A 72,089-nucleotide genomic window follows, 5' to 3' on the forward strand; every position below is an offset into this window, starting at 1 on the left:
TGGATAGCTGTGCTGTGCGGCTGGAGGCTGGGGGCGTGGCTTCCCAAAGAAAGGAAAAAAAAAGGTCAGCAATGGAACAGGGACTGCAGCTGCAGCAGACAGCAGCAAGGGCGCCTGCCTGGTGGGGTCCCCTGAGTCTGGGGGCTTACCTGGGGTGGGGGCTCCGGTGACAAGGCAGGATGGAGCTGGAGGCGGGTCTGCACCTGGCTTCCTACCTGCCAGTGAGGGAGGAAGCTCTGTGCCTGCTGTGGTGCAAAGTCAAGCTGTGCTGCTTAGGCCTCTTTCACACTTCAGTTGTTTGGCGTCAGTCTAAAACCGCCAGTTTCCTCAAATAAGGGATCCGTCATTTTTTTTGTCGGATCCGTTATTTTCCCATAGACTTGCATTGGCGACGGATTGCGACGGATGGTCGTCCGTTCCATCCGTCATGCGACGGATCCGTCGAAATTTGGCGGACGTTGTCTAGACATAGACGGACATTGAAACGTTTTTTGTCAACGCCGAAATGGCGGATCAGTCGCGCCCGTCATTCCATAGAATGGCCGCCTATGGGCGACGGATCCGTCACGACCGTCATTACGGTGGATCCGTCGCCCCAATCCGCTTTTTCAATTGCGCATGCTCCAAAAAGTAGATACTTTTCCCAGACAACCCCCAAGTAACGGATCCATCAAAAAAACGGATCCGTTGGAACCGTTTTCTCAACAATTGTGACGGATCCGTCGATCCGTCACTATGTCGGAAGTGACTGACGCCAAACAACTGAAGTGTGAAAGAAGCCTTAAGTCCTATGGCAGCGCAACCCTTAAAGGGACACAAGCGCTGTGTATGCCAAACCCCCCAGCAGGGAAGATGCCACCAGTAGGTGGCGGTAGCAGAGGGGAAACAGAACCTGGAAGTACCCAAAAGGTGAGGCAAAATAATATTGACCCCAGTGTGCATGTGAGTGAGAGTGGGGTGACTGATGGAGTGGATGAGGAGGGTGCGGGTATGGAAGTGTCTATGGTTGAGGATGCGAGTGGCAGTGCGTCTAAGGTGGCAAGTGTGAATAGGGTGGCAAGTGTGAGTACGGTGTCTGATGGTAGTGGGAGAAGGGGGCCGGTCCATCTGCCCCCCCAGCCACAGGTTCTCTGAGTTATTCGGGGGTGGTGGCTGGAGCCTCGGGGTCTAGTCAGGGGGTTTCCTCGCCTCTGGACCTCAGGGATAGCATCTTGGGGCGCCGTTTCCTGGAGGCCCTCAAAAAGGGAGAACGGACGATCGAAGTAGAGGGAAGAGTGGTGGACTTGGCCTTTTGGCTGGATAGACACGGCCAGGCTGCCTTCCAAGATAAAAGGGAAGGGGAAACTGTTTGGTCCCTCCCGACAGCCAGGCAGGGGGTGGCCATGCGGAATGTGGTCCGTCTTCGGTGGAGGGGCAGTGAAGCGTGCCCGCCAAGGGCGAGGGTTGTGGAGCTCCTTCTGAAGATGGACTTCAGGGCGACGGACATCTTTGCCCTGATTCATCCGTTTGGCACCTCCTTCTTCGATGTCAGTTTTGTTCGGCCAGAGGGCTTGGAGCTTTTCTGGTCGAATTTCGAACTGGCAAAGGGGGAGCCCGGCTGGGGAGACTTTGCCGTGCAGGCGGTGTCTCGCCAAAATAGTGTAAAGAGGGTGACCGTTCTGACTAGTAACGAGTCCCTCTCTGGGGTCGACATAATGACGTGGCTTTCCCGTTATGGGGAAGTCACCGAGGTCCCTAAAAAAAATAGGGACGAGTTTGGCATTTGGTCAGGGGGCTGGACCTTCATGGTAAAGTTGAAGGTATCAGGAGGTACGGTCACCCACATCCCCTCCTCAGCATTTCTGGGGAGGGACAGAATCCAGATCTTCTACCAGGGGCAACCGAAGGTCTGCCACAGGTGCGGTGATCCCCGCCACTTCAGCGCAGGCTGCAAGGTGCAGAAATGTGCCTTGTGTGGCGGGGTAAGCCATCTTGCCACGGCCTGTGGTGACATTAGGTGTCACCTGTGTGGTGACCTAGGTCACCCGTATAGCCGCTGCCCCCGTTCCTTTTCCAGCACCATCTCTGGCCCGGCAGGGGGGAGCCAAGGGGGGGTCCCCGGTGGTGCAACTTCTGCTGGGGCTGAGGGTTGAGGCGTGAGGGGAGCTGAGGGGTCAGTGAGGAAAGGCGAGGCTGGTACATCTGCCCACCAGTGGCAACAGGTGAGGAGCCGCAAGGGCAGGGGGCAGGATAAGCCTCAGGCAACTGGGGTGATGACTGCCCCCACCCTGGAGGTGGCAGCCAAAGCCTCTGAGGCCCTGGGGGAAAAGGCGGTGAGCGAGGAGATCCGGAGGATGGAGAGGGAGGAGTTGGCTGCTTCTGATAACTCTTCCCAGTCTGAAAGTCTGGATGAAGAGGTGGTGGAGCAGCCTAAAAAGACGGGTGACAATCGTACTGGTAAGAGTCGGAAGAAGAGGAAGAACAAGGCTAAAAAATCTAAGCCCCCCCCTGGCCACTAGGGTGCCTATGGAACGGCTCGCCAACTCCCCTCTGATCCCCCTCTCCAATCGGTTCCAAGCCCTCGATGACTCTGCTGTGTCGGAGGTCAGGGGTGAGGGACCGGACGCAACATCCGGGGTGCCTTCGGGGAGTGGTGAGGTCTGTCCTCTGGGGGATTCACACTCCTCTGGAGGGGGGACTACCTCGGGGTCCAGGGGCGAGGAATCTATTTCTGGGAAGTCCAGTGCTGTAAAGGAGGATATGGACACCTCGGTATCTTTAAAGAGGAGGGGTGAGTCGGGCTCTTCCTCAGAGGGGGAGAGGAAATCAGGGGGTATGGTTAAAAAACAGGCCATCTAACTCAATCACCCATGATGGCGGAACCTACCCCGTTGACTCTGGCGTCGATTAATGTCGCCAGCATAAAGTCGGATACGGCGGGATTTACGGCCTTTGATTTTTTCACCCGGGTTGAGGCCGATATTTTATTTTTGCAGGAGACCAGACTAACAGACCTGGGGTCCATCTACAAAGCAAAGAGGGAATGGAGGAGTGGGCCCTCATACTGGTCTCTTGCGGCCGAGCCGTATAGCGGGGTAGAGGTCCTTTTTAAGACCACGGAGGTGAAATGCAGACGGGTGATCGAGGTAGAAATGGGGAGATGTTTGGTCCTTGACGTCTTCATGAGGGGACAGGAGCTTCGGCTCATCAATATATAAGGCCCGCAATCTAAGTGGGACCGTGAATGTCTCTTCCTGAGGATCAAGCCCTATCTTTTTACGAGCCGGCAGGTGGTCTTCGGTGGGGATTTTAATACTGTAACCAGACTCCGTGATAGGGGAGGCCCCGGAGACCGGCTGGCTTATGATAGCGTAGCCTTGAATAGCATAGTAAGCCGAAGCTCGCCTGGTGGATGTCCACATTCGGCACACCCCAGGTCACGGGGGTTTCACCTTTTTTAGGGGAAGCAGTAGGTCTAGGATAGATAGGTTTTTTTTAAAGGAGGAAGCCGTCTCTTCTGCAGTGTCCGCTGTTGAGGTGGAGTTCTCCGATCACTGTTTCATTTTCTTTACTTTGAATGTTACAGAGAGCCCCCGGATGGGGAGAGGCCTATGGAAGCTGAATTCGTCCCTTCTGGAAGAGGCGGAAGTAAGACAGTCCTTTGAGGAATTTCTTTAGAGCCAGGTACCTCTCTTGGGTCTTTGTAGCAGTAAGTCTGAGTGGTGGGAGATCTTCAAAAGAAGGGTCGCAAGGTTCTTCTGTCAGCTCTCGAGCCTCAGGGGCCTGAACAGGTACCGCCTGTATGTATCGGGAGCTGGGGAGGAAACTCGAGCAGCTCGTCTCGACTGGAGGGGACCGAGAGGAAATCTCCAGGGTGAAGACCTTGCTCAAGGGGTGCCAGTATGATAGGCACACATCCTTGGTTTTTGAGAGGGATTTCGGGAGGTACCGCTCGCCCGACCCTTACAGAAACTGCAGGTTGTCAGTGAATTGTAAGATGGTGAGAGGACTGATTGACAGTACGGGGTCCCTGAACAGATCCAAATCAGGGATCCTGGAGGTGGTCAGATCCTTCTACTTGCACCTCTTGGGGAGGAGGGATCCTGATCGGGATGAGATGTCGGCTTTCCTGACTGAAACCATCCCTGAGCCAGGGGATGACCCCTCTGTTCATGTTTTGGTAGAAACAATCAGGGAAGAGGAAGTGAGACGGGCGATTGATGGGCTCCGGCCCAAAAAGTCACCTGGTCCGGATGGCTTAACATCCGAATTCTACAAGACTTTTAGGGACTCTTTGGTCCCCCTCTTGACTGAGGTGTTTAATGAGTGCCTCTCCTCGGACATTCTGCCTAGTTCAATGAGGAAGTCAGCCCTGATTATCCTGTCAAAGGGTAAAGACTCATCCCGTATTGAGAATTGGCATCCCATAGCGCTTCTCAATACGGACCGAAAGGTTCTGGCAAAGGTGCTTTTTAATCGGTTGGTGCAGTTTGCGCCTCGGCTCCTTTCGGGGGCCCAGCACTGCTCTGTTCCAGGCCGCAGTACATTTAGTGCTGTGCTCGGTGTCCGGGAGGCAGTGGAGCAGGGCAGGGCAGGTCACTGGAAGGGGTACTTGCTGTCCTTAGACCAGGCGAAGGCCTTTGACCGGGTTAACCATGAGTACCTCTGGTCCGTCCTTCTGAGGTATGGTCTGCGTGGGAGGTTTGTTGATTGGTTGAGAGTTTTATACAATGGGGCAGAGAGTTTTCCGCTCGTAAATGGTTGGGTCGGACACCCTTTTGAGGTGAGGTCTGGTGTCCGCCAGGGCTGTCCTCTGAGCCCACTGTTATACGTGTTTGCGATCGACCCCCTTTTAAGGAGGGTGGAGCGTGGACCGTTGGTGGGAGTCAGGATGGACCGGGCGGAGCCAGAGGCCGCCTTGAGGGTAGTGGCGTATGCTGACGATGTTTCCCTTTTTGTATCCTCGAGAGAGGAGGCAGATTGGGTGATGTCTGAGGTTGAACTGTCATAATTCTCAATGGCGAGAGAACATAGCCCAGCATATATGAGAACTAGCTCTTGGAAGATGGAAACTATACTGACCATGAACTAAACCTGCCGCACAACTAGAAGTGGCCGGGTAGCATGCCTACGTTTTTTTATCCCTAGATGCCCAGCGCCAGCCGGAGAACTACCTAATCCTAGCAGAGGAAAAGACAGTCCTGGCTCACCTCTAGAGAAATTTTCCCAAAAGGCAGACAGAGGCCCCCACATATATTGGCGGTGATTTTAGATGAAATGACAAACGTAGTATGAAAATAGGTTTAGCAAAAATCGAGGTCCGCTTACTAGATAGAAAGAAGACAGAAAGGGCACTTTCATGGTCAGCAGAAAACCCTATCAAAACACCATCCAGAAATTACTTTAAGACTCTAGCATTAACTCATAACACCAGAGTGGCAATTTCCGCTCACAAGAGCTTTCCAGACACAGTAACGAAACAGCAGCTGTGAACAGGAACAAAATGCAAAAACACACAAGGACAAAAGTCCAACTTAGCTGGGAGTTGTCTAGTAGCAGGAAAATGCACAGAAAGGCTTCTGATTACATTGTTGACCGGCATGAAACTGACAGAGGAGCAAGGTTATATAGCGACTCCCACATCCTGATAGGAGCAGGTGAACAGAGGGGATGATGCACACAAGTACAATTCCACAAGTGGCCACCGGGGGAGCCCAGAATCCAATTTCACAACAGTACCCCCCCCTCAAGGAGGGGGCACCGAACCCTCACCAGAACCACCAGGGCGATCAGGATGAGCCCTATGAAAGGCACGGACAAGATCGGAGGCATGAACATCAGAGGCAGTGACCCAAGAATTATCCTCCTGACCGTATCCCTTCCATTTGACCAGATACTGGAGTTTCCGTCTGGAAACACGAGAGTCCAAGATCTTTTCTACAACGTACTCCAACTCACCCTCAACCAACACCGGAGCAGGAGGCTCAACGGAAGGCACAGCCGGTACCTCATACCTGCGCAACAATGACCGATGAAAAACATTATGAATCGAAAAGGATGCAGGGAGGTCCAAACGGAAGGACACAGGGTTAAGAATCTCCAATATCTTGTACGGGCCGATGAACCGAGGCTTAAACTTAGGAGAAGAAACCCTCATAGGGACAAAACGAGAAGACAACCACACCAAGTCCCCAACACAAAGCCGAGGACCAACACGACGACGGCGGTTGGCAAAAAGCTGAGTCTTCTCCTGGGACAACTTCAAATTGTCCACCACCTGCCCCCAAATCCGATGCAACCTCTCCACCACAGCATCCACTCCAGGACAATCCGAAGATTCCACTTGACCGGAGGAAAATCGAGGATGAAACCCCGAATTACAGAAAAACGGGGACACCAAGGTGGCAGAGCTGGCCCGATTATTGAGGGCGAACTCCGCCAAAGGCAAAAAAGCAACCCAATCATCCTGATCCGCAGACACAAAACACCTCAAATATGTCTCCAAGGTCTGATTAGTCCGCTCGGTCTGGCCATTAGTCTGAGGATGGAAAGCAGACGAAAAAGACAAATCTATGCCCATCCTAGCACAGAATGCCCGCCAAAATCTAGACACGAATTGGGTCCCTCTGTCAGAAACGATATTCTCCGGAATACCATGCAAACGAACAACATTTTGAAAAAACAGAGGAACCAACTCGGAAGAAGAAGGCAACTTAGGCAAGGGAACCAGATGGACCATCTTAGAGAAACGGTCACACACCACCCAGATGACAGACATCTTATGAGAAACAGGCAGATCCGAAATAAAATCCATCGAGATGTGCGTCCAAGGCCTCTTCGGGATAGGCAAGGGTAACAACAATCCACTAGCCCGAGAACAACAAGGCTTGGCCCGAGCACAAACGTCACAAGACTGCACAAAGCCTCGCACATCTCGTGACAGGGAAGGCCACCAGAAGGACCTTGCCACCAAATCCCTGGTACCAAAGATTCCAGGATGACCTGCCAACGCAGAAGAATGAACCTCAGAGATGACTCTACTGGTCCAATCATCAGGAACAAACAGTCTACCAGGTGGGCAACGATCAGGTCTATCCGCCTGAAACTCCTGCAAGGCCCGCCGCAGGTCTGGAGAAACGGCAGACAATATCACTCCATCTTTAAGGATACCTGTGGGCTCAGAATTACCAGGGGAGTCAGGCTCAAAACTCCTAGAAAGGGCATCCGCCTTAACATTCTTAGAACCCGGTAGGTAAGACACCACAAAATTAAACCGAGAGAAAAACAACGACCAGCGCGCCTGTCTAGGATTCAGGCGCCTGGCAGACTCAAGGTAAATTAAATTTTTGTGGTCAGTCAATACCACCACCTGATGTCTGGCCCCCTCAAGCCAGTGACGCCACTCCTCAAAAGCCCACTTCATGGCCAAAAGCTCCCGATTCCCAATATCATAATTCCGCTCGGCGGGCGAAAATTTACGGGAAAAAAAAGCACAAGGTCTCATCACGGAGCAGTCGGAACTTCTCTGCGACAACACCGCCCCAGCTCCGATTTCAGAAGCGTCGACCTCAACCTGAAAAGGAAGAGCAACATCAGGCTGACGCAACACTGGGGCGGAAGAAAAGCGGCGCTTGAGCTCCCGAAAGGCCTCCACAGCATCAGGGGACCAATCAGCAACATCAGCACCCTTCTTAGTCAAATCAGTCAATGGTTTTACAACATCAGAAAAACCAGCAATAAATCGACGATAAAAGTTAGCAAAGCCCAAAAATTTCTGAAGACTCTTAAGAGAAGAGGGTTGCGTCCAATCACCAATAGCCTGAACCTTGACAGGATCCATCTCGATGGAAGAGGGGGAAAAAATGTATCCCAAGAAGGAAATCTTTTGAACCCCAAAAACACACTTAGAACCCTTCACACACAAGGAATTAGACCGCAAAACCTGAAAAACCCTCCTGACCTGCTGGACATGAGAGTCCCAGTCATCCGAAAAAATCAGAATATCATCCAGATACACAATCATAAATTTGTCCAAATAATCGCGGAAAATGTCATGCATAAAGGACTGGAAGACTGAAGGGGCATTTGAAAGACCAAAAGGCATCACCAAATACTCAAAATGGCCCTCGGGCGTATTAAATGCGGTTTTCCACTCATCCCCCTGCTTGATTCGCACCAAATTATACGCCCCACGGAGATCAATCTTAGAGAACCACTTGGCCCCCTTTATACGAGCAAACAAATCAGTAAGCAGTGGTAACGGATATTGATATTTAACCGTGATTTTATTCAAAAGTCGATAATCAATACACGGCCTCAAAGAGCCGTCTTTCTTAGACACAAAGAAAAAACCGGCTCCTAAGGGAGATGACGAAGGACGAATATGTCCCTTTTCCAAGGACTCCTTTATATATTCTCGCATAGCCGCGTGTTCAGGCACAGACAGATTAAATAAACGACCCTTAGGGTATTTACTACCCGGGATCAAGTCTATGGCACAATCGCACTCCCGGTGCGGAGGTAGTGAACCAACCTTGGGTTCTTCAAAAACGTCACGAAAGTCAGACAAGAATTCAGGAATCTCAGAGGGAATAGATGATGAAATGGAAACCAAAGGTACGTCCCCATGAGTTCCTTTACATCCCCAGCTTAACACAGACATAGCTCTCCAGTTGAGGACTGGGTTATGAGATTGCAGCCATGGCAATCCCAGCACCAAAACATCATGTAGATTATACAGCACCAGAAAGCGAATAACCTCCTGGTGATCCGGATTAACACGCATAGTCACTTGTGTCCAGTATTGTGGTTTATTACTAGCCAATGGGGTGGAGTCAATCCCTTTCAGAGGTATCGGAGCCTCCAATGGCTCCAAATCATACCCACAGCGTTTGGCAAAGGACCAATCCATAAGACTCAAAGCAGCGCCAGAGTCGACATAGGCGTCCGCGGTAATAGATGACAAAGAACAAATCAGGGTCACAGATAGAATAAACTTAGACTGTAAAGTGCTAATTGAAACAGACTTGTCAGGCTTCTTAGTACGCTTAAAGCATGCTGATATAACATGAGTTGAATCACCACAATAGAAGCACAACCCATTTTTTCGTCTAAAATTCTGCCGCTCGCTTCTGGACAGAATTCTATCACATTGCATATTTTCTGGCGTTTTCTCAGTAGACACCGCCAAATGGTGCACAGGTTTGCGCTCCCGCAGACGCCTATCGATCTGAATAGCCATCGTCATGGACTCATTCAGACTCGCAGGCACAGGGAACCCCACCATAACATCCTTAATGGCATCAGAGAGACCTTCTCTGAAAATCGCCACCAGGGCGCACTCATTCCACTGAGTAAGCACAGACCATTTGCGGAATTTTTGGCAGTATATTTCAGCTTCATCTTGCCCCTGAGACAAGGACATCAAGGCCTTTTCCGCCTGAAGCTCTAAATGAGGTTCCTCATAAAGCAACCCCAAGGCCAGAAAAAACGCATCCACATTGAGCAACGCAGGATCCCCTGGTGCCAATGCAAAAGCCCAGTCTTGAGGGTCGCCCCGGAGCAAGGAAATTACAATCCTGACCTGCTGTGCAGGGTCTCCGGCAGAGCGAGACTTCAGGGACAAAAACAATTTGCAATTATTTTTAAAATTTTGAAAGTGAGATCTATTCCCCGAGAAGAATTCAGGCAAAGGAATTCTAGGCTCAGACATAGGTGCATGAACAACGAAATCTTGCAAATTTTGTACCTTTGTGGCGAGATTATTCAAACCTGTAGCTACACTCTGAAGATCCATTTGAAACAGGTGAACACAGAGCCATTCAAGGATAAGAAGGAGAGAAAGAGAGGAAGGCTGCAGTATAGGCAGACTAGCAAGTGATACAATTAAGAGCACACTCAGAACTAGAGGAAAAAAAAAAAAAAAAAATTGTAGCAGACTTCTTTTTTCTCTCCTTTCTCAGCCAGTAATTTAACCCTTTTTTTTGGGCCGGTCAAACTGTCATGATTCTCAATGGCGAGAGAACATAGCCCAGCATATATGAGAACTAGCTCTTGGAAGATGGAAACTATACTGACCATGAACTAAACCTGCCGCACAACTAGAAGTGGCCGGGTAGCATGCCTACGTTTTTTTATCCCTAGATGCCCAGCGCCAGCCGGAGAACTACCTAATCCTAGCAGAGGAAAAGACAGTCCTGGCTCACCTCTAGAGAAATTTTCCCAAAAGGCAGACAGAGGCCCCCACATATATTGGCGGTGATTTTAGATGAAATGACAAACGTAGTATGAAAATAGGTTTAGCAAAAATCGAGGTCCGCTTACTAGATAGAAAGAAGACAGAAAGGGCACTTTCATGGTCAGCAGAAAACCCTATCAAAACACCATCCAGAAATTACTTTAAGACTCTAGCATTAACTCATAACACCAGAGTGGCAATTTCCGCTCACAAGAGCTTTCCAGACACAGTAACGAAACAGCAGCTGTGAACAGGAACAAAATGCAAAAACACACAAGGACAAAAGTCCAACTTAGCTGGGAGTTGTCTAGTAGCAGGAAAATGCACAGAAAGGCTTCTGATTACATTGTTGACCGGCATGAAACTGACAGAGGAGCAAGGTTATATAGCGACTCCCACATCCTGATAGGAGCAGGTGAACAGAGGGGATGATGCACACAAGTACAATTCCACAAGTGGCCACCGGGGGAGCCCAGAATCCAATTTCACAACATTGAACGCTACTCGGTGGCATCCAGGTCCATGATCAACCGGGACAAGTGTGAGAGTCTCTGGCTGGGAGGGGGAGATCCAAGTTTTGATATCCCAGACACTCCTCCAGGGCCTCAGGCCACAGCAAAAATATTAGGCATCAGTTTCGGCCCGGGGGACTATCCCCAGCAAAACTGGGAGGGCAGACTTAAGATCGCCGCCCAGAAGGTGGATCAGTGGAAGGGTTGGTCTTTGACCCTAAGGGAAAGGGTTAGTCTTGCCAAGGGCTATTTGCTTCCTTTGCTAATATATTTGGGCAGCGTCTGCATCTTGCCAGAGCCTCTTTGGACACGGGTCTACAGCCTGTTTTTCCAATTATTATGGGGAAATAGGCTGAACCTAATCAAGAGGGAGGTCACGTACCGCACGAGGAGACTAGGAGGGTTGGGTATGGTCAACCCAGTGGTGTTTCTAGTAAACACCTTTCTTAAGGCAAACAGCGCCAAGCTCTGGTTAGAGAGGGCTCCTCTGTGGGTATTCTCCTGTAGGGGGTGGTTTCGGCCTTTCTTCCAGGAATGGGAGGCAGGAGGGCAGGTAAAGGACCTTCGTACACCTCATGGGCATCTTCCGGCTTATGCTACCCTGGTTCTGAAGGTGATCCGTCGGTAGGGTCTGGGAGTGTGGGAGATCAGGACCATGTTGAGAAAGTTTCTTGACAATAGGGTCCTGTTGACCCACTTTCAGAAGCCCCAGGCGCTCAGGGATTGCCCAAGCCGGGATCTGGAGGTGGGGCTCCGGTTATTAAACTCTAAGCAGATCCCCTTGAAGTTTTGGGACTTTGCTTGGGGCTGCTTCCATGGGAAGCTGTATGTGAGGGACAACCTGAAGTGCAGATGCTCTGATGACCGGGATTGTCCCCGCGAGGAGTGTGGCGGTATGCTTGAAAGCATGGAGCATTTCCTGCTTCGGTGTCCCTTTAATACAGAGGTCTACAGCAGGGTGGGTGCTTCCATTGGCTGGCCCAGGCTGGCAGGTCTTTCCTATGCGGAGTGGGCCTATGAGGCATTCAGGTCCCTTGGTGGCCGAGATAGGGGCACTGTTTTCTTAGTTAGTTTAGTTACAAGGTTCCACACGTGGAATGCACGGTGTCTAGTGTCTACTCAGCGGAAAGTCCTCCCCAGGGAAGAGGTGATTAGGAACATCCTGGGTGACCTGGCAAAAGTGCGCTTGCTGGAGTTGGAGAGGCTGGGTGTAGAGAGGGCCTCTCTTCTTTGAAGGGGTTTCTCCTTTAATGTGCCCTAGGGAGAGTTGAGATCTGGGTGCCTGTGATAGGGTTGAGTTAGTCTTATTTATCATTTTATCTTTATTTTGTAGGGTCAGATAGATGTGTAGGGACAGGGAGGGACAGATAGGGACAGTCTTTAGGGACAGGTATTTAGTATTAGGTTGGTAGAGAGGGTCAGTGAGGGACAGGTAGGGGCAGGTAGGGAGAGATTGGTAGGGCTATAGGGACAGGATTTTCTCTTTTGTGTTGTTAGTGAGGGTCAGGGTGATGTGCGGTAGATTAGGGTGAGAGCCTCTATGGTCTCCAGTTCCTGGTGGTGGGCTGTAACCCTCACTTATAGATTTTTGTTTTGTAATTGGTAACCCGGGTATAGGGCTTGCAAGCATTGAACTTGGGCCTGTTCTTTGGTCATGATTATGGTGTGTACTGGTTATTATTATGTTGTATTGATATATGTTGTTATAAGGTTGTATGTATATATATATATATATATATATATATATATATATATATATATGTTACATGTGTACTATGATGCGTTTAGGGGGGATTTAGTTTAGGTGGGGTGGGGGGTTTCTTGGGGGGTGGGGGGATGGGTTTTGGAGAATGGACGTCCGGCGGGATGCCAAGAGGAAAAAAAAAAAAAAAGGCAATAAACTTTTATGGACCTTGCTGTGTAGGAAAGGCCACAACTTTCGTGGGACCTGGTGTGATAGGCCACAAACTTTCGTGGGACCTGGTGTGATAGGCCACAAACTTTCGTGGGACCTTTGGGGAATGGTGGTGGTTTAGCTTAGGAGCAAAAAAAAAAAAAAAATATATATATATATATATATATATATATATATATATATATATATATATATATATATATATATATAAAATAAAAAAATAAAAAAATATATAAAATAAAAATATATATAAAAATATATGATTAAGTTTCGGCCAGGTGGCCTATTTACTTTGTTTAGGGCAGATGGCCGACTTTTGTTTATTTTTCTAGGGATAAATGCATGGGTATGTGTGTATGAGGGGAAAAAGGAACAAAGGAAGGGAAAAAAAGGATATAGGTTGAGGTCTCTTCCTTTGCTGGGGGGTATTAATGAAATGGAAGAACATTTTGTTTGTATAAATCTGCTGGACATTGGACTTTTGGGGATTGTGAATAATTTGTTTTGTTATTGAGTTTGTCTGTAAGCTTTGCCTGTAAGTTTTGTTTTGTACTTTTATAATAAAAAAAGAGATACAGGATGTAACTCAGGATCAGTAATGTAATGTATGTACACAGCGACTGCACCAGCAGAATAGTGAGTGCAGCTCTAGAATATAATACAGGATGTAACTCAGGATCAGTAATGTAATGTATGTACACAGTGAGTGCACCAGCAGAATAGTGAGTGCAGCTCTGGGGTATAATACAGGATGTAACTCAGGATCATTAATGTAATGTATGTACACAGCGACTGCACCAGCAGAATAGTGAGTGCAGCTCTGGGGTATAATACAGGATGTAACTCAGGATCAGTAATGTAATGTATGTACACAGTGACTGCACCAGCAGAATAGTGAGTCCAGCTCTAGAATATAATACAGGATGTAACTCAGGATCAGTAATGTAATGTATGTACACAATGACTGCACCAGCAGAATAGTGAGTGCAGCTCTGGGGTATAATAGAGTATGTAACTCAATTTGACATAAAATATATATTTTTTTTAATGTACGTACATGGTGACACTTTTTTATGCAGATTCTTTCTATATGTAAAATGAATGGCTTTGGAAGGTGTGAAAGGCCGATTGACACATAAATTAATTCCTGCTACACAGAAACCTCTTCCATTTAATATTTTATTAAAGTGGTAATGTTGAAACATAGACCCGGCCGGGGCCTCCCACTGGAAGCCCAAATTAGTTTTAAGTTAAAAATGTTAGATCAGAATGTAATTTCATCGGCCTCAATTATATATTTCAAGTGAGAGGTCAGCGCAGGATGAAATACGACAAGAGAAGCGACGGCTTTGTAATCACATCACCGGCTGCTCTTAAATGTTATATTAGGTATTGAATACAGTCAGGACCGATATTAAAATACATGTTCATATTAAATTCTGAAATATAATTACACACCAAATGCAATCTCAACTGAATTTGGATTTTTTCTCACCCGGTGGCAAAGACTCCGACTCCGCAGGTTCAAAGACTGAACTTATAGGATTGTAATATTGGTACCGGGAAGATTAAAGGGGGAATTGGAGCTCAGAGTAAGTGATTTCTACTTGGCATTGGGTCTGATAATTATTACAGTTGGGTATATTATATTGTAATTGGGAGAGTGAGACGGTGAGGAGTCTGGGACTGGTAGTGGGAACAGCGACTATATACAACCCCTGGTAATAATTATGGAATCCCCGGCCTTGGAGGATGTTCATTCAGTTGTTTAATTTTATAGAAAAAAAAGCCGATCACAGACATGGCGCAAAACTAAAGTCATTTCAAATGGCAACTTTCTGGCTTTAAGAAACACTAAAAGAAATCAAGAACAAAAAATGTGGTAGTCAGTAATGGTTACTTTTTTAACCAAGCATAGGGAAAAAATTATGGAATCACTCAATTCTGAGGAAAAAATTATGGAATCATTAAAAACAAACAAACAAAAAAAACGCTCCAACACATCACTAGTATTTTGTTGCACCACCTCTGGCTTTTATAACAGCTTGCCGTCTCTGAGGCCTGGACTTAATGAGGGTCACACAGGACTCTTCATCAATCTGGCGCCAACCTTCTCTGATTGCTGTTGCCAGATCAGCTTTGCAGGTTGGAGCCTTGTCATGGACCATTTTCTTCAACTTCCACCAAAGATTTTCAATTGGATTGAGACCCGGACTATTTGCAGGCCATGACATTGACCTTATGTGTCTTTTTTCAAGGAATGTTTTCACCATTTTTGCTCTATGGCAGGATGCATTATCATCTTGAAAAATGATTTAATCATCCCCAAACATCCTTTCAATTGATGGGATAAGAAAAGTGTCCAAAATATCAACATAAACTTGTGCATTTATTGAAGATGTAATGACAGCTGTTGTGAATTCTGTTCTTGGGCTCCCTCCGGTGGTTGTTAGTGGTAGTGCAGTGGTCTCTGGATTATAGGCAAGGGCAGGTGTTTCTGCTTATTGCAGTTCTATTAGGTATTTAGGTTGGTAGGATCCATCAATCCCTGCCAGTTGTCCATTGTATCTTGGAGGGATTGCATCTCTGTCTGGCTCCACTGCCCTGCTGTCATTTCAGCTAAGATAAGTGTCTGGTTTTTGTTCTCTGTAGCACGCATGCATGTGCAGTGCAATCTATTGTGTTTTTGTCCAGCTTGACTTGTTTGGATTTTTCTGTCATGCTGGTTTCTCTGGAGATGCAGATATACATCCTATGTTTTTAGTTAGATGTAGCATATTGTATCTTCTGCTGTGGAATTTTCTAGTGTTTTAATACTGACCGCTTAGAACTCTGTCCTATCCTTTCTATCTAGCTAGAAGGGCCTCTTTTGCTAAACTCTGTTTTTTCTGCCTGTGTAGGTATTTCCTCTTAAACTCACAGTCAATATTTGTGGGGGGCTGCCTATCCTTTGGGGCTCTGCTCTGAGGCAAGATAGGATTTCCCATTTCCATCTTTAGGGATATTTAGTCCTCCGGCTGTGTCGAGGTGTCTAGGCCTGGTTAGGTACATCCCACGGCTACTTCTAGTTGCGGTGTTAGTATTAGGATTGCGGTCAGTACAGGTACCACCTACTCCAGAGATAGTCTCATGCGGCTCCAGGGTCACCGGATCATAACAGACAGCCATCTCCCCAGTGCCTTTACCTGACATGCAGCCCTATATCATCAATGTCTGTGGAAATTTGCATGTTCTCTTCAGGCAGTCATCTTTATAAATCTCATTGGAATGGCACCAAACAAAAGTTCCAGCATCATCACCTTGCCCAATGCAGATTCGCGATTCATCACTGAATATGACTTTCATCCAGTCACCCACAGTCCACGATTACTTTTCTTTAGCCCATTGTAACCTTGTTTTTTTCTGTTTAGGTGTTAATGATGACTTTCGTTTAGGTTTTCTGTATGTAAATCCCATTTCCTTTAGGCGGTTTCTTACAGTTCGGTCACAGACGTTGACTCCGGTTTCCACCCATTCGTTCCTCATTTGTTTTGCTGTGCATTTCCTGTTTTGGAGACATATTGCTTTAAGTTTCCGGTCTTGACGCTTTGATGTCTTCCTTGGTCTACCAGTATGTTTGCCTTTAACAACCTTCCCAGGTTGTTTGTATTTGATCCAGATTTTAGACACAGCTGACTGTGAACAACCAACATCTTTTGCAACATTGCGTGATGATTTACCCTCTTTTAAGAGTTTGATAATCCTCTCCTTTGTTTCAATTGACATCTCTCGTGTTGGACCCATGATTCATGTCAGTCCACTTGGTGCAGCAGATCTCCAAGTTGTGATCACTCATTTTTAGATGCAGACTAACAAGCAGATCTAATTTGATGCAGGTGTTATTTTTGGGTATGAAAATGTACAGGGTGATTCCATAATTTTTCCCTCTGCTTGGTTACAAAAAGTAACCATTACTGACTACCACATTTGTTGTTCTTGATTTCTTTTAGTGTTTCTTAACCCATTACTTGCCCAATTAGCAATTTTCATTTTTTATTTTTTTTTAATGACAGATTTTTAATGATTTGGATCCTAATGAATCAGAAACATAATTTGCAAAAAATTTTCAAGTACGGATTTTTCAGAAAAGGGCGTCCCAATATTCAATTAAAAATGACAATGACATGATTTCCTATTTTGAAAACATTCATTTTACAAACACAACACACAGAATTGGACCTAATTATAAAAATTTACAAAATCTTAGCTGCTAGAAGCTAAAGATTAGGCGTCCCAAAAAAAGGACATTGGTAGATAATGGGTTAAAGCCAGAAAGTTGCCATTTGAAATGACTTTAGTTTTGTGCCATGTCTGTGATCGGCTTTTTTTCTACAAAATTAAACAACTGAATGAACATCCTCCAAGGCCGGTGATTCCATAATTATTGCCAGGGGTTGTATATAGTCGCTGTTCCCACTACCAGTCCCAGACTCCTCATTGTCTCACTCTCCCAATTACAATATAATATACCCATTTTTACCCAGGGGTTGTATTATGATGCAGCAGAGCCGAGCTTCCAGCACAATGCGTGAGCGGTTAACATGGAAATACTAAGCATATTGTGGAATAAAGAAAAGTAGGGGCAAATGCAGCTCTGCTACATAACACTATATGGCCAACCAATATGTGTCCCACTACCTCAAGATTTTTAACCATTGGTGCATCCCCTAGTGTCCCCCCAACATGCCCCTTCATCTGCTGCTGCCACAGTGTGCCCTCCATACAGTTAGTCACAGTGTCATTCACAGTGTCTCCTCCATACAGCGTCATTCACAGTGTGCCCTCCATACAGCATCATTCACAGTGTGCCCTCCATACAGCGTCATTCACAGTGTGCCCTCCATACAGCGTCATTCACAGTGTGCCCTCCATACAGCGTCATTCACAGTGTGCCCTCCATACAGCGTCATTAACAGTGTGCCCTCCATACAGCGTCATTCACAGTGTGCCCTCCATACAGCGTCATTCACAGTGTGCCCTCCATACAGCGTCATTCACAGTGTGCTCTCCATACAGCGTCATTAACAGTGTGCCCTCCATACAGCGTCATTCACAGTGTGCCCTCCATACAGCGTCATTAACAGTGTGCCCTCCATACAGCGTCATTCACAGTGTGCCCTCCATACAGCGTCATTCACAGTGTGCCCTCCATACAGCGTCATTCACAGTGTGCCCTCCATACAGCGTCATTCACAGTGTGCCCTCCATACAGCGTCATTCACAGTGTGCCCTCCATACAGTGTCATTCACAGTGTCTCCTCCATACAGCGTCATTCACAGTGTGCCCTCCATACAGCGTCATTCACAGTGTGCCCTCCATACAGCGTCATTCACAGTGTGCCCTCCATACAGCGTCATTCACAGTGTGCCCTCCATACAGCGTCATTCACAGTGTGCCCTCCATACAGCGTCATTCACAGTGTGCCCTCCATACAGCGTCATTCACAGTGTGTCCTCCATACAGCGTCATTCACAGTGTGTCCTCCATACAGCGTCATTCACAGTGTGCCCTCCATACAGCATCATTCACAGTGTCTCCTCCATACAGCGTCATTCACAGTGTGCCCTCCATACAGCGTCATTCACAGTGTGTCCTCCATACAGCGTCATTCACAGTGTGCCCTCCATACAGCATCATTCACAGTGTCTCCTCCATACAGCGTCATTCAGTGTGTCCTCCATACAGTGTCATTCACAGTGTGCCCTCCATACAGTGTCATTCACAGTGTGCCCTCCATACAGTGTCATTCACAGTGTGCCCTCCATACAGTGTCATTCACAGTGTGCCCTCCATACAGCGTCATTCACAGTGTGCCCTCCATACAGCATCATTCACAGTGTCTCCTCCATACAGCGTCATTCACAGTGTGTCCTCCATACAGCGTCATTCACAGTGTGCCCTCCATACAGCATCATTCACAGTGTGCCCTCCATACAGCGTCATTCACAGTGTGCCCTGCATACAGTGTCATTCACAGTGTCTCCTCCATACAGCGTCATTCACAGTGTGCCCTCCATACAGCATCATTCACAGTGTGCCCTCCATACAGCGTCATTCACAGTGTGCCCTCCATACAGTGTCATTCACAGTGTGCCCTCCATACAGCATCATTCACAGTGTGCCCTCCATACAGCGTCATTCACAGTGTGGCCTCCATACAGCATCATTCACAGTGTGCCCTCCATACAGCGTCATTCACAGTGTCTCCTCCATACAGCGTCATTCACAGTGTGCCCTCCATACAGCGTCATTCACAGTGTCTCCTCCATACAGCGTCATTCACAGTGTCTCCTCCATACAGCGTCATTCAGTATGCCCTCCATACAGCGTCATTCACAGTGTCTCCTCCATACAGCGTCATTCACAGTGTGCCCTCCATACAGCATCATTCATAGTGTGCCCTCCATACAGCGGCATTCACAGTGTGCCCTCCATACAGCATCATTCACAGTGTGCCCTCCATACAGCATCATTCACAGTGTCTCCTCCATACAGCATCATTCACAGTGTGCCCTCCATACAGTGTCATTCACAGTGTGCCCTCCATACAGCGTCATTCACAGTGTGCCCTCCATACAGTGTCATTCACAGTGTGCCCTCCATACAGCGTCATTCACAGTGTGCCCTCCATACAGTGTCATTCACAGTGTGCCCTCCATACAGCGTCATTCACAGTGTGCCCTCCATACAGCGTCATTCACAGTGTGTCCTCCATACAGCGTCATTCACAGTGTCTCCTCCATACAGCGTCATTCACAGTGTGCCCTCCATACAGCATCATTCACAGTGTGCCCTGCATACAGTGTCATTCACAGTGTCTCCTCCATACAGCGTCATTCACAGTGTGCCCTCCATACAGCGTCATTCACAGTGTGCCCACCATACAGTGTCATTCACAGTGTGCCCTCCATACAGCGTCATTCACAGTGTGCCCTCCATACAGTGTCATTCACAGTGTCTCCTCCATACAGCGTCATTCACAGTGTGCCCTCCATACAGCGTCATTCACAGTGTGCCCTCCATACAGCGTCATTCACAGTGTGCACTCCATACAGCGTCATTCACAGTGTGCCCTCCATACAGCGTCATTCACAGTGTGCCCTCCATACAGCGTCATTCACAGTGTGCCCTCCATACAGCATCATTCACAGTGTCTCCTCCATACAGCGTCATTCACAGTATGCCCTCCATACAGTGTCATTCACAGTGTGCCCTCCATACAGCGTCATTCACAGTGTGCCCTCCATACAGTGTCATTCACAGTGTCTCCTCCATACAGCGTCATTCACAGTGTGCCCTCCATACAGCGTCATTCACAGTGTGCCCTCCATACAGCATCATTCACAGTGTCTCCTCCATACAGCGTCATTCACAGTATGCCCTCCATACAGTGTCATTCACAGTGTGCCCTCCATACAGCATCATTCACAGTGTGCCCTCCATACAGCGTCATTCACAGTGTGCCCTCCATACAGCGTCATTAACAGTGTGCCCTCCATACAGCGTCATTCACAGTGTGCCCTCCATACAGCGTCATTCACAGTGTGCCCTCCATACAGCGTCATTCACAGTGTGCCCTCCATACAGCGTCATTCACAGTGTGCCCTCCATACAGCGTCATTCACAGTGTGCCCTCCATACAGTGTCATTCACAGTGTCTCCTCCATACAGCGTCATTCACAGTGTGCCCTCCATACAGCGTCATTCACAGTGTGCCCTCCATACAGCGTCATTCACAGTGTGCCCTCCATACAGCGTCATTCACAGTGTGCCCTCCATACAGCGTCATTCACAGTGTGCCCTCCATACAGCGTCATTCACAGTGTGCCCTCCATACAGCGTCATTCACAGTGTGTCCTCCATACAGCGTCATTCACAGTGTGTCCTCCATACAGCGTCATTCACAGTGTGCCCTCCATACAGCATCATTCACAGTGTCTCCTCCATACAGCGTCATTCACAGTGTGCCCTCCATACAGCGTCATTCACAGTGTGTCCTCCATACAGCGTCATTCACAGTGTGCCCTCCATACAGCATCATTCACAGTGTCTCCTCCATACAGCGTCATTCAGTGTGTCCTCCATACAGTGTCATTCACAGTGTGCCCTCCATACAGTGTCATTCACAGTGTGCCCTCCATACAGCATCATTCACAGTGTGCCCTCCATACAGCGTCATTCACAGTGTGTCCTCCATACAGCGTCATTCACAGTGTGCCCTCCATACAGCATCATTCACAGTGTCTCCTCCATACAGCATCATTCACAGTGTCTCCTCCATACAGCGTCATTCACAGTGTGCCCTCCATGCACCGTCATTCACAGTGTGCCCTCCATACAGCGTCATTCACAGTGTGCCCTCCATACAGCGTCATTCACAGTGTGCCCTCCATACAGCGTCATTCACAGTGTGCCCTCCATACAGCGTCATTCACAGTGTGCCCTCCATACAGCGTCATTCACAGTGTGCCCTCCATACAGCGTCATTCACAGTGTGCCCTCCATACAGCGTCATTCACAGTGTGCCCTCCATACAGTGTCATTCACAGTGTGCCCTCCATACAGCGTCATTCACAATGTGCCCTCCATACAGCGTCATTCACAGTGTGCCCTCCATACAGTGTCATTCACAGTGTGCCCTCCATACAGCGTCATTCACAGTGTGCCCTCCATACAGCGTCATTCACAGTGTGCCCTCCATACAGCGTCATTCACAGTGTGCCCTCCATACAGTGTCATTCACAGTGTCTCCTCCATACAGTGTCATTCACAGTGTGCCCTCCATACAGCGTCATTCACAGTGTGCCCTCCATACAGTGTCATTCACAGTGTGCCCTCCATACAGTGTCATTCACAGTGTGCCCTCCATACAGCATCAATCACAGTGTGCCCTGCATACAGTGTCATTCACAGTGTGCCCTCCATACAGTGTCATTCACAGTGTGCCCTCCATACAGCGTCATTCACAGTGTGCCCTCCATACAGCGTCATTCACAATGTGCCCTCCATACAGCATCATTCACAGTGTGCCCTCCATACAGCGTCATTCACAGTGTGCCCTCCATACAGCGTCATTCACAGTGTGCCCTCCATACAGTGTCATTCACAGTGTGCCCTCCATACAGCGTCATTCACAGTGTGCCCTCCATACAGTGTCATTCACAGTGTGCCCTCCATACAGCGTCATTCACAGTGTGCCCTCCATACAGCGTCATTCACAGTGTGCCCTCCATACAGTGTCATTCACAGTGTGCCCTCCACACAGTGTCATTCACAGTGTGCCCTCCACACAGCGTCATTCACAGTGTGCCCTCCATACAGCGTCATTCACAGTGTGCCCTCCATACAGCGTCATTCACAGTGTGCCCTCCATACAGTGTCATTCACAATGTGCCCTCCATACAGCGTCATTCACAGTGTGCCCTCCATACAGTGTCATTCACAGTGTGCCCTCCATACAGCGTCATTCACAGTGTGCCCTCCATACAGTGTCATTCACAGTGTGCCCTCCATACAGCGTCATTCACAGTGTGCCCTCCATACAGCGTCATTCACAGTGTGCCCTCCATACAGCGTCATTCACAGTGTGCCCTCCATACAGCGTCATTCACAGTGTGCCCTCCATACAGCGTCATTCACAGTGTGCCCTCCATACAGCGTCATTCACAGTGTGCCCTCCATACAGTGTCATTCACAGTGTGCCCTCCATACAGCGTCATTCACAGTGTGCCCTCCATACAGTGTCATTCACAGTGTGCCCTCCATACAGTGTCATTCACAGTGTGCCCTCCATACAGCATCAATCACAGTGTGCCCTCCATACAGCGTCATTCACAGTGTCTCCTCCATACAGCATCATTCACAGTGTGCCCTCCATACAGCATCATTCACAGTGTGCCCTCCATACAGCGTCATTCACAGTGTGCCCTCCATACAGCGTCATTCACAGTGTGCCCTCCATACAGCATCATTCACAGTGTCTCCTCCATACAGCATCATTCACAGTGTGCCCTCCATACAGTGTCATTCACAGTGTGTCCTCCATACAGCGTCATTCACAGTGTCTCCTCCATACAGCGTCATTCACAGTGTGCCCTCCATACAGCATCATTCACAGTGTGCCCTCCATACAGCGTCATTCACAGTGTGCCCTCCATACAGCGTCATTCACAGTGTGCCCTCCATACAGCGTCATTCACAGTGTGCCCTCCATACAGCATCATTCACATTGTCTCCTCCATACAGCATCATTCACAGTGTGCCCTCCATACAGTGTCATTCACAGTGTGTCCTCCATACAGCGTCATTCACAGTGTCTCCTCCATACAGCGTCATTCAGTGTGCCCTCCATACAGCGTCATTCACAGTGTCTCCTCCATACAGCGTCATTCACAGTGTGCCCTCCATACAGTGTCATTCACAGTGTGCCCTCCATACAGTGTCATTCACAGTGTCTCCTCCATACAGCGTCATTCAGTGTGCCCTCCATACAGCGTCATTCACAGTGTCTCCTCTATACAGCATCATTCACAGTGTGCCCTCCATACAGCGTCATTCACAGTGTGCCCTCCATACAGTGTCATTCACAGTGTCTCCTTTATACAGCATCATTCACAGTGTGCCCTCCATACAGCATCATTCACAGTGTGTCCTCCATACAGCATCATTCACAGTGTGCCCTCCATACAGCGTCATTCACAGTGTGCCCTCCATACAGCATCATTCACAGTGTCTCCTCCATACAGCGTCATTCACAGTGTCTCCTCCATACAGCGTCATTCACAGTGTGCCCTACATACAGCGTCATTCACAGTGTGCCCTCCATACAGTGTAATTCACAATGTCTCCTCCATACAGCGTCATTCACAGTGTGCCCTCCATACAGTGTCATTCACAGTGTCTCCTCCATACAGTGTCATTCACAGTGTGTCCTCCATACAGTGTCATTCACAGTGTGCCCACCATACAGCATCATTCACAGTGTGCCCTCCATACAGCGTCATTCACAGTGTGCCCTCCATACAGCGTCATTCACAGTGTGCCCTCCATACAGCGTCATTCACAATGTCTCCTCCATACAGCGTCATTCACAGTGTCTCCTCCATACAGCGTCATTCACAGTGTGCCCTCCATACAGTGTCATTCACAGTGTGCCCTCCATACAGTGTCATTCACAGTGTGCCCTCCATACAGTGTCATTCACAGTGTGCCCTCCATACAGCGTCATTCACAGTGTGCCCTCCATACAGCGTCATTCACAATGTGCCCTCCATACAGCGTCATTCACAGTGTGCCCTCCATACAGCGTCATTCACAGTGTGCCCTCCATACAGCATCATTCACAGTGTGCCCTCCATACAGCGTCATTCACAGTGTGCCCTCCATACAGCGTCATTCACAGTGTGCCCTCCATACAGCGTCATTCACAGTGTGCCCTCCATACAGCGTCATTCACAGTGTGCCCTCCATACAGTGTCATTCACAGTGTGCCCTCCATACAGTGTCATTCACAGTGTGCCCTCCATACAGCATCAATCACAGTGTGCCTGCATTCAGTGTCATTCACAGTGTGCCCTCCATACAGTGTCATTCACAGTGTGCCCTCCATACAGCGTCATTCACAGTGTGCCCTCCATACAGCGTCATTCACAATGTGCCCTCCATACAGCATCATTCACAGTGTGCCCTCCATACAGCGTCATTCACAGTGTGCCCTCCATACAGCATCATTCACAGTGTGCCCTCCATACAGCGTCATTCACAGTGTGCCCTCCATACAGCGTCATTCACAGTGTGCCCTCCATACAGCGTCATTCACAGTGTGCCCTCCATACAGCATCATTCACAGTGTGCCCTCCATACAGCGTCATTCACAGTGTGCCCTCCATACAGCATCATTCACAGTGTGCCCTCCATACAGCGTCATTCACAGTGTGCCCTCCATACAGCGTCATTCACAGTGTGCCCTCCATACAGCGTCATTCACAGTGTGCCCTCCATACAGCGTCATTCACAGTGTGCCCTCCATACAGCGTCATTCACAGTGTGCCCTCCATACAGTGTCATTCACAGTGTCTCCTCCATACAGTGTCATTCACAGTGTGCCCTCCATACAGCGTCATTCACAGTGTGCCCTCCATACAGCGTCATTCACAGTGTGCCCTCCATACAGTGTCATTCACAGTGTGCCCTCCATACAGCATCAATCACAGTGTGCCCTGCATACAGTGTCATTCACAGTGTGCCCTCCATACAGTGTCATTCACAGTGTGCCCTCCATACAGCGTCATTCACAGTGTGCCCTCCATACAGCGTCATTCACAATGTGCCCTCCATACAGCATCATTCACAGTGTGCCCTCCATACAGCGTCATTCACAGTGTGCCCTCCATACAGCATCATTCACAGTGTGCCCTCCATACAGCGTCATTCACAGTGTGCCCTCCATACAGCGTCATTCACAGTGTGCCCTCCATACAGCGTCATTCACAGTGTGCCCTCCATACAGCGTCATTCACAGTGTGTCCTCCATACAGCGTCATTCACAGTGTGCCCTCCATACAGCGTCATTCACAGTGTGCCCTCCATACAGCATCATTCACAGTGTGCCCTCCATACAGCATCATTCACAGTGTGCCCTCCATACAGTGTCATTCACAGTGTCTCCTCCATACAGCGTCATTCACAGTGTGCCCTCCATACAGCGTCATTCACAATGTGCCCTCCATACAGCGTCATTCACAGTGTGCCCTCCATACAGTGTCATTCACAGTGTGCCCTCCATACAGTGTTATTCACAGTGTGCCCTCCATACAGCATCATTCACAGTGTGCCCTCCACACAGTGTCATTCACAGTGTGCCCTCCACACAGCGTCATTCACAGTGTGCCCTCCATACAGCGTCATTCACAGTGTGCCCTCCATACAGCGTCATTCACAGTGTGCCCTCCATACAGTGTCATTCACAGTGTGCCCTCCATACAGCGTCATTCACAGTGTGCCCTCCATACAGTGTCATTCACAGTGTGCCCTCCATACAGCGTCATTCACAGTGTGCCCTCCATACAGTGTCATTCACAGTGTGCCCTCCATACAGCGTCATTCACAGTGTGCCCTCCATACAGCGTCATTCACAGTGTGCCCTCCATACAGCGTCATTCACAGTGTGCCCTCCATACAGCGTCATTCACAGTGTGCCCTCCATACAGCGTCATTCACAGTGTGCCCTCCATACAGCGTCATTCACAGTGTGCCCTCCATACAGTGTCATTCACAGTGTGCCCTCCATACAGCGTCATTCACAGTGTGCCCTCCATACAGCGTCATTCACAGTGTCTCCTCCATACAGCATCATTCACAGTGTGCCCTCCATACAGCATCATTCACAGTGTGCCCTCCATACAGCGTCATTCACAGTGTGCCCTCCATACAGCGTCATTCACAGTGTGCCCTCCATACAGCGTCATTCACAGTGTGCCCTCCATACAGCATCATTCACAGTGTCTCCTCCATACAGCATCATTCACAGTGTGCCCTCCATACAGCGTCATTCACAGTGTGCCCTCCATACAGTGTCATTCACAGTGTGCCCTCCATACAGCATCATTCACAGTGTGCCCTCCATACAGCATCATTCACAGTGTCTCCTCCATACAGCATCATTCACAGTGTGCCCTCCATACAGTGTCATTCACAGTGTGCCCTCCATACAGCATCATTCACAGTGTGCCCTCCATACAGTGTCATTCACAGTGTGCCCTCCATACAGCGTCATTCACAGTGTGCCCTCCATACAGTGTCATTCACAGTGTCTCCTCTATACAGCATCATTCACAGTGTGCCCTCCATACAGCATCATTCACAGTGTGTCCTCCATACAGTGTCATTCATAGTGTGCCCTCCATACAGCATCATTCACAGTGTGCCCTCCATACAGCGTCATTCACAGTGTCTCCTCCATACAGCGTCATTCACAGTGTGCCCTACATACAGCGTCATTCACAGTGTGCCCTCCATACAGTGTCATTCACAATGTCTCCTCCATACAGCGTCATTCACAGTGTGCCCTCCATACAGTGTCATTCACAGTGTCTCCTCCATACAGTGTCATTCACAGTGTGTCCTCCATACAGTGTCATTCACAGTGTGCCCACCATACAGCATCATTCACAGTGTGCCCTCCATACAGCGTCATTCACAGTGTGCCCTCCATACAGCGTCATTCACAGTGTGCCCTCCATACAGCGTCATTCACAATGTCTCCTCCATACAGCGTCATTCACAGTGTCTCCTCCATACAGCGTCATTCACAGTGTGCCCTCCATACAGTGTCATTCACAGTGTGCCCTCCATACAGTGTCATTCACAGTGTGCCCTCCATACAGTGTCATTCACAGTGTGCCCTCCATACAGCGTCATTCACAATGTCTCCTCCATACAGCGTCATTCACAGTGTCTCCTCCATACAGCGTCATTCACAGTGTGCCCTCCATACAGCATCATTCACAGTGTGCCCTCCATACAGTGTCATTCACAGTGTGCCCTCCATACAGCGTCATTCACAGTGTGCCCTCCATACAGCGTCATTCACAGTGTGCCCTCCATACAGCGTCATTCACAGTGTGCCCTCCATACAGCGTCATTCACAGTGTGCCCTCCATACAGCGTCATTCACAGTGTGCCCTCCATACAGCATCATTCACAGTGTCTCCTCCATACAGCATCATTCACAGTGTGCCCTCCATACAGTGTCATTCACAGTGTGTCCTCCATACAGTGTCATTCACAGTGTGCCCTCCATACAGTGTCATTCACAGTGTGCCCTCCATACAGCGTCATTCACAGTGTGCCCTCCATACAGCGTCATTCACAGTGTGCCCACCATACAGCATCATTCACAGTGTGCCCTCCATACAGAGTCATTCACAGTGTGCCCTCCATACAGCGTCATTCACAGTGTGCCCTCCATACAGCGTCATTCACAGTGTGCTCTCCAAGATGGGAAAAAACAGAAGCAAATGGAGTATTGTAAATGGCTACTGCATATTATCATAGATGGCCATTTTTGTACATCATCCATTATCCTGTAGTCACCACAGGGCACCATGTAGTTTCACAACAACAGTGAAGAGCAACTTCACTATATGATTGTTTCACACTGGGTCCATTATGGGTGACCTAAGTCATTGTAAACCCATAAAGTACCACACACTAGTTCCCTAGAGGTGTATCTCAGATGGCGCCAATGATGCCTACACAGCCTATTTTAGTCAAGCTGTTGACCAATGAGTTACCAGTTGACTTAGCGTTTGCCATGGCCAATAAACCTAGTTGTCCCATATTCCCCCTAAATAGTGAAACTTGCCAGAAAACTGGACACATCCCATGAGGGAGCCGGAATGGTAGCTATTAAGTCTAGAGATCCATCCTGACATTTCGATATCCCACCGTGAAGTCTGCAGCCTCCTTTTGCTGATATCCTCCTTTCTTAATAACTTCATTACATCCTGTTATTTTATGGATAATGCATTTCTATTGACTCATCATAAACAGCCCGGACCTAAACATTTAGATGCTCTTCTCTATTCATCCAGGCGACGCGTTTCGCAGCTTTACGTTTATTCAGTCTAGTGGAGTGAAAAGCAGTGAAAGTAATGGCTCTATTTTCTGTAGGACTAAATTAAATGGGGGAGTTTGGGGGGTCATAAAGGTAGAATATAGTCAGCGAGTTAACAACCCATCTCCATACGACTTCACAACTGAACTTTCCCAGCAACTTCAAAGGAAATGAGAGAAAGCCTGAGAAGACAAGCACTTGACAAATCCATCCTGCAGGTATCGTGAGATTCGTGACTGAAAAGGTACCAATCAGTATGGAGGTTACTGGGAAAATAAGTCACAAATGGCTACACTCAGATCTCTACACTATGTATGTGAAATATTGGACTCTGTGTGCTGGTAAGTGCTCATATTATGTCTCCTGACTTCAGGTACTTTGTGTTCATGCAAATTGTTCCTTGCTCCCCTAACTGGATCATGAGGAGATGAGCGAATTTGTTCGGAAAACGTTCACCAATCTCAAATTCGGCACGAATGTACCTCATACAGATTCGTGTTCGCTTTCGCGAGCATTTTTATCCCCAGGGCTTCCGTGTGTAGCTGGAGATGGTGAATGGTGCAGTAAGGAATGGAGGACACAGGTTTGCAGTCTCTTTACCTGGTTTACTGTAGGCTTCAGGCAACCGCAGTCCAGGGCACCAGATCACAGGTACAGGCAGGGTTCGGGCGGCTTGGAAGCAAATTCAGAGCCCCCTTTAGCAAGTGGAGTTAGAAACCTTCCTATTAGCACGGTGGTGTTGTAGTCCTTTACTGCCTATGGCTTCTGGCAAGGTCCTCACAATTCTCTCTCTGACCCTCATAGAAGTGGAACACAAACCCGTATGACAGGGGGCTTGAGTCTTTTTGTAGGGTCTCTATCACGACCCGGTCTCTATATGCCACTGTGTCTCCTGGGGGTTATGGCAGACAGGTTATGCGTAGTCTGCTGTCCTGCCGATTTCTGCTGTGCCACTTAGATTACGACACAACCTCGGTCTTCCGGCTACAGGTATCTGCGCTTTTTCAGGGAGGTAGCCCAATCGCAGCTGTCCACCCCAGTTGTCACTCGCCTGTGCTTCGCTATCCTGCACGTTCACTAACACTGTTCTTCCTTCGTTATCTCTCAATCCTGGAGCTGCAGCAACTCTGGCTGCACGGCACCAAACACGTTTCTCTGCCTCAGACTGCTCCAGTCTGCTGTCTGGCACGAACTGTCTGCTTTCCCTCCAGACCAGAATCTATTAATATGGGAGTTCCCCTGAAAACCAGGTTCAGAGCTCCTCCTTCTGGCCTGGAGTGTGAACATGTTGTTTGCATTGTGGTTACCTGATAAAAGATATCTTCCTTTGCTTCCAAGCGTGACATCACTCTTCCCGTCAGGAAAGCAATGCTACTGTGACAACCAGGACCCTGGGGTGTCATACTTTTGCTTTAACTTTGTCTAGGATAGTGGTGCTGTATGATTAGAGGATGATACAGGGAGGACGTGTTTGATGAGGGGAGGGGGTGTCTCTAGGTCAAAGGAGCTGCGGAGTGTAATTTTTTTTTTCTTTACTAACTTAATGTGTCTACATCGTGGGAGAAGAGTCTTGGTGAGAGAGGTAAAGAAGAACCCCAAGATCACTGTGGCAGTGAGATGCATAAGGGAGATGGGAGAAAGTTACACAAAGTCAACTATCACTGCATTATAGTATAGTAGTTATATTCTTGTGCAATGGGGCAGTATTATAGTAGTTATATTCTTGTACTTAGGGGCAGTATTATAGTAATTATATTCTTGTACATAGGAGCAGTATTATAGTAGTTATATTCTTGTACATAGGAGCAGTATTATAGTAGTTATATTCTTGTACACAGGGGCAGTATTATAGTAGTTATATTCTTGTACATAGGAGCAGTATTATAGTAGTTATATTCTTGTACTTAGGGGCAGTATTATAGTAATTATATTCTTGTACATAGGAGCAGTATTATAGTAGTTATATTCTTGTACATAGGAGCAGTATTATAGTAGTTATCGCTAGATATTTATTATTTGGTCGTTATTTTGTGCAGGTAAAGCAAAAGCTTAATTTTTTTGTTTTCTTTTATTTGAATTTCTATTCCATAATGTTCCCTAAATATTGGGTCCATAAGATCCTTTATCTATCAGCAGTGATTGGAACATGTCTGATTCTGGAGATTGTATCACTGTCATTTTAACTAAGAAGATAAACAAGTTGATGGAAAGATAAATGATCATAGAGATTGGAGGTGCCAGTCAAAGGCCTGCAGGGTGTCACCCGAGTGACTACGATAAAAATAATATGTGAACATCAACCACAGAGCTGTCACCGGAGGGATGGAATGATACTAACTCATCTAAGCTGTGATATAACACAAACTGTGACTGTGAGATCTGTAAGTGCGAGTGTGAATACAGATAGATATCCTGATCTATACAGCGTGGACACAGTGCTTCTTGCATGGTCCCTTATGTGTAGGCCTGTGAGATTGGGGATTGGAAATCCCTAATCTCATGTCTTTCAGATGTCTCACACAGCACCTGATGACTTTGGTCCAAATTCCATTGATATACAAGACTGTTATTTAGCACTAGGACTACTGGACTCGCGACCCCTACTAGATCTACTGAATGTAGTCATTTTGACTACTGACTTGTTTTTGTTTATTTTTAGAGTTTCATTTGTGGTTATCTACTATATAATTGTCTAAGCGTCACTTCCGTCTAGCTGTCCTTCTGTCTGTCTGTAACGGTTATTCGTTCGCTGATTGGTCTCGGCAGCTGCCTGTCATGGCTGCCGCGACCAATCAGCGACGCGCACAGTCCGGAAGAAAATGGCCGCTCCTTACTCCCCGCAGTACCCGCACTCACTGCCCGACGCCCGCATACACCCCTCCAGTCTGCCCTCACACAGGGTTAATGGCAGCAGTAACGGACCGCGTTATGCCGCGGTGTAATGCACTCCGTTGCCGCTGCTATTAACCCTGTGTGACCAACTTTTTACTATTCATGCTGCCTATGCGGCATGAATAGTAAAACGATCTAATGTTAAAAATAATACAAAAAAAAAAAATCGTTGGATACTCAGTCCGTCGACCCCCTGAACGACAACAGGCCTTTCCCGCTCCTCCCGACGCTCCATGCTGCAATCTCGCGAGATGATGACGTAGCGGTCTCGTGAGACCGCTACATCATCATCTCGCGAGACCGCAATGCACTCTTGGGACCGGAGCGGGCGAGGAGCATCGCTTGGATCCAGAGGCTCCGGAAGGTGACTATATAACTATTTTTTATTTTATTTCTTTTTTTTTAACAGGGATTTGATGCCCGCATTGCTATATACTACATGGGCTGGGCAATACACTACATGGGCTGTGCAATATACTACATGGGCTGTGCAATATACAGTACGTGGCTGGGCAATATACTACATGGGCTGTGCAATATACAGTACGTGGCTGGGCAATATACTACATGGGCTGTGCTATATACTACGTGGCCTGCGCAATGTACTGCGTGGGCGGCGCAATATACTGCGCATACATATTCTAGAATACCCGATACGTTAGAATCGGGCCACCATCTAGTTTATTAATAATTATATTGTTTGTAATGTATTATTATTGTGAGGTCCAACAGTAATGCTTTGGAATGTGTTTTTTCTGATTTTTCTACACAAATTCCACTCTAGAGTTCACTGGTTCACTGCTGAAAAATAGAAATGAAATGAAAACTAAAAGAAATAATAACTGTTCTGCCACCTTCAACCGTAGGTGGGCTGAATCAGTTGACAAACAGCTAAACTCTTTCCTAGGATCATTGTAAAACTACAACAGAAAATAGCAGTACTGGACATATATACAGTATATATTCATATAACACAGCATACAATGAGAATCACCAGTAACATATCCCTGCTGTTCTGTTCGCTACCACTATACCAATATAATGCTGGTTCATTTTTGACTGGACCTATAAAAGTCTTGATGTTTTAGCTAATTTATACATTTTTTTCGCAGAATTATACTGTATGTGAACATGGTTGATCAAAAACAAAAGAAAAATGAAAAAAATATAGTTTTTCCCCCAAAAAAATTGCCGCTTCACACTATACAGTACAAAATAATCAAATAATATGACAATAAAATGTTGTATCTGCTATATACTTGGATGAGGTTTTTGAGCTCTTATGTCTGCATGTGTTCTCTTTGTCTCTTCATCTGAACTGAAAGTAAACTTACTATCCAGAATACTGTCTACTGCTAGGACCAGAGAAAAACAACACCCTTCTTTAGCATAAGATAAGAGCCTACAATATTACAAACAAGCTCTTTTCAGTTCAGCATTACACAGTAATAGAACCAGGTAACACAAGGAAAATGTGAAAAGTTGACATCTGAATTGAACTACATCTATATGAACATCAGGGTAAATAAGATACAGTGAAAAAGTTATGCACAAAACTTTACAGCAACATTTAGTGACAAAAGGACAGCAAAATATAGTAGGTAGTCAAAATGACTACCTTTAGTAGTGAAAGGTACATTTTGAAAAAAAAGCGCAATTTTCTCACCAAAATTATTTATTGTCACAAAATCTTTTTTCACATCCTATTTGAGGAAAAGTCACCGAGTCTCAAGCCGGAATTCCGAAAAATGTAGACCGAAGAGAAGTAAAAAGTGCAAGTAGTCAAAATGACTATACCAGTAGTTCTAGTGTTAGTGCCATATCCCATCCATTGATTGTGCCAACCTCAAAGTCCCTGACACATATTCTCTATATGGGAAAATAGAAGACATTAAAACTTTTTCATGGCACGATATAACTCATTTTCTGCCATCTTTTCCAATCTGTAATCTGCTCGTGGTTTCCATGTGTCGTCTGTATGACTTTCTGTGACAACCTTCCCCCCCAGAAGTCATTGAAGATGTGCCCTGACGTAGAATGTTCTCTGAGTGGACAGTACAGCATCAGATATACCAAACATTATATTCTCTGTAGTCATTCAGGATCTCCCTAGACTGCAGCATGGACTTTTTTGAATGATTTATACGTTTTTTTTAGGCACAATCTCTCAGATGGAGACTATCTAGTGTGGGCACCGACCCTACCAATCATTGACCGCACACTCAGCATCTTTTTCTACAAGATAAGGTTCTCAACACTATTTGAGACAATGATTGTCTCCTCATTAGGGGTTTGTCCTCGGTCTTCTGTGTTTGTGTGATTTTTTGTGTGCCCCATTTTTTGGTATGGTTTGTAGAGTGATATAGGGCCCTTAGGGACATCGACGTTGAGCGTGGGCGCCACATCGTCAACTACTATGGTGCCAACCTCCGCAGATAGGTAGGGCCGATTCTAGGGCCTACTAGGGTGATACTAGTCTCCCCTCTTCCCAATCTTTGTTACTAAATATTAGTCATTTGACAATTTATGGATTTATGTGAGAGTCTCTATATTTACTTTTAGTGAATTTTAACTATATTATTAAAAGTTACATTTTAGAGGGTTTTTTCTTTTTGTGGTGTTTAAACTGACTTACAGACCCTTATATTTGTCTTTGGGGGTGTTCCCAGTATACAGTAAGTCTTGTGGGGTTTCCCAATATGTAGTAGGTCTTCGGGGGTGTTCCCAGTATACAGTAAGTCTTGTGGGGTGTTCCCAGTATAGAGTAAGTCTTGTGGAGTGGTCCCAGTATACAGTAAGTCTTGTGGGGTTTCCCAGTATCTAGTAGGTCTTCGGGGGTGTTCCCAGTATACAGTAAGTCTTGTGGAGTGGTCCCAGTATACAGTAAGTCTTGTGGGGTTTCCCAGTATGCAGTAGATCTTGTGTGGTTTCCCAGTGTACAAAACGTCTAGTGGGGTGTTCCTGATATACAGCGATTACTATCTTCCAAGATCGGCCCGAGGTAGAGGTACCTTCACACTAAACGATATCGCTAGCGATCCGTGACGTTGCAGCGTCCTGGCTAGCGATATCGTTTAGTTTGACATGCAGCAGCGATCAGGATCCTGCTGTGATGTCGCTGGTCGTTGAACAAAGTTCAGAACTTTATTTGGTCATCAGACCGGCGTGTATCGTCGTGTTTGACACCAAAAGCAACGATACCAGCGATGTTTTACACTGGTAACCAAGATAAACATCGGGTTACTAAGCGCAGGGCCGCGCTTAGTAACCCGATGTTTACCCTGGTTACCAGTGTAAAATGTAAAAAAAACAAACTACATACTCACCTTCGCGTCCCCCGGCGTCCGCTTCCCACACTAACTGAGCGCCGTAAAGTGAAAGTGAAAGTACAGCACAGCGGTGACGTCACCGCTCTGCTGTTAGGGCCGGCGCTCAGTCAGTGCAGGAAGCGGACGCCGGGGGACGCGAATGTAAGTATGTACTGTTTGGTTTTTTTACATTTTACGCTGGTAACCAGGGTAAACATCGGGTTACTAAGCGCGGCCCTGCGCTTAGTAACCCGATGTTTACCCTGGTTACCCGGGGACCTCGGCATCGTTGGTCGCTGGAGAGTGGTCTGTGTGACAGCTCTCCAGCGACCACACAGCGACGCTGCAGCGATCGGCATCGTTGTCGCTATCGCTGCAGCGTCGCTTAATGTGAAGGTACCTTAGGACAACCAAGGAACCAACAATAGGGCAAAGACCATCCAAAACTCATTGATAACCATAAAGAGTGCAGGCTAGCCTTTCTTGTCTGATCCCAAATAAAAGAAATATACCACAAATTACTGGAAACGTAATGATTAGTGTTGAGCGATACCTTCCGATATCGGAAAGTATCGGTATCGGAAAGTATCGGCCGATACCGTCAAAGTATCGGATCTAATCCGATACCGATACCCGATCCCAATGCAAGTCAATGGGACGAAAATATCGGAATTAAAATAAACCCTTTCTTTCCTTGTAGGTTAATTCTACATGAAGGAAAACAACTAAGAATAATGTAGGATGTATTGGGGGACGTGGCGGAGACATTAAAGGCATAGAGGTTTAGCCCAATCAAATAGAATAGCAGGATTTTTATTTTTTTTTATGACGTTCGGCGTTAGAAAGATTTTGACTGTTATTTTTTTTTTTGTCAGATATTGATGTTTCACTACTTCCACGCCCTTCACCTTCTTTTTTACTTCTCCCACACTTTCTTCTTCATTATCCTCATCATCAGCTTCTTTGACATCAACTTCTTCACCTTATTCATCTTCTTCTTCATCTTCTACCTATTATTTTTTTTCTTACATTGTTCATATTCTTTTTATTTTACTATTATCTTCTTCATATTCAACTTCTTCATCATATTCTTATTTGTGACAGGCATTCCCGTAGTTGTTATCTATAAAAGTTTGAAGATTACACCTTCCGTTCTGCCTGTCACAAAACAGTTAGATTTGTCCGCGTTCAGTTTAGCCTGCAGCATCAGGCTTTATCCAGGGACACCACGAGGAGGAACGGACTCACCCCCATACACTGCTTAGTCTTCTTCTGCTTATAATTTAGATAATATCTTTTGTTCTGATATTTAGTCTTATGCTTAATGTTCTTCTGCTCTTTGTTCTGCAGCCTCTTGTTCTTCTGCTTCTCGGTCTTCCAGGTCGTCGTCGTCTCCAGGGTCGTCGTCTCCGGGGTCGTCGTCATCGGGGTGGTCTTCAGGGTCATCGTCTCCAGGGTCGTCGTCATCTCAGTGGTTGTCGTCTCTGGTGTCATCGTCATCTTAGGGGTGGCCTTCCGGGTCATCGTCTTTAGGGTCTTGAACTTGGAAATGTAGCAGAAGGTACAAGAAGGCTGAGAAAATGCCGAGAAACAGCTGATGGAACTGGAACTCGGATGGCTACCCGAAGGTCCAAGAGCCAATGGAACTACCGAGGACCAGCTGACGTTACTGGAACCCAATTACTAAGCAGGAGGTACCCGTGCCTGAAAGCACTACCAAAGACCACCTGACGTTGGTGGAACTCGGATACCCAGAGGGAGGCACCTAAGCCAAAGGCTCTGCCCAGAACCAGCTGACGGTGCTGGAACCAGGATGGGGAGCAGAAGGTACAAGAGCAAAAGACACTGCCGAGAACCAGCTGACGGTACTGGAACCCGGATGGGTAGCCGAAGGTCCAAGAGCCAATGGAACTACCGAGGACCAGCTGACGTTACTGGAACCCGGTTACTAAGCAGGAGGTACCCGTGCCTGAAAGCACTACCAAGGACCACCTGACGTTGGTGGAAATCGGATACCCAGAGGGAGGCACCTAAGCCAAAGGCTCTGCCCGGAACCAGCTGACGGTACTGGAACCAGGATGGGGAGCAGAAGGTACAAGAGCAAAAGACACTGCCGAGAACCAGCTGACGGTGCTGGAACCCGGATGGGTAGCCGAAGGTCCAAGAGCCAATGGAACTACCGAGGACCAGCTGATGTTACTGGAACCCGGTTACTAAGCAGGAGGTACCCGTGCCTGAAAGCACTATCAAGGACCACCTGACGTTGGTGGAACTCGGATACCCAGAGGGAGGCACCTAAGCCAAAGGCTCTGCCCGGAACCAGCTGACGGTGCTGGAACCAGGATGGGGACCTATTCAAGCTTGTCTTCCTAGAGCCCCAAATAGCAGTGTTGGAGCAAAGGGTCAGCAGGAGGAGGAGAGGGAGCAGAGTGTAGGCCGAAGCCTGCACTGGCGGCAGCTTTGGGTCTGTTGTGTCTGCGTGGCAGTTGCAGGACACGTTGCCGGCTGCACAGCAGGGGAACAGCTGGCGGTGCTGAACCCCACTGACACATTGGCGAGGTGTTTGGCTCTGTGCAGCCAGCACATCTGGGCCCCAACTGGCGGTGTTAGAGCCCAGGCTCTGCAGGGGGAGCAGAGTGTAGGCCGAAGCCTAATTGAACCAATTTTAAAGGTAACCTTTAACCCCCCCTCAGGTGTTACAAAGTAGAAGAGCCACAGCTTATGCAGCAGCAGTGCTGCACAAGTCAAAGGTTGCTCTTTTAATTTTTCTCCTTGCACACGCTGAATGAAACACGTATAACATTTAGCCCTTTATACAGTCAAACTGTGTTGGAGGCGAGAGTTCCCTTCGTAATGAGACGCAGCACAGATGTCAAGAATCCCACCTTGGTGCTGGGTGCAGCCTCCTGAGCGTTGTTATTTGCTGTACAGGAGTCGCCGCTGTCGTGTTATCCCTTGGCCTAGCGCTGTTAGCGCTGCCCATCTTCTGACATCATTTAATGTCGGCCGGTGCGGTTCGCGATGACCATGAATCCCAGCCCCGCAGTCTCTTAACATTGTTAAAACACTGCGGGGCTGGGATTCATGGCCTGGCGCAGCACATATGTTCGCCTCTCACACTCGGGTCCTTACACCCGCTTCAGACTGTGCGGCGTCAGCTGATCCCTTATCGCATGCCACGGCCATGAAGCCGCACAGTCTGAAGAAGGCGGAAGGAGATGAGAGACAGGCGAACTGATGCACTGCTCATGCCCATCAATCACACCCTCGCAGTCCAAATAAATAAGACACCGAGGGGCGTTGTGTGGGTCAGGGCGGCCGCAGAGGCGCAGGCAGCCAAACAATGATGCCAGAAGACGGGCAGCGCTACCAAGGGGGTTGCAGCGTGTCATTACAAAGGAAAGTCACACCTCCGGGACGGTTAAATGGTCACACAGAGGACACATTTTAGACGTGTTTTCAGTTCCACATGTGCGAGGAGAATACGTTTATGAGCCACCTTGCACACATGCAGCATTACTGCTGTACAAGGTGGCTGTAAAACATACAAACGCCTGGGGGAGGGGGTACAGGTTCCCTTCAATTTCAGTTCTTGTGTCTGCGTGGCATTTGCAGGACACGTTGCCGGCTACACAGCAGGGGAACAGCTGGCGGTGCTGAACCCCACTGACACATTGGCTGGTGTTTTTCTCTGTGCAGCTAGCAGAACCGGGCCCCAACTGGCGGTGTTAGAGCCCAGGGTCAGCAGGAGGAGAGGGAGCAGAGTGTAGGCCGAAGCCTGCACTGGCGGCAGCTTTGTGTCTGCGTGGCTGTTGCAGGACACGTTGCCGGCTACACAGCAGGGGAACAGCTGGCGTTGCTGAACCCCACTGACACATTGGCTGGTGTTTTTCTCTGTGCAGCTAGCATTACCGGGCCCCAACTGGCGGTGTTAGAGCCCAGGCTCTGCAGGGGGAGCAGAGTGTAGGCCGAAGCCTAATTGAACCAATTTTAAAGGTAACCTTTAACCCCCCCTCAGGTGTTACAAAGTAGAAGAGCCACAGCTTATGCAGCAGTAGTGCTGCACAAGTCAAAGGTTGCTCTTTTAATTTTTCTCCTTGCACACGCTGAATGAAACACGTATAACATTTAGCCCTTTATACAGTCAAACTGTGTTGGAGGCGCGAGTTCCCTTCGTAATGAGACGCAGCACAGATGTCAAGAATCCCACCTTGGTGCTGGGTGCAGCCTCCTGAGCGTTGTTATTTGCTGTACAGGAGTCGCCGCTGTCGTGTTATCCCTTGGCCTAGCGCTGTTAGCGCTGCCCATCTTCTGACATCATTTAATGTCGGCCGGTGCGGTTCGCGATGACCATGAATCCCAGCCCCGCAGTGTCTTAACATTGTTAAAACACTGCGGGGCTGGGATTCATGGCCTGGCGCAGCACATATGTTCACCTCTCACACTCGGGTCCTTACACCCGCTTCAGACTGTGCGGTGTCAGCTGATCCCTTATCGCATGCCACGGCCATGAAGCCGCACAGTCTGAAGAAGGCGGAAGGAGATGAGGGACAGGCGAACTGATGCACTGCTCATGCCCATCAATCACACCCTCGCAGTCCAAATAAATAAGACACTGAGGGGCGTTGTGTGGGTCAGGGCGGCCGCAGAGGCACAGGCAGCCAAACAATGATGCCAGAAGATGGGCAGCGCTACCAAGGGGGTTGCAGCGTGTCATTACAAAGGAAAGTCACACCTCCGGGACGGTTAAATGGTCGCAGAGGACTCATTTTAGACGTGTTCAGTTCAACATGGGCAAGGAGAATAAGTTTCTGAGCCACCTTGCACACATGCAGCATTACTGCCGTACAAGGTGGCTGTAAAACATAGAAACACCTGGGGGAGGGGGGACAGGTTTCCTTCAATTTCAGTTCTTGTGTCTGCGTGGCTGTTGCAGGACATGTTGCCGGCTACACAGCAGGGGAACAGCTGGCGGTGCTGAACCCCACTGACACATTGGCTGGTGTTTTTCTCTGTGCAGCTAGCAGTACCGGGCCCCAACCGGTGGTGTTAGAGCCCAGGGTCAGCAGGAGGAGAGGGAGCAGAGTGTAGGCCGAAGCCTGCACTGGCGGCAGCTTTGGGTCTGTTGTGTCTGCGTGGCTGTTGCAGGACACGTTGCCGGCTACACAGCAGGGGAACAGCTGGCGGTGCTGAACCCCACTGACACATTGGCGAGGTGTTTGGCTCTGTGCAGCCAGCACATCTGGGCCCCAACTGGCGGTGTTAGAGCCCAGGGTCAGCAGGAGGAGGAGAGGGAGTGGAGTGTAGGCCGAAGCCTGCACTGGAGCAAGTTGAAAGGGAACCTTTAACCCCCCCTTCCCCCAGGCGTTTGTAGCTGAAAGAGCCATCGTGTACAGCACTAATGCTGGAAAAGGTAAACTTAGCTCTTTTAATTATGGTCCTTGCACATGCTGAACCTAACACTTATGAAATGTGTCCCCTCCTACCGTGATACCGTCCGGTTGGTGGAACTTTCCTTTGTCATGTGACGCAGCACAGCCGTCATTCTTACCCCCTTGGCGCCGTGCGCCGCCTCCTCAGCGTTGTTTGAATCAGTCCCGGAGCCTGCGCTGTTAGGTTAGCCCTTGGCCATGCACACATTTTGCGCTGCCCGTCTTCTGACATCATTTGGTGTCAGGCTGGCTGCGCCTGTGCGGCCGCGCTGGCCGAGAGCCCGCCTAGCAGTGTCGTCTAATGTAATCCCACCGCGGGCCTGGGATCCGTGGCCATGCGCAGTGCATATCCTCACCTCTCACTCCCCTCCCTACGGCTTCTTCAGACTGTGCGGTGTCACGGCCGTGGCATGCTATTAGGGATCAGCTGACACCGAACAGTCTGAAGAAGCCGTAGGGAGGGGAGTGAGAGGTGAGGATATGCACTGCACATGTCCATGGATCACAGGTCCGCAGTGGGATTAAATCAGAAGACACTGCGAGGCGGGATCTTGACCAGAGCGGCCGCACAGGCGCAGCCAGCCTGACACCAGATGATGTCAGAAGACGGGCAGCGCAAAATGTGTGCATGGCCAAGGGCTAACCTAACAGCGCAGGCTCCGGGACTGATTCAAACAACGCTGAGGAGGCGGCGCACGGCGCCAAGGGGGTAAGAATGACGGCTGTGCTGCATCACATGACAAAGGAAAGTTCCACCAACCGGACGGTATCACGGTAGGAGGGGACACATTTCATAAGTGTTAGGTTCAGCATGTGCAAGGAGCACCACGAAAAGAGGCACTTTTTCCCTTTGCATCATTACTGCTGCACAAGGTGGCTCCTTCAGTAACAAACGCCTGGGGGGGGGGACAGGTTCCCTTAAATTTAACTTGTTGTGTCTGCGTGGCGGTCGCAGTACACGTTGCCGTATACACAGCAGGGGAACAGCTGGCGGTGCTGAACCCCACTAACACATTGGCGAGGTGTTTGGCTCTGTGCGGACAGCACTTCTGGACAGCAACTAGCGGTGTTGGAGCCCAGGGACAGGAGGAGGAGGAGGAGGAGGTGGTGGAGGAGATAGGAGGGATTGCCACACACAGCAGGGGAACAGCTGACGTTACTGAACCCCAATAACAGAGGAGCGACTGTTGGGACTGTGCGGACAGCACTTCTGGACGGCAACTAGCGGTGTTGGAGCCCAGGGACAGGAGGAGGAGGAGGAGGTGGAGGAGATAGGAGGGATTGCCACACACACAGCAGGGGAACAGCTGACGTTACTGAACCCCAATAACAGAGGAGCGACTGTTGGGACTGTGCGGACAGCACTTCTGGACGGCAACTAGCGGTGTTGGAGCCCAGGGACAGGAGGAGGAGGAGGAGGTGGAGGAGATAGGAGGGATTGCCACACACACAGCAGGGGAACAGCTGACGTTACTGAACCCCAATAACAGAGGAGGGACTGTTGGGACTGTGCGGACAGCACTTCTGGATGGCAACTAGCGGTGTTGGAGCCCAGGGACAGGAGGAAAAGCAGAGGAACACAATGTAGGCCGAAGCCTGATTGGAGAAAGTCGAAAGGGAACCTTTAACCCCCCCCCCCCCAAGGCGTTTGTAGCTGAAAGAGCCAGCTTGTGCAGCACAAAAGATGCAAAAGGAAAAGGTGGCTCTTTTCATTATGCTCCTTGCAAACACAGAACTAAACACTTATAAAATGTGTCCCCTGAAACCGTGAGACCGTCCCGGAGGTGGGACTTTCCTTCGTAATATGACGCAGCACAGCCGTCATTCTTACCCCCCCCCGGCGCCGTGCCACGGCTCCTCAGCGTTGTTTGATTCCGTCCCGGAGCCTGCACTGTTATGTTATCCCTTGGCTAGGCAAACTTAGCTCTGCCCGTCTTCTGACATCATTTGGTGTCAGGCTGGCTGCGCCTGTGCGGACGCGCTGGCCGAGAGCCCGCCTCGCAGTGTCGTCTAATGTAATCCCACCGCGGGCCTGGGATCCATGGCCATGCGCAGTGCATATCCTCGCCTCTCACTCCCCTCCCTACGGCTTCTTAAGACTGTGCGGTGTCATGGCCGTGGCATGCTATTAGGGACCAGCTGACACCGAACAGTCTGAAGAAGCCGTAGGGAGATGAGTGAGAGGTGGAGGTTCAGATATGCACTGCGCATGTCCATGGATCTCAGGCCCCCAGTGGGATTAAATCAGAAGACACTGCGAGGCGGGCTTTCGGCCAGCGCGTCCGCACAGGCGCAGCCATCCTGACACCAAATGATGTCAGAAGACGGGCAGCGCTAAGTGTGCCTGGCCAAGGGATAACATAACAGCGCAGGCTCCGGGACGGAATCAAACAACGCTGAGGAGCCGGGGCACGGTGCCAAGGGGGTAGGAATGACTGCTGTGCTGCGTCATATTACGAAGGAAAGTCCCACCTCCGGGACGGTTTTACGGTATCAGTGGACACATTTTATAAGTGTTAAGTTCTGCGTGTGCAAGGAGCTAAACAAAAATAGCTACCTTTTCCTTGTGCAGCATTACTGCTGCACAAGGTGGCTCTTTCAGTAACAAACGCCTTGGGGGGGGGGACAGGTTCCCTTACATTTCAGTTGTTGTGTCAGCGTGGCGATCGCAGGACACATTGCCGGCTACACAGCTGGGGATCAGCTGACGTTACTGAAACCCAATAACACTGGGTCGTATGTTTTGACTGTGCAGACGGCACTTCTGAGCCTCAACTGACGGTGTTGGAGCCCAGGAATTTAAGTTCAGGTGGTAGAAAGATGAACACAACAGGAGACCTGGATAACGTAGACAGTCACCTAATTATTTAATCAGGAAGAGGAGTGGCAAATTCCTGCGAGATCCAGGCCTTGTTCATTTTCAGGAAAGTAAGCCGGTCAACGTTATCGGAGGATAGTCGCATGCGACGGTCAGTTAGTACACCACCTGCAGCACTAAAGACACGTTCCGATAATACACTGGCCGCAGGGCAAGCCAGCACCTCCAATGCATACTGGCTTAGCTCTGGCCATGTATCCAGCTTTGAGACCCAAAACTTGAAAGGGGAAGAGCCGTCTGGGAGTACAGCAAGAGGGCAAGACATGTAGTCTGTTACCATCTGACGGAACCGTTGCCTCCTGCTGACTGGAGCCGTCTGTGATGGTGTAGACTTTTGTGGCGGGCACAGAAAACTGTGCCACAGTTCGGCCATACTGGTCTTGCCTTGGGCAGAGGCACTGCTTCTGCTCCCTCTTTGTGCAGAGCCTCCACCACTGCCTGGACGCACTGAGCTGCTTTGTAATGCACTAGCAGCACTTCTCTCAGTTGGAATGGAGAAGATGATGGAATTCACCAGTGTGTCTTGGTACTCCCGCATTTTTCGCTCCCGGTTCAACGGTGTGATGAGGCTATCTACGTTGTCCCGGTAGCGAGGATCGAGGAGGGTGAACACCCAATAATCAGACATGTTGAGAATGTGGGCGATGCGACGGTCGTTTCTCAGGCACTGCAGCATGTAATCCACCATGTGCTGCAGACTGCCAACTGCCCAAGAAACGCTGTCCCCTGCTGGAGGCGTGATCTCTGCCCGCTCGTCATCACCCCACCCTCGCTGTACACACTGAGTACTGGACAATTGTGTAACTCCCTCCTCTGGACGGATGTCTTCCTCCTCCATTGACTCCTCCTCATCCTCCTCACAAACTGTCCCCTGCCTACGCGTTTGTGAGGAACCACGTGGCGCTGACTGTCCAGAAGATGATGGAAATGGTGAATCCTCATCCTCCACCTCTTCCACAACATCATCCCTTAGCGCTTGCAGTGATTTTTCAAGCAGGCAGATAAGGGGGACAGTCATGCTGACTAGTGCATCATCTGCACTCGCCATCCGCGTGGAATTATCGAAGGGACGCAAAACCTGGCAGACGTCCTTCATAGTGGCCCACTCTGTGGTTGTGAAGTCTGAACGGCGCGGAGTGCGACTTCTTTGCGCCTGATGCAGCTGGTACTCCATTACAGCTTGCTGCTGCTCACACAACCGCTCCAACATATGTAATGTGGAATTCCACCTGGTAGGTAGGTCACATATGATGCGATGTTCCGGCAGGTGGTGTCGGCGCTGCAGAGCCGCAATGCGCGCTTTTGCCATGCTGGAACGCCGCAAGTGAGCACACTCTAGGCGGACCTTGTGCAGCAGTGCATCCAGATCCGGATAGTCCCTCAAAAAACTCTGCACGACCAAATTGAGCACATGTGCCAGACATGGGATGTGAGTGAGGTTGCCGAGGCCCAGAGCTGCCACCAGATTTCGGCCATTATCACACACTACCATGCCTGGCTGGAGATTCGCTGGCACAAACCACACATCGCTCTCCTGCTTGATGGCATTCCAGAGCTCCTGCGCTGTGTGGCTTCGATTCCCCAAAGAAATTAATTTCAAGACGGCCTGTTGACGTTTGGCCACGGCTGTGCTCATGTCGGTCGTAACAGGTAAACGTTCATCACGGGTCCATGTGGAGGTGGACTGTGACGGCTGCTGCAGCGATGATTCTGAGGAACTGGTGTAAGAGGAGGAGTCAATGCGTACAGAATGGATTCCTGCAATCCTTGGAGTGGGCAGGACACGTCCTGCGCCACTCGCACGGTCTGTACCCGGCTCAACGACATTAACCCAATGGGCAGTGAGGGAAAGGTATCGCCCCTGTCCATGTTGACTGGTCCACGCATCGGTGGTGAGGTGGACCTTGCTACTGATGGCATTCAGTAGCGCGTGTTTTATGTGTCCCTCCACATGCTTGTGCAGGGCAGGGACGGCTTGCCTGCTGAAGTAAAAGCGGCTGGGCACATTGTACTGTGGGACTGCCAATGACATCAAGTCACAGAAGCTGTCAGTCTCCACCAGCCTGAATGACAGCATTTCCAGTGACAGAAGTTTGGCAATGCCTGCAGTCAGAGCCTGTGCTCGTGGGTGGTTTGACGAGAAAGGCCGCCTTTTCTCCCATGCCTGTACTACCGATGGCTGTAGACTGGGCTGGGAGTGTGTGGATGACTGGGAAAGTGGTGCTGCGGGTGGAATTACAGCGGGTCTCTGGACAACAAGGCCAGAGGTTCTTCCACGGCGTTCCTGGGAGGAAGCCGAACCAGCTGCGTGTGAGCTGGAGGAAGAGGCAACACGAGCTGAAGAGGTGGTAGCTGCCGCTGTTGGTTGGCCTAGCTCTTCAGTGTATTTTTCTAACTCCGCCGCGTGCCTGGTGCGCACATGTTTCCACATGTTGGAGGTATTGAGGTTGCTGACATTTCGACCTCTTTTGACTTTGTGATGACACACCTTGCATTTGACATAGCAAATGTCATCTGCAACTGTGTCAAAAAAGGACCAGGCACTGCAAGTCTTGGGAGTGCCCTTTTTGGCTTTTGGAAGAGACATGCTCCTAACGGGTGCCAAAGCGGAGGCTGCAGGATCCGCAGTCTTCCCCCTCCCTCTCCCTCTTTGGGCCGTACGGGGAATCTCTTCCTCAGAGCTGCTCCCACCACCTTCCTGTCCCTCACGCCAAGATGGGTCAAGGACCTCATCATCTACACTACCCTCTGCCCCCAACTGCTCCTCCTGGGTAGTCTCAGCAGCAGAGCACGCACCAGTAAGTGGCACCTGAGTGTCATCATCAGCTGATGCGGCCTGCGATATGGTGACCGGAGCCACTGGCCCACCCGCCTCTTCAGAGGAAGAGAGAAAAAGCTGTTGGGCATCACTGCACCCTGCCTCTTCTTCCATTTCTCCAATGCTGCTTGGCTGGCCCCCTGTTTCCAAGCCAAGAGATTCAGAGAACAGAAGTAGAGACGGCTCCTGTCATGGGCTCTCTGTCTGCCTGGGCAATTTGGCAGGTGGTGAAGAGACAGATGGCTGCTCTCCAGTGCTCTGTGTCTGAGAGGATGTGGCACTAATTGAAGTTGATGCATTAGCTGCCATCCATCCGACAACGGCTTCAATTTGTTCTTCACGCAGCAGCGGTGTACGGCGCTCTGCGACAAAGCTGCGCATGAATGACTGTTCCCTGGTGAAAGTGGGTGCTGATGAGTCACCGGTGCCCGCAGCATGCACAGAATCCCCACGTCCCCTCACTGCTCCGCGCCCACGCCCACGTGCCTTACTCACTGCCTTCTTCATCTTGGTTGACTGATAAAGATAAGCAGAAAAGTACTAACGGCTTTGTGTGCTTATTCCTGAACAACTACTAACAGGTATAAGAAACACTAATTTTCTAAAGTGTGGACTAGACTTTAATATGAGCTAATGTGGCCTACACAAATGTAAAGTGGTGTCACTGGTGTGTTTGGTGAACTTTATTATTTATTTATTTTTTGGGGGCTGAACTGACAACAGAGAGAGCTGCAGTCACACGGAGACCGTGCAGACAGCCGTAAACGGCGCTGCAAGGCCCAAAAACCCTCCTCTACGTTATCCTATGTAGTGTTTTTCCACAAGTTACCTGGAGACGGGTGGAAAGACACTAATAGGAATTTTTTGAAAAAATGTGCAGCAGCCTGCACTACTTAAAACAAAATGAAAATTGATTTTGCGGTATGACGCAGTGAAGAACCCTGAGCTGGAGACAACCAGGCTATGGCTGCTCACAGACTACAGGGCGAGCTGCAGTCACACGGAGACCATGCAGACAGCCGTAAACAGTGCTGCAAGGCCCAAAAACCCTCCTCTACGTTATCCTATGTAGTGTTTTTCCACAAATTAGCTGGAGACGGGTGGAAAGACACTAATAGGAATTTTGTGAAAAAATGTGCAGCAGCCTGCACTACTTAAAACAAAAGGAAAATTGATTTTGCGGTATGACGCAGTGAAGAACCCTGAGCTGGAGACAACCAGGCTATGGCTGCTCACAGACTACAGGGCGAGCTGCAGTCACACGGAGACCGTGCAGACAGCCGTAAACGGCGCTGCAAGGCCCAAAAACCCTCCTCTACATTATCCTATGTAGTGTTTTTCCACAAGTTAGCTGGAGACGGGTGGAAAGACACTAATAGGATTTTTTTGAAAAAATTAGCAGCAGACTACACTACTTGGAAAAAAAAAAAAAAAAGAACAGTATGAGGCAATGAACCACCCTCCCTGAACTGAATACAACCAGCTATGGATGGCCTATGTGGCTGCACTCAGACTAGAGAGTGGGCTGCACTCACACACACACACACACACACACAGACCTTGCAGATCGCTGTGAAAACAGCGCTACAAGGCAAAAGCAAGGTGATTAGTAGGTGAACACAGCGGTTGCTAAATTAGCCTTGGAAAAGCACAAAGAAGCAAATCGCTATCTCTAAACTGTCCCTCAGTCAGCAAACAGCGTCCTGTCACTAACTGAATTCACAGCAGAGTGAGCGCAAAATGGCGCCAGCGACTTTTAAACTGCATCATGACATCATTTCAGCAGCCAATCACAGCCTTGCCAGTAGTTTCAGGCCCTCCATGCTGAACAGGATGTGCCCACACTTGGAATCATTCTCATTGGCTGATTTCATACAAAGTTGTGCAGTTTGAATCCTGGGAACTTCCGATTCCGGTATCCGATACGCGGCAAGTATCGGATCTCGGTATCGGAATTCCGATACCGCTAAGTATCGGCCGATACCCGATACTTGCGGTATCGGAATGCTCAACACTAGTAACGATGGAAACCTTCATATTTTTTGTGTGTTCTAGGCACTGTTTTTGGTTGGACCCAGATTCTTTAGCTAGGAATAAAGTGCTTGCGCACCAAAATAATAATACATTGGTGGCCAATTATATCAACATTTAAGTCCTTTAATGGAGGTATATTGATGATGATGTTGCTCTGCCCTTCGCTGTGTAGGGCAGCATTATCTGTACAGTTTGGCAGCAGTATTTATGTTTGCTGTATAGCAGGATAATTAATGTGCACTGTGTGGGGTAATTGTGAGATTATTTGGAGCTTGATTCTGGCATATACTTGTACATCTATATGTATAAGAGCAGTGTATGTTCATTGTCAAACTATTGAACCCCCATGATAAAATCCAGCCCCAAGACCCGAGGCTAGCCCATTTGTTACCTGCAAGCCTTCTCCACACATCACGCTTTTCCCATTGGCAATACTCTCTACTGAGACACCTGAATGCACTTTTTTTTCATTTTGCACAATTTTCTCTGCTCTGACAGAACTGCAGAAAGCTTATTACTCCCTGACAGTAAACAGAAAACAGTCATTTCATTCTCAAGTGCCGGTGTGATACAGAAGAGATGCAATTTACTGTATGCGCTATGGCCTGCACGTCAACGATGGCGGAATGACAACTTTAATTCCAGCATGTTTGCCCCTAATACATGCGACTTTCCATTTCTGTCGGCTGCATTGTAATCATTTGTTCTAATCTAACAATTTAATCTTGATACAAAAAGAAAAAGAGTGGAATTATTGTTTGCAATGGTTCACCTGTGGCAGTCGGGGCATGCTGTGACTTGTGGTTTTATAGCAACTGAAGAATATCGGAAAGAAGATGTCACCTGAAAACAAGTTATCACAAATAGGCAGGATGTTTTCTTGTAGCCCCATTACAAAATGGAGCAACAGGTGGGACGCCAGACACCACTCCATTCATTCTCTCGTCCACCCACTAGTAGATGAATCTGTAACGAATGGAAGTGGAGGCATAGATGGTGAAGTAAACATTTGTTTAATGAAATTTTCATGGAAGCACAAGACCACTATCCGTGGGGCTCCAAAGGGGGTGTAACTATGCGAACCCCAGACACCCGTAGCAAGACCCCTCAAACAGGACCAGGTTGGAATGCCCAAGGGATGCAAGGTGCTACCTCCAGTTAGACCCTGAACACGTGGAAGCTGACCCAGCGGGACAGGTGGGCTGGCGGAGAACTTGACAGGTGGAGAATGGCTGGAGCGGGTAACGGGCTGTAACTGGCTGACACGGGCGCAGAAGGAACTGGCATAGTCCAGAGAGAACCTGGAACAGCAATAGGAAGCACTTATTGCTCAGGCACCTCCCTAAGGGCAGAGGTGCCTGAAACAATACAGGACACTCAATTGGCAGAGACCTAATTTTGAAAAATGCGTGCTATCTCTTTAAGAGCCATGAGTGCGCACATGCGTGCCCTCACGGCCGCTCCAGGAGACCTATGGGCTGCGCGCAGCATCCAGGAAGCAGAGGCAGGAGCTGGCAGCAAGGGACAAGGGATGGTAACCCCAGAAGACCAACATCCCCACTGGGCACCGGGCTGCAGCGACAGACCCGAGGCACCAGGCGAGCACGGCGAGGCAGACCGGACACGGGGCAGAGGGGCTACAAATGGAGTATTTTTTAAGCCATGCTCACTGCCATTCCCAACTATCGGGAATGAAAAGTGCCCCCTTCTGCCCATTGGTGCGGGTTCCAAACTGATCACAAATGTATCACCTGTCCTGTAGATAGCTCATCACTTGTTTTCAACCCCTTCAACTCCAATGCTGCATACGTCATAATATTAGAGATAAGCGAATACATTAGAGTGGAATTAAATTTCACAGATACGGATTTTTAGTGATTCGCTTCTGTGTGGATTCAACAAAATTGCAGCCACTAGCCATCAAAAGAATACGAATTATTCACATCGCTGCTCATGCCCCTCCGCTACTCAACATCACCGGTCGATCCTCGTCACCTCTTTTGATTCCCGCTGATCGCATTGAAATCCCTTCTCCTCCCACACTGAGCCAGGACTTCCAGTTATGCGACTGCAGACTTCTGAATCCTCACAGTGCATACGCCGCATTCACTAGCATTGAGGCCACGCATGTGTCAGGACTCTGAACATTTTTTATTACCTTTTTGTGCATTACTGCCCTTTTCCAAGATGGCGTCTTTGGTCTCATGTCCACTGTGTCTTCCTGCTATAAAACTCCACCCCAGCCTTCAGTCTGTGCTAGAGTATTCTGCTTTGCATCCAGCTCCTGACCTCTGGTGACTCCCTGGCTATATACCTGCTCCTGTGAACCTGTGGGGTTATGTTATGATCTGGTGGCCTAAGAGCAGCATGAGACGTACTCTGGAGAAGGTGGTACCTGTACTGACTGCAGACCCTGAACTTAACACCGCAACTAGAAGTAGCCGTGGAATGTACCTATCACTCCCTAGACATCTCGACACAGCCGGAGGACTAATTACCCCTAGAGATAGAAAAGGGAAAACTATCTTGCCTCAGAGAAAATCCCCAAAGGATAGGCAGCCCCCCACAAATATTGACTGTGAGAGGAGAGGGAAAAAACATACACAGACTGAAATCAGGATTTAGCAAAGGAGGCCACTTCTAGCTAAATAGAAAGGATAGGACAGAGTACTATGCGGTCAGTGTTAAAACACTAGAAAATATCCACCACAGAAAATACAAAATCTCCACAGCTAACTAAAGATATGGAGGGTATATCTGCATCTCCAGAGATACCAGCTTGGCTAAACAAATCCTTATACAGACCAAGCTGGACAAGACAAAAACATGGAAAAGAACTGAACAATAAGGCCACAGCATGTGGACAGCAAAAATCAAGGCCAGAACTTATCTTTGTTGCAATGAACAGCAAAGCAGGAGAGACCAGGCAGGGATGTGAATCCTCCAGGAACAATGGGCAACTGGCACTGACTAAAGGGTCAAGCAAGACTAAATAGCCCAGTCAGAATTGCAAAAAGTGAACACACCTGATAAATGCTGTGATTCAGAGACAGCAGCGCTACCACTTACAACCACCGGAGGGAGCCCAAGAGCAGAATTCACAACAGGGTTATCCTGCTACTATGGTCTGAGTTCCTGCTGCATACACAAGTTTCCAGTAATCCTCCTTCATCTGCTGCTCGTGTTTACTTCCATCTGCATTTGCTGGACATGTAAGTTGTTGCTGCTCTGCAAGAACCTGAGACTATTACCCAGGCCTCCCTGGTTGAGCTAAGATATTATTTGAACTGCCTTATAGCATATCTATCTGTGTTTTGGACTAAGCAAGGACTTATTCGTGTCAAGTATCCTCAAGAATAATTGTGCTTCATAGACTTTCTGCGTGATTGCATTTTCCTCTGAAGTTTCCTATAGACTGCTGAGCTGCATTTGATATTTGCACCAAGTGTTGTGGACTTGAGTTTCTCTCTGCACCTGTTTGAATCACCGTGTGATAATATAGTCTTTACCACTTATAAAACTGTGTCCTGTAGTTGTCTTGTTCCACGCAGTCTCCTGAGTTATCCCCTATAATTATTACAGCATGTCTAGTTGGCATGTGTCCAGACGTACGCAAATCGCACACTTAATGTCCCGTGAGCGGCGGTGCGCAAACTGTGAGGATTCATAAGATTGTAGTAAATTAAAGCGACTGCAAACTTTTAGCAAAAGATTGGTTAAGCCCTTTAAAGGGGCTTCTCCATTGTCCCCTGGCTGCAATTTATTTAAAAGAAAAAATATCCTTTGCTTTACACACCCTCCTGTCATGAGTGTGTCACTTCCTCCTGGGAAATCTAGAGTTAGTCAACCATTATGTATTGTGAATCACAGATCTTCCATTTAGTCGGTGTGTTTCACTGCTCATATTAAATGGATTTCATCTCCTTTGGTGCTGAAGGGGTGAACAACTCTTTGCATGCTGGCTATAGACATGCAGCTCCATCACACAGCTGCTCCTGACCTGCTCAGTTTCTCTCTATATAAAACCTGGCCAGACCTTCTCATCCCTGCCTGTGAAAGTTTACTTTCTGGCTTGCTGAAGTTGCTGTGCTGAAGTTGGAGTTCATAGTTGCTGCTGGAGATTGTTGCCTGCTGTTTTTGGGTGTCCCATTCCCATTTGGTTTGTTCCTTCCTATCCTTCCCTATATTCCTCTCTAACCGTGGTGACTGTTTTTTGCATGTAAGTTGCTTTTTGTTATCCCTGTTAGTCTTACGTGTTTATACACTAACATATCTGTTCCAGGCCTCTCGTGGAGGAGTAGGGGACAGCTTAGGACATTAACAGGAGCTTAGTAAGGTTGGAGACTCAGACATCTCTACCTTCAAGGGACAGGGATTGTTAGGGTCCCAGTTCCAGGGACAGTTTGAGGCCCCCCTTCCTAACCGAAGACTGTCACAGTGTGACACCTCCCCAGGTACAGCACTGAGTATCTGCCATTGCTCCTGGCATCTGTTATTGTCTGCAGCGCTCAACAGTCTTGTAGCCAATCAGTGGCTCTCTGAGGCTCTTGCTGTCAACCCGAGCAAAGAAGCTGAGCTCACTGACCGGATGCAACACTGTTGTCGTGATGTCAGCACTGCAGACAATATTGTACACCAGGAGCAGTAGCAGAGAATTGGTGCTGGACCCATGGAGAGTGAGTAAAGCACAGTTAGTTTGTTTTTTTATATGAACTGCAGCAGGGGGACATCGGAGAAACCCCTTTAAGTACAATGTAAAGAAGTTATACCAGTGGCACTACCCTTGTCTATAGGCACTTATGCACATCAAAGGATTGGACTCGGAAAACCGCATTGTGCTCTGCTGAAACGCCATGTTATGTGTGTCACGATTCGGCCTATCTGTGTGTCTGGAAGCAGTGAGTGACAGCTCATCCATCCAGTCTAGGACAGGGGTGTGCTGAGCTGTCAGTATGGTGATGCAAGTCTCGGCCATACAATCAGAGGCTGAGGTGTGCTGAGATGTCAGTGTTTTGAATGACAGTTCAGCCGTCCAATCAAGGCCAGGGCATGCCAGGGCTGCCACCATGTGTATGTTATTCAAGTGATTACCTGGCTATTTATCAGGCTCTCTACTTCCAATTAGTGACAGTTGAAGCTTAGCTCTAATGGTATGTGCTTGCTTTGTTGTCTGTATTCCTACATTTGATCTTTGTTGCCTGACTTTCTACTTTGCCTTTGACCATTCATTGGCCTTGCCCTTTTGTCTTGATCCTCTACCTTCCCGGAATCCTGACCTCGGACTGTGACTTGACTACGCCTTTGCCTTACTCCTTTCATATGTACTCTCTTGGTTTCTGACTACGGATCTCTTTACTACCCAAGCCTCATGGCTTGTCGGTGAGCAGTGACTAGTGTCATATTTTGATGCTTAAATCTCATTATCAGAATGCCTCTTGCAGAGGTGTCACCATGGGAGTAAAATGGAGACAGAAGAGGGAAAGACAAGGGATTGGATAAGTCAGAGGAGTCAACAAGATGGCTGGGATACCAAAGACTCTTCTACATAGCCTCCAAAATGACTGACAAAACTAATCATACAATGGATTACAGTTAGTTAATTCTAGCTTTTTCTACAACTTTTCATCCACTTGTATAAACTTTTTTTTTTTTTTTTAATTTTGCCAATATTGAAAACTTTCCCTCTAGTTAGAAGCTCTCCATGGTGCTGAAACAGAGCAGAAGCTTTCCAAAGACCGCTGATTTCTGCTTACAGATGTAGCAGACAGAGCCTGTAAACGAGCACAATTCATTGTGATATCTCTATGTGTTCTCTGTGGTTTTCCATATTCCTGAGGGTGAGCCAAATGCATTATATAAATCCAAAAGAAACAAATGAATATTCGCTATATCTGTATGTGAAAAGCCATTTGCCTCTTCCAAAGAAAGTATTATAATAGGTGTCCTGTAATTTCATTTTTTTTTTTAAATGTGACTCTTAAGTGATGGTTATGTGAACTAACCCCTGAGATTTTCAATTAGGCTGAAAAGTTTGGCATTTTAGTTTCTGTAAAATTGCGAAAAATGCAATTTTTCCAATTCAGTGAAAATGCATTTTTTTTTTTAGTTGAAAGGATTATATTTTATAGAATTTTGCTACCATTTTTATATCATTCCAATGCAATGAAGCACTTTTCTTAGTTTTCCTAGTTTGCACCCAAGTGCACTACTTTATGCAGCAATTGTACGGCAGATTTCAGTGCTGATATGTTCTTCTCCGTTTATTCTTAGCAGGATACAAGTTCCCCTATCCACGCCAGCAGAATTGTAAAACCTTGAAAGGTTATAAACAAACATTATTGGGAGTTTACGTTTGCATCAATTTTCATTTTTGCCTTAAACCCATTTGCTCATCTTTAGTTTGCATATATTTATTTGATTTATTTTATTTTTGGTGAATTTTTTTAAACGCCTTATATTACTGTCCATGTAAAAAGAAAAATCATAATCTGATATTTTTTATGTCTTTTTTTTGTCTTGTGGAATTTGTTGACAATTCTTGCTCCATATTTTTTTAAAAGGGGGGCAAACCTGGTTCATGGATTTTTTGCAAATCCAAAGTGTTCTTTTTTCCCCCCCTCTTTTAATCCATTTTACGACTTTTTACAGCAGAAAAGTCACATGTTCAGCTAAAATTATGCAAAATTTTGCACCAAAATAACTAGCACACAATCATTCCAGGACAGGACAGAAGAACATTTGGATCAAAATTTATATTTTTTCTTTAAAAAAATGCAAAAACACTCGACGATGCAAGTCAATGAATGCATGGAACCATCGGAGTGCACTTGGGTTACAGCTGAGTGCAGTGCGATCCATCTTCTCTTCACAGTGTGCTCTTTTTGTCTTATCTGAGAGAATCAGATGACACTATGCTGAAACTCGGATAAAATTACATCAGAATGTAATTTGCAAAATCGACCCAATTCTCACGGATGAGAGAATCTACGGCCGTCTGACCGTCGGATTGCACTCGGACAGAAAATGCAGTGTGAGGGAGCCCTATGACTGCTGATTCCTGTTTTTGGTGTGCATGCTGTAATACTTTCAGGTGCCGCAAACAGAGCTGGTAACGGCACAATTCAGTATATTAACACCTGAGGAAGGCTGGATTTAGCCGAAATGCGTTGTTTTTGAAAAAAAAAAATGTACTCTTCTGGTACTTTTTTGGTAATTTGATTTCTCATGCTATCCTGGAAGTACCCTTCACCTGGTATTTTCACCCTCATGCCGCAGCTCCCTTGGAGGAATTTCCATCAGCACACTAGGTCAGCTGCACCCATTGAATTAATTTCATGCATTTTTAGGAGTTGTGCCCAAATATGCAATATGAGCAAATTTTCCTGTTTTTGATTTTAATCTCTCTTTTTTTAAACTCACTACGCTCAGAAATCGTCATCTTCCTTAGTTTTCCTTTAAGGGAATTCCACTATTGATATGTTATTGCAGCCATGTAAGTGTTATTCTGATATGGCGGCTGGGGACTATGTCACTAGGATGACTAGTTCAAGAGGCCAGCCCCTGGTGACTTCTCCCCACCTCGTTCACCCGGACTGGTAGGTCTTGTCTATATAAACACATGAGGAGAGACCTGTAAGTCTAGGGAAGCGGTGAGAAGTCCTCCTGGTTGCATCGTCCACATCTGCTGTTTCAAAGTTTGCTTTGTCTAAAACGCCCGCGCGAAACACATCTATCTGCAATGACAAGCTCCCGATAAACAGGCATTTATTTTTAGTCCTTAGTTAGCTGTAATAAAGCCACTTTAGCATCATTAATATGGCCACAATACAAGAACTTGCAGTTGTTCTGATGAACCAAACCTTAGTTCCCACAGACCTCTAGCGATAATCCAAAATACATCTATTGGGAGTTCTAATATTGTGGCCACTAAAAGATGCCTGTATTAGTCCACTCTGAAACTGTGGCATAGAGAGGCCCACACACTTTAGGTTGTAAGCCAGCAGAAACAACTGATTCCTGGAGCACATTTCTGGCTGACAATCTGTTGTTTTTTATTCTGGTTAGGTCCTCCTGATTCAATGATGTCCCATTAACACGCACAATCCTTTGGACAAGAGCTGGTGCTATCGATGTCTAAAAACAGCTTCTTGCCATCTTCGCATTGAAAAACGCATGCATGCTTGGCAAATAAAAGCCAACATATCTAGAGGTAAGTTAGAAGGAACAGATGAACTTTCGACCAACCATTACCTAAGGGTATGCACACACAACTTATTTTTCCGCCTGAAATCAACCTGAAAAAAGCGTTTAAAAATGCTAAAAAGAGTTAACGTAGGCACTGGAATATCAAAATTACTTGCTGTGTAAATGTTCAGTCTTTATTAATTTAATTTAACCACTTTAGGCTTCGAAACGAAAACCATAACCAGACCATTTTTCAGGCGGCTACCATTTGGAAGCAGCTCATTAGCTTGTGTATAAAGTTAAAAAAGACACAGAAAGCAAAGAAAAATGACCAAAAAGCCAACAAAAAAGATGCTTTTCAGTCTCCCCATTGGTAACACATGCAAGCTGCGGAAATCAAGCTTTGGTGTATGGAGTGGATTGGGAGTGATAGCAATGCATGTTCAGGTGGCATCTGTCTGAAGAGTATGGCCAATGTAAGATGTATAGGCCCACATACACATTAGAGTTTTGTTGGCTGACCACCCGATATCAATGGGTTTGGCCAACGTTCTGATGTGTACCGGAGTGACGGCCAATTTCTGGTCGGAAGAGATTTCGATCGCGTATGTCCAATTTTGGATTGTCGATCACATTGTTCTCCCTGAGATGAGCCGCTGGCCTATGTGTTAGTCGGTGGCTTTCTCATAGCGATTACAGAAGCTATCAACCAAACGATGTTTATAGTTTCCCATATTTAGTAGATTTGACAGATTCCATTAAAATTGGTTGACTCTGTTAACAAATATCTATTGGCTATGGCCAACCGTTGTGAGTCATTTCCCCCTAGTTCACAACCCATACAAGAGGTGAACTCTTCTGTAAAGAACTGATTATATAACAACTCCCATGGAAACAATTTAATTTAACAAGATGTTATAAAGACATCTTCTCCAAAGTCTTAGGAGAGGGAAATCTCGTAGAGATGTCACACAGCTGATCATACGACTAATCAAAGAATCATTGTGGTGGAAACCTTAACATGGTCACAAGGCTGCAATAAAGAAATTAATGGCTCATGTCTCGTTGGGGTCTCATGGAGTTTGGAATCAGGGGATTGGTAAAATGAGTCGGAAACAGATAGCGGAGTAATTATTTATCGTGAACTATACATAACTGGTGGGGAGCAAGGCTGGATATGCTCAGGGACATGGTAATTGCTAACTTCTACAATAATTGATCTGAGAATAAAAGTAAATAATGAAAATGTGGAGGCAGAGTTTCATGCTCTGGTTTCTGTCACACGGAACTATTAAAATTCCATTATCTTCCCTTCCTCTATTCATTTCTCTCCCCTGTAGTTATATCATGGGCATCATTCTGTAAGGGAGAACTGAGCTACAGAGGAGTCCAATGTCTACTACTCCATGCAAGGATGAAAGAAGCCGTGGCAATCTAATGAAAGAAAGATTCAGCAAAGAATACTGAGGACTCAAATATTTGGGGAGAATAATTGAAGGTGTTTTTGAAAGTCTTTGAATATTTTTACAATTTTTGAAAATTGTTAAGGTGTTATCCATTCAGATATCGGCTTAAAGGGAATGTCCAGAAATGCTTTCAACCTGCGGATATAGAGGTAATCTACAGATATATATAATTTAAATCCTGTGTGTCTGGTTTAATAGAGCAGCGGCTACAGAGAGAAAATGAAAGAGTTGAGCTGAAAAAGTTCATCCAACAGGAGTAATGACAGCAGTCAGAAACCGACAGGATAACTCTGACATGTGTGCCAGGCCCCCTGTCTTAACTGAGGGTTCTGTGAGTATGAGCAGGAAGATACCAAGGTACTGCTCACTGTATCCGATCCTCCAGAAGTATCATCCACCATGCCCAATCCTCCAGAAGTACCATCCACCATGCCTGATCTACCAGAAGTATCATCCACCATGCCCAATCCTCCAGAAGTACCATCCACCATGCCTGATCTACCAGAAGTACCATCCACCATGCCCGATCCTCCAGAAGTACCATCCACCATGCCCGATCCTTCAGAAGTACCATCCACCAAGCCTGACCCTCCAGAAGTACGATCCACCATGTCGGATCCTCCTGCAGCACCATTTATCACTTCTGACCTGTCATGGATAGTGAAGCTAGCACAGCAAGGCATGCATCACTACTGGGACCTCAGGGCCTTCAGACATTGCAAGATCCAATGTCCCGGAAGTAAATGCTGAAACCGCCCAGCACCAGGAAAATAACCTGGAAGATCTCTTAGGTGAAGGTACTAGAAGAGAAGTTCATGGAAAACAATGCTCTCCAATGGATGTCTGGTCCATTTGCATGCAGTACCAAGAAAGATGTGACCTTTGGATAGGTCCTCAGCTCCGACATTAGGAATGTCTGTCCAAACACCTTTATTCCAAGGAGATGGTTTGAGTTGTATAAATCTAGGGACCTCATGAGTGGTACATAGTTGCAGTGTCATGTCTCATGGATATGGAGGAACAGGACCCTGAAGATAGGAAGGATGCTGTAGTACTTGAAATGGTTGGCCAGGATAGAAGTGTGCACGGGACATACAGAGGTATATTACTTTGGTGTAATACTACCATGAGAGTCTGCAACAAGGTTGCTGGAGTGAGACTCATGGCTGGCCCAGAGAAAGCAGTTGATGAAAGCCACCCCATCAATATCCATTTCCAACAAACCATTTTACATGTCCATCCAGGCTACCAACATCCAAGTGTCAGTAGCATACTTTTCAGGACCCTCTTATCTAAACATTGTGCCACCGGTGAGCCCCACTTTTATCCCATCATCACCACCACTGGAGTAAACTCCTCTGAGTGAAAGACGCGACTTACTATTGCCCCTTTTGGGCTCTTGACTTAAATGCTGCCTTGTTAGACAAGGAGGCCTGGTTCCAGTTCTGGCAGTCCATGTTCCAGATAGGCTGGAAAAGCCACCATGATCGTGTGAGAGGGACTGTTTACCTATTTTACCCCTCCATCGGCCAAAGATAGACCTGACATCTGTATGAGCCTCTTCGACTGAACTTTAATTTAATTTTTCATTTTTATTGCTCCCGTTTGGAGCCGTATTCCAGTATGGACTGTTTGCACCTGTGAAGTGACTTGTTGATGATTACCAGCTTGACTAATTGAAGATTTCTTAAAGGGGATACGAGTCTTAAAGGACTGCAATGAACTTACGTAATTACATATTTTGCTGACATATATAAAAAAAAGTACTTTGCACTATTGTTGAAGCACCACTCCTCTGGTGTTTTTTTTATTTCACGCCCAGAGTGGTATCACTAAAATAATTTCCCAATGTATGCTAATATACTTACCAACTGCCGTCTGTCCTTGGCACCGCCCTGGTCATCTTCTGCTGTTTATGACCTACTGGATCTCTCCAGCGTTTGCTGTACGGACCAGAAGTCACAACTCAATGTAAGTCTATGAAAGCCAGAATGAGGCTCAAAGACTTACACCGGGAGCTTGTGACCCATTACCTCTGGTCAGTCAGGAGGACAATATGACGGAGTAGGAGCAGATGATGGATTATACTGTATCTTGTGTATATGCTGTTATTGTCTTATACACCCACAAGCAGCTGCATATATATCACCCTATAGCAAAATCTTAATTGGGTCCCCCTCCACATACCCCCCAAAAATATTCAGTGGGATCATACCTCTGAACTTTTAAAATCAGGGAGAAGGACATATATTGCCATAGCTATACAGTATTTACGCCCTTACTGAAGGCTCTTCATGTTCTCACCCAGTACTACACCCCTTTTTCATGGCCCTTATAGACTGTAATGCCCCCCATTCTGCATGGTACCCGACAGTGAATTTCCCCTTACAGTTCCCCCACAAGTACAGTATGATGACAACACAATGCCCACACAAATTAGGATCCTGTCATAATAAGCCCAACACAGTATAATGCCTGATATCCATGATATCCTTAAAATACCCAACCATACAGTATGATTCCCCCCACATTCCAAGAATGATGGCCCCACAGCTCTCCTATATACAGACGCCCATTGACTGCCACACAGAATGAGGGCCCCTACACAATAAGTTGGCCCCTCAGCCGTACACACAGTAAGAGGACCCTCACAGCTTCATAATCAGTATGAGGGCCCCCACAGCTCTTCACTCGGTTTGATAGTCTTGCAGCCTACACACACAGAATGAGGCCCCCAAAAGATATCATGTCCCCCACAAGAACTGACAATAAAAAAAAATTCAAGCTACTTACCTTCCGCCATTATCCAGGATGTGTCTGCTCTGATCAGTGCATAGTAGAGGCTAAGGCTGCGTCACATATCAATGCCACCATCGCATCTGCTGTGCTAAGTCACTCTTAGAGTCAGACGCACAGAATGAATGGTGCAGCGGGGAGCTATCAGCTCCCTCCTCCACCATTCCATAAAATGGACGGGTATGCTGCTCAGCAGCAGGGCCCCCCAGCTCACAGACCTACTAGCAGCCACATTGTCTGCTGCTAAGGACAATGCACCCCAGTCTTCAAATATGGTAGAGCCAAATATGTTTGATTCTGAAACGTGCCGGGGACCGAGCTGCACTGGAGATTAGGTGAGTCCCTGGCAGCTACTCCTTGCCGGCTCCCCTAGAGTAACAGGTCTCTCCCTGCATGTGTACATAGGGAAAGGCCATTCAGTCACTGGCAACTGGTAGAGAGAAGAAACCAGGGTACTGCCTGTCCGACAAGTCTCCCGAACGCCTCGGTCCCCAGCAGATTCTAAAATATGTTTTCTCTGAAATGCCGCATCATTTCAGAGTCAATCATGCCTCCCCTAAATCATGCACCAGTGTCTGAGACATACTGTTTGTGGATGGAGGAGCATGTCTCAGCTGCCAGGTTTCTTTTAAAGCCCTGTAACTCAGAAGTGCCTGTCAGTGCTGCTGTTTAATGTACATAACACTGTACCTCTTTGTTAAAGGGAATCTGTCAGCATATTTAATCTAAGAGCAGCATAATTTAGGGTGAGAGACCTTGATTCAAGCGATGTGTTACTTATTAGGCTGTGTGCTGTAGTTTCAATACAATCAGTATTTTATCATCAGGAGATTATTGCTACAGGACTAGGTCTCATGTGCTCAGCAGTCCAGCTACTCTGTGTACAGTGTAAACAGGAAGCAGCCAATCAGTGGTCTGGGCGGGGTTATACAGGGCTCAGCATTCCAGAACTGCTAGATCTGCAGCAGAGAAAACTGTGATTCTATCAAAACTACATCATGCAGTTCAGCAAGTGACACATCACTGAAATCAACGTTTCAGCCCCTACATTATGCTGCTGGCAAACTTAATCAGGTGTGTGACCACCAAGCTTCATGTTCAACCATTTTCTGTCCTGAATATGCTGATTAAAATAAAAGTGTTTACATTTTTTTAACACTACTGCTACCTCTCCTATTTTCGATCTACATTTTGATCATGGGGTATGCCACCGATGACCCAGCCATGAGGGAACAGTAATGCTAGCATCACCGAGGCACATTCATAACCTTGTACACATGGTCATGGCATGGCCACCACCGATGACCCTTGGGGTCCAACCCTTACTCAATGTCATGCACAACCAAGGTCTCCTCATGGGTCTCCTATGTGTTGTGAGAGACTCTGGGACCGTTCTACCAAAGGGTCGTCCTCAGATATGTATACCTTATATATACCCACAGACTCTACCCCACCAATATATGGTAAAACAGGCAAAGGCATACCCAGGAAAAACAGCCAGGAAAAATACAATCTGAACATGTAGAGCCAAGCACAAATACATCAGAATGAGAACTATATGAAGACTACGGCCAGCAAACTTACTATCATATAATAAGAAATTCCAAATCCAAGGTTTAGCTTGACCTCTGTTGGCCGCTAGGGCCAAAGGTCCACTTTAAATAACCTTAATTGAAAGTTTCTCTGATTTTGCTGGAAAGCCGCAAATGAAGACATGGGCTGAACATGACAAGATAAGCAGCGCCTATAATGGGATGCAATGTGCTATTTTTCAGAAAGTTGTTCCTTCAACGTTTGTCGAATGTCAAATTTTAAGAGGAAAAGTGAAATAATCCACAGGAAGCTTTCTGTGCAATGTGCTGAACCGTAAGGGTAGAAGGGTATTACAAGTCATTGGAAAGCTTTTTACAGGATTATTATAGACTGGAGGATGGCATTGTCTGTGCCGTTAATAGAGGTCCCACTGTGATAAGATGATGAGCATTACCGCTCTGCTAAAATGATATTTCCTATCTTTTCACAGACATTGAATAGAAAAAAAAAATACCCGAGAACCATGTTACTTTCAGGCCAAAATCTAAGGGTATTTATAAAGAGAGGAAAAACAAGCTCAAGGCTGGTATCTCCAAAACTCCACGATGGATTTATTCTTCTACCATCTAAAGTTCAGTCTCACGCTGCATTCTACTTGTTTTACCAGAAAATATTACATGCTAGAGAAACAACTACTAACCACTCCATTGGACTAATGACCCAAAGTAATGGTAGCATGGATCACGGCAGATAAATGAGCTCAGTAGACCTGAAGTCAGGTTGGAACTTGCTTTCTCAAAAATGGTTGCAAAATGCGCCTACATTATTCATGTGTTTTTGGACAACCCTTCGTTGGTTAGTATTTTGGCGGCAAATAAATAAGTCTTTGCAATCGGCAGCTCGAGTCCTGCCCATTGCACCCATGGCTGCACTCTCCTTGGTCCTTTACCACATCTGTGACCCAAGACTCTCACTTGGACCAGAATCTCCTCCCCAACTCAGGATGCTCTCGTTCCTTCACTTGTTCAACTGAGATACAGCAGCCATTTGTACAAAAAAACTCCTCTATATATACATTATATGGACCTCATCCTACTCGGGAAGAGTGCGGAGCTGCACTCAGGCAGTCCCATCACAATCTCTCACCAAGTGTAAAATCAGTCCTTCAAATAGACAAAATCAAAGCAAATGACTTTACACAATTGTCAGCAATGTTGTAGGACAAATCAAGGTGAGTTAAAAAACGCCGTGTGCGCATAGCCTTATAAAGGTGATCCCAACTTATTGTTATAAATTGCAGATCGTGGAGCTCCCACCGATGTTCTCAGCTGTCTCCGGCAGTAATATATGCAATTTACGCCGGTTTTACATTTGCGGTTGTGTCTGCAGCGTTTCTTCCGCAAATATCCACATGCGTTGTGTATTCCTATCTTTAACATTAGGGACGCATGCGTCTGCGATCGGTTGCTTTTTGCCGCGTTTGACGACGCATGCGTCGTTTTGTCGTCTGCGGTTTGTCGCGGAAATGCTACATGTAGTAATTTTTAGAGGCGTCCATTTGCCACCTAGAAACGTATGCGGTCGATTGCGTAAGGAATGCGCCAAAAAAAGCATTGCTGTCTATGTGAACGCATGCGTTTACCAGCACATGCGTTTGGTTGCGTTTGTGAACGCATGCGTTGCACCAGAGAAAAACATGTCTAGACACTGATTACCCACCCCCACATACAAGGTGATAAAGGGAGGGAGTGGACATTTGCAGGTCACTACTCAGCAGACACAGAAGCAGACGAGACGCAGGCTACATCCTTGGAGGAAAACCAGACACTGAACAATGTGAGTATATCCTATCCAATGCCTTTATTTTCTATTTTCTGTCTCTACATGTCCTAATTTCTGCCATTTCTTTCTTTCTGCATGCATCAGAATGTCTTCTTCTTCTGATAAGGAACAACGTCCTGGGCCTTCTGAAGTAGAACATGTCAGTGAAGTGAGTACTCACCTCCTCAGGTTGGTAAGTATTCACTGTCATATCTACCCATATGACAATTTTTGTTTTTCATTTTTTTAGAGCTCTTCTTCTACTGCGGCTGAGACTGGGCAGGAGCAGCGGAGTCACGGTCGGGTGGCAAGGCGGCAGCGTGTACGTATACAAGGCTGACTGTTTACTGTATCCTCACTTTAGTATTCTTGAATCTTCCTTTCTTTACATTCCTATTTCTTTACATTTTTCTTCTGGAATCCTTTTGTATCTTGACTTTCCTTATTCATGCCATTTCTCAGCCTCTGTTTTCTTTCTTTTCCTTATGTTAATGTATCCAACATTAATGTCTTTATTTAATTTTTAGGTTCCAGAACGGGAAGAAGACCTCATAGAAAATGACCTCCTCATCTCCCTGGTCCAGGAGCGAGTCCCGTTGTGGGATACCCGGGTTCCACAGCACTCGGACAATGTGACGATCCAGTGCCTATGGAATGAGGTGGCCAAGGAGATGTGGGATGGCTGGGAAAACGCTCTGACTCGGGTCCGAAATGCATTTGGTAAGTATTGCACTGCAGTGTGAAGCAGCAGACACCTTGGCCGTGCTCACACAACTGTGTGTGATGAGATAAACTCTCAGGAGTTTCTCTCATCACACACAGTTGTGTGAGCATGGCCAAAAGTCCATTGTCTGACCATTATGTTTTGTTTTTTCAACAGTGGCCAGAGTCAAAACAGGTCGATGAAGGACCGCTTCAACAAGGACCTGCGTCAAGAGTGCCATGTTCCCAGTGGTTCAGGAGCAAGGATCAGAAAGTTAAAATACCATCGCGTTCTGGCATTTTTAAGACAGGTCCTTGCCCAGAGAACGTAAGTATTTCTTCCGTGCATTAGGTTGTGTTGTATTGCCATAATCTGTATGTTTCTATTCCACTGGATTTGGCATCTGGTTAATTTTTGGTATTCATTTTTTTTTTCCTTTTTTCACAGCACATGGAGCAGCACTGTTGGCCCAGTTTCTGGAGCGATCCTTCATCAGACAGCCACGGACCCGTCCCAGCCATCCAGCAGCGCTGCAGCAAGTGGGCCTGCCACACAAACTGGAGACCAGGAAGCTGGTCCATCAGGTCTTCCCCTTTCCCAGTCCTCTGCCACTGCCCCTTTTTTGGGGGGCTCCTCACGGCAGCGGCAGAGGGCATCAGACAGGTCCCTCATGCCCGAGTTTTTGCACTTGAGCTCGGTTTTTCACGAAGGACTCAAGGCTTTGGGTGACCGAACAGATATTTCCCTTAGCCACATGAATACACGTATCCAGGAGGTCACCAAAAGCCTTGACCAAGTAAAAGCCGACCTCCAGAGGCCAGCACATCATTTTTTTTTAACCAAATTGAGCAAGGCATGTCGGAACACCTTACTCCTGATCGCCAGCTTAGTGTCATGCAGGCCTGCAATGCTGCTTACGTGCAGGCTATGCAGCAGAGTCAGTATTTTCAGCAGACAGTGGCGGCATATCCACCTGTGCCTTCACTGTCATGATTAACCTTTATGCCGACCTCTGCTGCATACCACTGCACAGCCACCTCTATTCCTAGCACTGCCGGACACCAGTACAGCACCACCACCATGCTGAATGCTGTTGGACAGCCCACTGCCACCACCATATCAATCGCTGCTCCTGCTTGGACCTCCTCCACTGACACCACGATGCAGCAGGACCCAGGCATGGCCTTCCATACCGCCACCACCACGATGCAGCAGGACCCAGGCATGGCCTTCCGTACCGCCACCACCACGATGCAGCAGGACCCAGGCATGGCCTTCCGTACCGCCACCACCACGATGCAGCAGGACCCAGGCATGGCCTTCCATACCGCCACCACCACGATGCAGCAGGACCCTGGCATGGCCTTCCGCTCTACTAGCGCTATGGACTCTGGCATGGCTGCACGCTCTACGAGCACTATGGACTCTGGCATGGCTGCATGCTCTACGAGCACTATGGACTCTGGCATGGCTGCACGCTCTACGAGCACTATGGACTCTGACACAGTGCAGCCGGACCATGACAGGTCACCCACCACGACCGTGCCATGACATATGAGCTCACCGAGGCTTACAAGTACCCGGCAATCCCAAAAAGGAAAAAAAAAAAAAAGCAGACTCTTAGTATTCCTCCCCCTTCACCTCCCAGTGTGTCTGTAATGTCAGGTTTGTCTCACCCTTCCAGTGCGTCTCAAGCCTCTCATGTGTCAAGCCCTATCCCCGAACTACCAGACCCCACAAGTTTCATTGCCCCTTCTCCTGCCACCTCTGCGTCGTCCACGGTTAGCCAGGCCTCACTTCTTCACACCCCCGTTTACATCACTCTACCCCAAGCAGGCGCAGTAAATAAAAATTTTGTCTGTAACAAAATAAATAATATTGTTTTTTTTCCCCAATTATGTGTGGTTTACTTGTGAATTTCGCCGCTGTCAACACACACCGTGCGCCGAACACTTAATTTTTTGGCCACATCATAGCTCCAGTAGTTAGCAAATAAAAGACTGCAGCTTTGTGTGTCTTTAGTATAGAGATATGAGGTGGGCCAAAATATTTATACTTGTATTATCTCCATAATCTCTTCCTTCTGCTTAGTCTGTGACTAGTGTTGCAGAGTGAAGAGAAAATGGCAGAAATGAAATGCAGAACTATACTCAACAGGTCAGGTGTCCACAAACTCATTAGTTTTAGGACACCTGACCTGCTGAGTAGAGAACTGCCTTGTATAACCTCCATTTTCTCTTCTGTGTACGTAATCTATTCCACACAAAGTGAAGGGACGATGGCGGTCATACACGGCATATCTATGCTCACCTGTACATGTGTCAGAAATAGTGAATTCATGAGGCTGTTATAGGTGCATCATGAATTCATTATTTCTGACACCTGACTTGATGAGTATAGATCTGTTTTGTATGACAGTCATTGTCTCTTCAGTCTGTGTCCAATGGATACTGCAGAACAGAATCCGGCCGCAATGACATCAAAAACCTTTAAAACAACATGGCTGTCGTCACATTAACAGTATGTGGTCAGTATTTTATATCAGTAAGTCAAAACAATTAGAGGAACAATTAGAGGAAAATGTTAAGAGGAAAATTATAATAATAACATATCTAGCACCTCAGCTATTATCACCCACTCCTGGTTTTAGATTAAAAATACTGATATGAAATACAGACTAAATACAGCTAGTGTGAGGACAACCTTGGTTTGTAGAGGACATAGGAGACACGGTCAAGACACCAAAAAATAAATTTTATTAACAAGAAATATTAGTAACATTTTAGAAAATAACTGGTACAGATAAAATCCCAACAGGACATTTACACAACATTGTCCTGCCATGACACACCCCAATATCCGAATAAAAAAAGGCAGCAAATTGGTTCCGCATGTGGCCAACTTCAGCATGTGGCCAACTTCAGCTGTTGACCCCAGCAGGTGATGTTGGTAATCGGGCAGTGGGTGTGCAACTGGTTCATCCAGTTCAATGTTGGGCCGCTCTTTAGCCATTATGTAATTGTGCAGAACCACACAGGCTTTGACCACCTCGTCGACTGTCTCCAATTTTTGATTAGTGGCTGATGCAAGAATGCGCCATTTTGAGACCAGAATCCCAAAGGTACACTATACAGTTTTTTGTGCCCTGGTCAGTCTGTAAAATCCTTCTAGTGTGGTTCAAGTCACGACTGGAATATGGCTTCAGTAGGTTTTCACACATCTGAAAGGCCTCATCACCAACCATAACAAATGGCATTGGTGGACCTTGAGTGTTGGGGAGCGGTCGTGGCCGTGGAAAATTAAAATTTTTGCCATACACACGGCGGCCCATATCAGAGTTCTTAAAAGACTGGGAATCGTTGCCACGGCCAAAAGCTCCATTGTCCACTGCGATGAAGCGACAGTCCGCATCGGCTATTGCCATGAGCATAACAGAAAAATATTTTTTGTAATTGAAGTACTCCGATCCTGTTCTGGCTGGTTTGATAATGCGGATGTGCTTTCCATCCACCGCTCCCAAACAGTTGGGGAAATCATAGTAAAGAAGACCTTTGGCACTCAACAAGTCCACAATTCTTTGCTTTTGAATTCAAATTTATTTTGGCAGCCAGCAAAAATTTATAACAGACACAAAATCCGACGTTTCAGCATACATCAAGACGTCTTGCTCTGGGCCACTGGACACGCGCCAGCCTCTTATCCTCTTCAGTTATGCGCCCTGTCTTCCAGTCATGTTTGACTAATTAACCCATTAGGAGCGCTATATACTATATGCAGACTACCTTGAAAAAGGCAATGTATGCCGAAACGTCGGATTTTGTGTCTGTTATACATTTTTGCTGGCTGCCAAAATAAATTTGAATTCAAAAGGAAAGAATTGTGGACTTGTTGAGTGCCAAAGGTCTTCTTTACTATATTTTGCCTTTTTTCCTTTGAGCACCACAGAACAATTTAGAGTGCACCACTCCTGACCTGATTAGTTGGGGAAATCACACACACTCCAGAATTTTTCCGCAATTTCAATCCACATGTCCAAGGTGGGTAGGAAAATAAACTCATCCCGGAGTACATTCCACAAAGCCCGGCAGGTGTCCGCAACTATTCTGGACAGGGTGGATATTCCAAGCCGGTATTGGAAGTGGAGGGATGATAAACTCTCTCCTGGGAAAAAAACAAAAAAACAATTACAATCAATTCTATTTATGGTGTTGTTATGCTAATAAAGGAAAATACCAAAAAAAAACATGTCAGAACATCAAAAAATAGCACTGCCATTGGTTTAGATTTGTTACGTACCTTACTGTAACCAGCAGACGTTCCTCTGGTGGAATCGCTCTACGGAGCTGGGTGTCCTGTCTCTGTATGGCTCCTTGGACACGAGCAAGCAAATCCCGGAACTAGTCTTGCGACATCCTTGTATATTCCGGGAATATGTCCGGGTTGTCATTAACCCCTTCCTGACGTCGGACGAAATAGTACGTCCGACGTCAGATACCGCGTTTTGATGCAGGGCTCCGGCGGTGAGCCCGCATCAAAGCTGGGACATGTCAGCTGTTTTGAACAGCTGACATGTGCCCGCAATAGCAGCGGGTGAAATCGCGATTCACCCGTCGCTATTAACTAGTTAAATGCCGCTGTCAAACGCAGACAGCGGCATTTAACTACCGCATCCGGCCGGGCGGCCGGAAATGACATCATCGCCGACCCCCGTCACATGATCGGGGGTCAGCGATGCTTCAGTATTGTAACCATAGAGGTCCTTGAGACCTCTATGGTTACTGATCGCCGGTAGCTGTGAGCGCCACCCTGTGGTCGGCGCTCACAGCACACCTGATTTTCTGCTGCATAGCAGCGATCTGATGATCGCTGTTATGTAGCAGAGGCGATCGAGTTGTGCCAGCTTCTAGTCTCCCATGGAGGCTATTGAAGCATGGCAAAAGTAAAAAAAAAAGTGAAAAAAATAAAAAAAAACATAAAAGTTTAAATCACCCCCCTTTCGCCCCAATCAAAATAAATCAATTAAAAAAAAATCAAACCTACACATATTTGGTATCGCCACGTTCAGAATCGCCCGATCTATGAAGAAAAAAAAGCATTAACCTGATCGCTAAACGGCGTAATGAGAAAAAAATCCAAAACGCCAGAATTACGTTTTTTTGGTCGCCGTGACATTGCATTAAAATGCAATAACGGGCGATCAAAAGAACGTATCTGCACCAAAATTGTATCATTAAAAACGCCAGCTCGGCACGCAAAAAATAAGCCCTCAAACGACCCCAGATCATGAAAAATGGAGACGCTACGAGTATCGGAAAATGGCACAATTTTTTATTTTTTTTTTAGCAAAGTTTGAAATTTTTTTTCACCACTTAGGTAAAAAAGATCCTAGATATGTTTGGTGTCTATGAACTCGTAATGACCTGGAGAATCATAATGGCAGGTCAGTTTTAGCATTTAGTGAACCTAGCAAAAAAGCCAAGCAAAAAACAAGTGTGGGATTGCACTTTTTTTGCAATTTCACCTCACTTGGAATTTTTTTCCCGTTTTCTAGTACATGACATGGTAAAACCAATGATGGCGTTCAAAAGGACAACTCGTCCCGCAAAAAATAAGCCCACACATGGCCAAATTGACGGAAAAATAAAAAAAGTTATGGCTCTGGGAAGGAGGGGAGTGAAAAATGAATACGGAAAAACGGAAAATCCCACGGTCATGAAGGGGTTAAGCTCGCCATACAGTGTGTGATAGGCTCCACGGCTCTCACGTAATTCAATAATGGGGTGTCTCCAAAAACGCCTACGACGTCTCCTTCTCCATCTTTCGCGATTTCTGTCTTGCTCCCAAGCAAACGCACAGGCAAGAAACAGCTTGATGCTTAAATCCAGGTTGAAATAAAAGCTCTCCATGCGAAGATCCATTATGACACAGCATACTGGAGCAAAATCTGAAGATTTCAGCTGTTCAAGGGTCTATATAAAGATATCCCATAATACACGCCCTCTGTAGTCCCATTGGCGGTGTCTGGTTATCTAGATTTTTCTCCTGTAAAATTTGTCACCATGCACCAAAAACGCAAACGCAGGAAAAAACGCATTGAGAAGCATACAAACGCGGCGTTTTTTTAACCGCATGCGTTCCAGCATGCATCTAAAAAATGCCGCGTTTGGACGTGTTTCTATGCGTTTTTTCCTGCACTTGCGCTTGCGGATTCTAACGCAAATGTGAAACTAGCCTAAACGAGCACTGGTGCACACTTTTAATTGCCACTTCAGGCGAGGGTCCCAATAAGCAATATATCACCTATCCTGTTGCCAAGTTGGGATATCCCCTTTAAATAACATAGGGATGCACCAGTACTGCTCACTTCTGCATCGGGAGGTAAGCTGTGTTGGTGACATACCCTTGATAGGTGACACCTGTAGAGCCAGCACATACAGTGCACCTGTCCTTAGGGGCACCATCATTGTCACTCACTTCATCAAGTGGAAGCAAGGGTTTGGGGACCAACACTTTAAGGAGGTCCATTCAGGAAACTGGTCCATCAAAGTAGCAGAGTCCATATAGGAGACAGGTCCATTAGAGGATAGGATCCTCTGGTGGACACCTGTAATGTAGTCCATCCAAGAGGCTGATCCATCAGAGAAGCAGATGATCATCTGGTGGGCACCAGTAAGGTAGTCCATACAGGAGACATGTCTATTAGAGAAGGAGAGGATCCTCTGGTGGGCACCTGTACGGTAGTCCATACAGTACACAGATCCATCAGAGGATAGGATCCTCTGGGCAACTGTAAGTTAGTCCATCCAGGACCCTGGTAAATCAGAGAGGGAGAAGATCCTCTGGTGGGCATCGGTAAGGTAGTCCATCAAGAAGACAGGTCCATCAGAGAAGGCGAGATCCTCTGGTGGGCACCTTTAAGGTAGTCCATACAGTACACAGGTCCATCAGAGAAGGAGAGATCCTCTGGTGGGCACCGGTAAGGTAGTCCATACAGTACACAGGTCCATCAGAGAAGGATAGGATCCTCTGGTGGGCACCTGTAAGGTAGTCCCTCCAGGAGACTGGTCCATCAGAGAAGGAGAGGATCCTCTGGTAGGCACAATCTCTGACCCAATACCGAGCCGAAAAGCTCCAGGAGATGACAATACCATTTACAGTTGACTTTGGGGTCTTTGGATTAATCATTCACAACTAGGGACTATAATAGCATGATCAAGTAATAACCTATTAGATCTTACTGATAAAGACATCCAAAATTACTTTGTCATTTTAAGTGCATGTTCTGTATAACTAAAGGGGACCCCACAATTATTTTCTCTGGTGTATCCCAGTCCAATGTTTAGTGATGGTGGCTATTTAGGGGAGCAGTCAACCTGTGTAGGTCCATGTTGGTTTAAGGAGGTTGCTTTCCCTGCTCCTTGCCTGGAACCACTTAGTCAGACAGCTGGGTTGTTGGGGGGAAGACTTTCTGCCCTGGACAGAGGGGACCAGGTGGCTGCTGGGAAGAGAGAGGGGTGTGGTCAGAAAAGAGCGGGAGAGCAGAGAGAAGGCAGCGCGCCAAAGAGAGGGCAGGCTGCAGCGCCGTGCTCCCCTAAAGGTAGTGCTCCCCGTGAGGACACTGAGGCTGAGATACCCACCAGAGTGAAGGCTGGATGTGAGGGTGTAGACTCGGAAGCCTCCTGAATCCGAGACAGTGACTCGGGTGCAGCCCTGGTGACCGCAGTGACAAGCAAAGATCCCTGAGTGTGATAAGTAACTGCCCAGTGTGTGTGTGTGACAGCGTTACTACAGAGAAACTGCCAGGCTAACATACAGAGAACCAGACTGTGCTACTTCCTGATTTCAGTTTCACGTTGAAGAGAAAAGTCTTAACCCCGGAGTTTCCAGGAAACAGAGAAGAGACTTCTATTCCCTTGTCCCCGCAG

The sequence above is a fragment of the Ranitomeya variabilis genome, chromosome 1 (assembly GCF_051348905.1).
Source record: "Ranitomeya variabilis isolate aRanVar5 chromosome 1, aRanVar5.hap1, whole genome shotgun sequence".
Taxonomy (NCBI): domain Eukaryota; kingdom Metazoa; phylum Chordata; class Amphibia; order Anura; family Dendrobatidae; genus Ranitomeya; species Ranitomeya variabilis.